General features: G+C 47.0%; 1 protein-coding gene and 1 long non-coding RNA gene across 2 annotated transcripts; one reads left to right on the forward strand and one right to left on the reverse strand.

Moving 5' to 3' along the window:
- The first annotated feature begins 24,174 nt into the window (after positions 1-24,174).
- LOC102567874 (mitotic-spindle organizing protein 2B) lies at positions 24,175-56,069 on the forward strand. The gene is made up of 4 exons (XM_019477752.2): positions 24,175-24,409; positions 24,498-24,652; positions 29,694-29,831; positions 55,673-56,069. Exons 1-4 carry the CDS (start codon positions 24,222-24,224, stop codon positions 55,828-55,830), a joined length of 639 nt encoding a protein of 212 aa, XP_019333297.1. The 5' UTR covers positions 24,175-24,221; the 3' UTR covers positions 55,831-56,069.
- LOC132244012 (uncharacterized) lies at positions 32,069-42,092 on the reverse strand. The gene is made up of 2 exons (XR_009455640.1): positions 35,222-42,092; positions 32,069-34,674 (listed from the first exon to the last, which is right to left on the reverse strand). It is a non-coding gene; the product is annotated as an uncharacterized LOC132244012 (long non-coding RNA).
- Positions 56,070-71,559: the final 15,490 nt, after the last annotated feature.

A 71,559-nucleotide genomic window follows, 5' to 3' on the forward strand; every position in this document is an offset into this window, starting at 1 on the left:
CCTGAATTCTCCCATCAGGCCTGTGCACTTCAAATGGGGTGGGACACTGCTTTAAACACCTGGCCTTCCACAGATTTTCAGGCTCTGTGGTCTGTGACAATTTGATTTCCTTTTAATCTGGTCTTAATGATGGCTCTGGCTCCTAATGTCCAAGCTGTAGCTCCTCTCCATCAGTGGGCACATCTACACATGTGGTTTCATGTGCAGTAGATTATTTTACTGTGCATTAAAGTGTCACATAAAAAAACATGACATTACACTAATGCACAGTAAAATGGTCTACTGTGCATTTAACATCACTAAAAAAGCATGCAAATGTACTGCTGCTCATTAGCGCAGCCTAATGCACATTAATTTAGTACCTCACACTGGAGGTACTACATTTAATATGAATTAGAAAAGCCGCATTAATGCACATGTAGACGTGTTCAGCAAGTACTATGGTGATGCACACTGTCTTGGTTTCCCTCATTTCCTGACAGACCTTTTGATCCATGGCAGCCAGGTTTGCTTGGTGCTTCATCAACCCTTGACAGTACAGACCAGGCCCTGTGTGGCTAGACTTCCAAACTTGCACAACTACTTTGTAGTTGTTGCCCTTAGAATCATGTTACCTTTGATTCCCTCAGTCCTTTCTGGGAATTAAGTCCTGTGGGAGGGATTCCAGATCTTGTTTCTAATCCCTTTTGGTCATCTTTGGCTTGTACCAGTGTGAAGACCACCCTCATGGCCCATTCACAAGGAACTGAGCAAGGACCTTCCAAGACTCTGTACCAGCTCTGATTACCTGCAGATCAGTTGGCAGCATGAACAGACAGAGGGGGGCATATCACACCTTGGTGAAAGGGCACATCTTCATGAATGCCCATGGACTGACCCCTGCCTGTAGCATGCCTAGATATGTCCTCCAATGTCTGAACTGCCTGTGCTGTGCAGAGACTAGTGCTTTGTCTTCATTCATATAGCAGACTTTTTCTAGGGACCCTTCAGTCCTTGCGCTCTCTGCCAGATTGGTCAACAAGGGTCCTGGAGATGCCAGTGAATTGCTTGACATGGATCTTTTCCCACTAGGGGCTGGGCTCAGAGTGTTGTTTCATTTCGTGGGACATGAGGTGGGACATGGAAGCAGTTTTCAAATATCTGAATGGATGCCAGAAAACCTATTGCTTTTGCCATGAGGTCCAGGAAACAGGGCAATGGGCTTCAAGTTCAGCAAAACAGATTCAGCCTCAGGAAGATTTTCCCAACATTAAGAGCCTTAGGACAATGCAACAAGTTGCCCAGGGGAGTTGTGGAATCTGCTTCACTGGATGTTTTCAAGAAAAGGCTAGATGGGAATTGACAGGGATGGTTTAGGAATTAGTGCATACTGCACTTGAGCCGGGGATGGGACACTTGAGGACCCTTCCAAGCCTACAGTTCTGTGAGTCTATGACATTGCTGCTGAGTTTAGACTCATCTTGTGTGGCTTGGAGGGACAGAGGGGTGACTACCAGGTCACCTGTTAAAGTGTGGTGTGGGGAGAGCTCCCCTGGCCCCTAGGTACATGGCAGTGCCAAGGAATGGCATACACAGAGGTTGAAAAAATGACATCCCACCACAGACTTTATTCCCTTTGGACCTGCAAAGTCTGTGGCTTTGCTGTGGGGGCCACAGTTCCCAACCTGAGTACCCCTGAGAGTGCACAGTCTAGTGCTGGGAGAGGACATGACTTTCCACAGATCGAAGCCTTAATGAAATACACAGTGCTACAGAATTATTCCTCCCCATCGTTAATGACTAGTTATTAATTAACTGTCCCTCAGAGGCAAAGCAGAGACTGGTCTAAATACAAACAGCCTCATCAGCAAATGACGGGCTAATTGCTCTGTGATTCCTTTGATCTTCCACCATAAAACCTAGCTTGTTACAGCTAGGGATCATCCACTGAAAAGGCAAGGTGCCCCAAGCTGTGGTGAGCAACAGAGCAAGTCCAGCTGGCCTGAAATTCACCCCTTGCAGCTGTTACAAGCTGGCATCTGGGACAGGCACTAAACATGAGTCAAAGGTGTCCCAGGAATTATAAATCTCAGGGTATTGGTCCCACATCAGGCCAAGACAGTGGTTGCCTCTGAACAATGTGTCTGGGCAGTGCTAGGCCTGAGGCACTGAGTCCGGACAGATGAACAAATTACAGCGAGTCCAAAGGGGTGAGGAGCTTATGGGACACCAGCTGCTCTAGGAGTGTGCTTACTCTGATTGCCTCCCCCCGGGCACCTGTGTGAAAGGGCCAGAGTGCAGGGCAACATGTGTGGGGGCATCTCAATCTGCACAGCCTCACCACTATGAAACCCTGCCCTGCCCTGCCCTGCCCTGCCCTGTTAGAGGGAGTGTCTTTGCAGAGGTCTGGGAAGTAGGAGTGAGCTTGGGTGAGGGGCCCAGTTTCCTGCCAACAGCTCTGAGCTTTGGGGAATGAAGGGTATTTTCAGCTGAATCTTTGGTTCAGTCTTCTCCCCTTCTCAGCATGTGCACTGACCCTGGGGTTTAGTGAGCGGCTGGTTGCTTTGGCCTGAAGTGGCTTGGAAGGGAAGGCCCTTTCTGTGGTTATGGCTGGGTAGCAGGCAGGGATGCTGTGCTAAGTCTGTGGAAAATGCTCAATAGCATCCTTCCCTCAGGCTGTAAGTGCTTGGCAGATGTCCTGGGGGAGCTGGCAAAGCTCCCCTATGTTTGGTGATCCAGGAGCAGTGCAAGATGCTAAGGTCATCAGGAAGTCCAGCTGACTGACCCTGGCCTGCTTGGGACACTGCAGGTGCACTGAGCAGAGGGCACAGGTGCTCAGCCATGCAGCAGCTTGTGGAGTTGTTTGTCCCCGAGCTGAGGGAGGCTGAGGCAGTGTAAGCGTGGCTGTTCTGATCCAGGAGCCCTTTGCCCTAAGGCAGGGGTAGGCAACCCCCGACATAGATACCAGAGTGTGGCACTCGAAGGCATTTTGCTTGGCATATGTGCCTTGGGGCGGATGGTGGAGAAGGGGCCAGGGCTGCACTGCCACAACAAGGATCGGGCACCTCGTGACTCCACCACCATGGCACGCCATGGCACGCCAACATCTTACAAGTGGAGGTTGCAGGTGTTTTTGGCACTCTGCCCAAAAACATTGCTGACACCTGCCCTAAGGTAAAAGGCTCCATGGGGAGCTAGCCTTGAGAGGTCTGGCTTGCTGCATCCTTGCCTCTGGGTGCTGCTGGACTGCCCAGCCCCAGCCCACCAGCCGCCCATCCCACAAGGGGTCCAAGGGGGGCAATGAGCATGGGATGCTTCAGGGTCTTGCATGTACCACATACCTAACCTGGCCCTGCAAGCCCCTCCTTGCTTCTAGGCACACTGCCCTGGGTCTTTCTGACAGTGCCTTCACCCACTCCACTGTGAGGGCCACAGCCACCCTCAAAGGTGACTGAGTGGTAAATCAAAGTGGGGGTCACAAAAAGATGCCCGTCTGATTGGGTGTATTCAGCTGCAGCCTGTGTGGGCCCCAGTGACTCTCGGTCTTCTCTGGCTTGTCTGGGAATCACTGGGAGGACGTGATCTGCTGTCTGTCTCTCTTGCTGTCAGACATCACTTTGAGTTCATAAGAGAGCATGTGATCATCCCAGGAGTGAGTGAAGGGAGGGTGACAGAGCCCAAGTGCCAGGAGGCAGGGTGGGGGTATCATGCCCCTCCCCCACTGGGATGGGACCCTCCCTTTAACCCCCTGGGACATGAACATAGCGATGGCACCTAAGTGATGAGTTCATCCTCAGACTCCATTTGTACCACGCAGCAGGCCAGGGTAACACATGGCCCTGCTGTTTGTCTGTCATCCATAACCCCGGCAGCCACAGCATTAATTCAAACTCGTGTCTGGTTGCCGCTGACACCCCCATCAGCGCAGCCGGTAATTGTATCCTCCAAGCCAGCCTGCTCTGGGCCACTGAGCGGCGATAAGCCTCTTTTATCATAAAGCATCCTGTTCCCGTCCTGACAGCTACAGTAAATGTATTTCTACTGCTAGGGCTGCGTATATGTAAGAACCCAAGGTCGTGTCACCCCAGGGGCAGAGAGGTAATTTAGATGCGTTCGCTGGATGCTTGGGAGGAGAGATGCTGAGCTGGGGAGGGAGCCTTGGCTCTGCCAGGGTTTGTTCCAGGCCCATGTGTCCATGTGTCAGGGGCCAGGCAGCAGGGCCCTGGCACTGGTAAGGAGCTACCTTTCATCTCAGCCTTGCAGGCTGTTGCTAGCCTGGCAAATAAAGCTCCAGGCTGTCCTTCACAGCTCCATTCCCCATGCTCTGAGCAGAAGGTACAGAACTGGGGGTGGGGAAGTCACCATAGCCAAATAAGGCCCCAGAGTTGTTGGAGAGAGCAGAGGGGAGGGGGATGTTATAAGACTGGGTGGTCCCCTCTCAGGGATGGGGATGTCCTCATGCACCTCACAACAGTTGGGTACAGTGAGAGCCAAGCCACTACCAGGACCTGGCAAGACACCCCAGTCCTGGCTGGAGGCTGGAATGGTAGATGCCCACCCTGCTCCTTACTGTGCTGTGGCCCAACCGAGCTCCCAGCCAGCACAGCCAGGGCAGCAGCCAGGGCTGGACATGCTCTGCTAGTGTAGACTCAAGGGAGGAGTTTGCCTCTTGCTGTTCATAAGGACTGCTGAAGGAAGGGGACAGCTAAGGCTGCCCTGATCTCAGTAATCCCCTTGGAGCCAGTAGCAAGCCATGTTGTCATGTCATGTCACCCCACATCATATCACATCACTCCCTTGTCCCTCACCCCCGGTCCTGAATGGGATGGATCCTGCCAGCAGAGCAGGAGATGAGCCCTCTGTCCTAGCAGGCAGGATAGGATCGGATGCAGCCAAGTCCAGGAGGATGATGCCACCCTCACACTGGGCACCCCTATGCACACAGCGGTGATGGAGCATACCAGCTTGTGGGTATGGCAGTCCTGCTGGGGTCAGGAGGGATTCGCTGCCCCCAGGGCTGTACCAGTCCTTCTCCACTGTACTCTAGTGATACTATGCCTATGTCCTGTGGCTGCCCTGAACCCCAGCATCCCACTAGGCCTAGGCACCTTGTGGGAGCCACCTGCAGCAACAGGGGACAGCTCTGAGGGATCAGGGTTAGTGCAGGCCAGCAGTACAACAGACACTGTCCTTCTGGCCACAGGGAAGGTGATGGATGAGGCTGCAATGGAGTGATTCACATGGTGCCCACAGTGACAACTGGGATCGAGAAGGTGATTAGCAGCTTCTCCCCAGGGCCATGTACCCAGCTAATGAGGCAGATCCATTGTTAATGAGTGCCACATGGACAGGCAGTGCCAGGACTCACACAAATGAGGATAAATGGGTCAGGGCAAGCATGGCCATAGGAGCAGGACAGGGAGGCAGGAGCATTGCTGAGGTCCTTGCTGGGAGAAGCTGTGGGTCATGTCTGTTCCATCCCACTGCATGGGCAGAGGCTAAGCTCTAGGCAGGCAGGGAGCTCTGATCTCAGTGATCCCTGCTGTGGTGCTTGCTGAGCCAAGGAGCAAGCTGGGTAGGGGTGATAACATTATGTGGCACAGGTGTGACACATGTGAGGCTGAGCAGCCCCACCCAGAGGAGTGGGAGGTGACAACAGTGTCAAACCTACTCAGGGCAGGCAAAAGCCAGGACTGAAAAATGCCTCCGGCACAGACGGCACTAATTAAATTTACAGAGACACTATCAGAGACACAGAGAGACAGCCTTGGAGCAGCCTTGAAGCAGCCCAGCACTGCTATCAACCTAGCACTGCTGGGGGGGGGCGGTTCAGGTTAGCATGCCACCGGGAGAATAGCTTGGTACTGCCATGGGAATTGGTCTGCAATTGCTGTCAGGGCATGAGCACAGTATTGATGGACCATCCGATAAAAGATGTGTGCGGAAATAGGGAAGGGGTTGGGGGGAGTGTCTCACTTCCACTTTGGCTTTCTTATGTGAGAAATCAGACCTGCTCAGAGCACATCTACTGGACAGGGCCTCACTGGTAAAATAGATGGGAAATCTGCTTCATGTACCCTGCTGGGGTTGAGGCCTCAGCTTGGCATTTAGATGCATGGTGATGTCAGGACTTAGGCAGCTCAGTGCATGCCCTGGAAATTTTGGCTCCCCCAGGATTCGGCAGGGGGTTGAGGATAGACTTTGGCACCTAAAATGGTAATTAAGCAGTAAGCCTCTCTTGTGACCCAAACCTTGCCTGCAGCTTGCTGGCTGGCAAAAGCCTGAGATTTCACAGAAATGTCCTTTATTAGCCTGAGCCTTTCATCCAAGCAACCAGGAATGTAACCCTCCTATTGTCCAACTATCATCAGCATGAAAAAACTGTACAGATCGCCTAGAACGCAGTGATAGCACAGGCTGATTTAAAATACTATAATGGGATCTATGATAATAGTATTAATATCCTCAAGATTGAGGTCTACCCCACCTGACACCTTTTTTCTGACACATCAAACCTCAGGCTGAGGTCAGGCACGGTGAACAGGAGCCACCTTGTCTCAGTGTGAATCCCACCTGAGTTGTCACTCCTTTCTCCTCACACTCAGGAGACCACTGCCAGGTCTGCTGCCTGACTGATGACTACCTCCTAAATGGAAAGATCCCCATGACACAACTCACAGAGCTCAGCACTTGAATGAGGCATGCTGTGTCCCTCAAAGTGCATGCACTGCTCCCTGCCTGACAGTCACAGCTAGGCCCACTACTTGGAGTACCCCCATACCCCAGAGTACATGTTGCAGGAGAACAGCTAGAGAATGGCCAGGTTTGTAATATGGGGCTCATGGCACAGATGGTGGCAGGTTCTTGTCATCCTTCCTCATATCTGCTAATGGCAGTTCTATGCATTTTAAGGCCAGAAGGGACCATCTGATAGTGGAGCCCAAGTTTGTCTATAGCACAAGCCAAGGAATTTCATCCATTTGTGCCTGGACTGATCCCAGTCACTCAATTTTGGCTAGATCATATGCCAGAGAGGCCTCTGGTCTTGATTTGAAGACATCAAGCAATGGAAACACCACTGCTAAGAAATATGTTAGCCCTTACGCTATCCCTACTTAGTCATTACAAGTACTTCTTGCCAAACTGGCAGGGGGGTGCAAAATTGAGAGAGTATCAGTAGGGATGTGTATGATTTATCTCTGTATCTCTTGTTTCAGAGGCTGAAATTAATCTACTCACTATGTTCTGGAAGGATACCACACAACACTGGACAATGGTAACTTTGCACTAGCGAAGTTTATGGGTGTATTACCATTTGTACAGTAGAGGGGCCCAAAAATACAGAACCTGAAGCTTGTTGGGTCAGCCTTTAGCTGGACTGAACATGGAAACTAATATAAGGGTAAATCTAGGCCAGTAAAGAGTGTGAGGGATACCACACCTGCTGCCTGTGCTATACACTAACACATGTAGGGTTACTACTCTACTGAGGTGCCAGACATGTGTCAATAAGTATGCATGAGACAGAGGACCAACTGACACACACCTGGTATTGCACTAAGGCAAGTACACAACATCCCTTCTGGGGTGCCTGGTGCAGAGTGGCGGTACAGTGCTCTTAGCATGGTACTTGGACAGTGTGGGCAGACCTAACTCAGCTATTTTCATGAAACCCCTTCACCAATCCAAGCCTTCCTCTAAGAGCCCATGCTGAACCTGTGGGGCAGATGCACAAAGGCTTCGACTTCCAGTGCAAAGCAGAACGCAGCCCAGAGGATGGCAGTGAGAACACTCCCTGACTCCAGAAGCCCAGGAGAGCGACTGAGCCAGGTACTCTCCAGGATGCCTTCCTACATCCTGCCCGCAAAATGGCTACTTGACAGATTTAAAGGGCATAGTGCCCCCCACCTCATCCCACCAGGCACAAAACCAGCTTGGCAAAGCAGAGATGTTGCCAGCAAACATGCTCATCACCTTTGTTGGCTTTGGCAGTTAGAAATGACTCCTGTTTGTGTTACATTAATGACAGACCTATATGTAATTCCAATTAGATCCTTCTTTGGTTGTCTCTGTGGGGACTTTCATTGCCTTTCAAAGGCAGGACAGAATCACACTCGGCAATTCCTTGCTCAGCAGGTGCTGGATCAGCTCCAGCCTTCAGCTGCTCCCTAGCTGAAAATGATGTTGGTTTGGGTTCAGTGGCCCAGAGCACAGGGTCTCTGCTGTGTCAGCTAATGCCTTGCGAGCCTGCTGGCAAAAGCATCCTGCTGAGGGCTTTGTGACCGTTACCTGCAGTCGGGGACAGTGCTGATTTCCATTTAGATAGAGGCATTGCAATCCAAGCCCCAGATCTCGTCTGCATTCAGGAGCTCACTCCTCTGTTTGGTCCCGAGTTTCCAATCCTCTTTCCCAAGCAAATCAAGCCCTCCTCTAGCTTCTCTTGATGTGAATGAGCAGCATCAGAAATGCTACAGCATGAAACTGGGGGGTAGGGAGCCACAGGAAAGCGGTAAGATGCTCACATACACGTCCATGGTGGGGGACTGATGGATCACGAGCTGAGTAACAGAACTTTAAGAAGGAAGGAGCTGTCTGGCCCCAGCAAGGGCTGTGGGGATGCTGGTGGGATGGACCCTTTTGTTCTGTGCCATGAGTGCTCATGGGTGAGGGGAGCTGAAAAAATCTAGGGATGGAGCAAGGGGCTCCTCAGCTGCCTCTTGTTCAGTCCTGAGTCGCTAAGGGCTGCCACTGCCAGGGGGCCACCTGTGGTTGCCAGGACAAAGCCAGAGCCACCCCTCAGCAGCGCTGGGCTAAGGGGTCCTATGAGGTCAGCCTGACAATTGATGTCTGGGCTAGTTCGGGTCTGCTGAGTGGCCCAGCCAGCTGAAGGGACAGGGATTGTGCCCTGGAGCCCATAGCTTCCCTGGTCTCCCCTGCATGCCACCCCATGGGAGGGGGCTGCTGGGCCCTGCAGCTGCCTGGGAAAGCCTCCATCTTCCCCACACTTGGGTTTTGGGAGGGTGCTCCTTGGTGGCAGAAAATGAGGGGCCCCAGAGGGAGTGTTTGCACCATTAGTGGCATAGCCATGCCCCCAGCTCAGGGCTGGCCCTGCCTATAAACACTGAGCAGGGAATGGGCTGGGCCCAAACCCTCTCTCACACATCTGGCTATCAAGTGTGCAAGTGCATGGCCAGTTCACATATGTGACCTAGCTCCTGGAGCCCCTCATGGGGGGGTGTCGGCTTGAAGTTCACAGGCCCCAACCAGGGCTGGCAGCTGAACTCTGCCTTGTGCTCACCTCACTGTGTAGCCCCATCAATACCTGGCCAACATCAACATGCACTTTGGCCTTGCCTTTAGCAGCCAGTGAACCACCACAAAACCCAGCAGGCAGGACAAGCAGGGAGGCTACCATGTTCCATTAGAAACTAGGCCAAGCCCTTGGGGCTGCTGCTGGCTTTCCTCAGCCCCTCAGCCATCACTGCCGGAAAGGTAGAAACCTCTTTAGTTTCACCATCCTTCTCCCTTCCAAGCCTACCCTCTGCTCCAGACTCTGAGCAGTGGTGGTTACCATTCCTGTCAATTGTCATATGGAGCAGAGTGGAGCTGTGCAGTGGGAAGCCAGGGGTGCATGCAGATGGGGTTTTTAGTCAACTGAGGATCATTTAAAGGAAGACAGAGTGAGAGCTATTTTGTCTGCAGCAACATCTGTTCCTTGCAAAGCGTTCCTGGAAATAGCCCAGGTCATTTGGCTGCCATTCAGGGAGACGGGCTGAGTTTGGCATGATGGGAGGATGCTCCGTTTCTGAGCTGTGTGTTTGTGACTGCGCCCAGATATGTACCAGGTGCACTCTGCTGGCATATCTGTCCGAGCAAAGCTCTCCTGGCATAAACTCAGCTTATGCTGGCAAGAACACACTTTTGCCAGCAGAGCCCACTCCTGCCTAGGTGACAGCAGCTACTCTGGTGACTTTTGCCGGGAACCATGCCCCTTCACATCCCCACCCTCTGCACTATGCTGGCAGCAGTCTGTAGAGCAGACCTAGCCAGCATCTTTGTGTAGCATCAGGGCATGTGGTTCCAGCCAGCACTGGGTGGAAGAATCATAGCCTAGACAGGAAGTCCTGCCTCTACAGCCAGAAAACCCAGCATAGCTCCTTCATGCCCCATATACTCTGCATTGTTGGAGGTCCCTCCCCAGCTTAGCAAAGCTGTAAGAGGGCTGAATAACTGGTCATTCTACTACAGTTTGGGCTGAGGACCAAGAACAGCTCGGCCAGGCCTGGTCCCCTGCCTGGCACAGCAGCTGCTGGGCTGGACTCTCCAGATGGAAGGGGCTTGGCTTTTCTGGAACGTGTGCACATGTTCTCAAGAGATGCACATGGTTGGGCTGCATGCTCCCAGAGCAGGACCTGATCCAAAATCAGCATGAGCAGGTGAGATGCATAGATATCCAATATGCCCTCAACATATTCTTGGTGGCTGCTAATTCCTTCCAACTATTAGAGCCAGGAGGGTCAGTGGTCTCCTCCCGTGTCACCAACTGCCAAAGTCGGAGCTACCTACCCTCCTGTAACTAAATAGAGCTACCTAATTCTAATCTGCACCTGGAAAATGAAGAGAAGAGGGAAACTGTGATTCTCATGTTGTGAGACACCTTGTCAACACAATCCCATATTAGCTAAATTTGGAATTTCTCTTCCCCACCTGGCAATAGAAAGAGAGATATCTAAATAGAAGCTTTAAATTTTTGTCAGTCACTTAGGCAACACTCTCATGCCTTATGTATGACCAAACTTTCTCTCTCTCTCTCTCTCTCCCTTCCTTCCCCCTATGCCTATCTAAAAAGATTCCCTAAAAAGTTAATGGATGAGGGCTTTCTTATACAGAGTAGCCTGCTGCTTTCTCTCACATAATCCCACTTGGAAAATGGGTGGGGAAACTGGTAGGAAATAGCACCTGGAAAGACCCATAAAACTGAAAGCTGTAGGGGTTAAATCTTCCTAAGAAGTCCTATTCACATGTTTCAGCCCAAATTTGAAGCTGTATATTTGTCTGATATGTGTATTTCTTGGGGGGGGGGGGCAGGTAATCTGTCTTGTTCCTCCGATATAATGGTGAAATGGAAAGTAGATACTATGTATCATGGAAGAATGTACAGACAATTCACGATCTCTTTAGAGGCACTGTAAAAGATTGTGTTTGCTTTAAAAGATGCTTACGTTGGAAATGATGGAAGCTCTATGACACCAGAAGGAAAAAGAATCAAAGTATAAACATCCAAACAGGATATGAGATTGAAATATTAAATGAAATGGTTTAAATGAAATAACTAGGGACAACCCCAGTGAAGAGCCTAGATTAATACAGAAAATACAAGCCTTTGAAATGAATGAAATATAAAAAGCCTCCGATAAGAAACATATCAAAGGCAAATATTATACGCTGATGCCATCTGCAGGATATTGGTGCCAGAGAAACAAGGCAGAAATGGAATAGCTAGTTACTATGTCTACTGCACCATGTCCCTGTTCTGGGAGAGGCGCTACAGAGCATGCCCTGCCCAGTCTCTCGTGCTCACACATGCCAAACCCTGAAGTGTAACAGTGTAGACCCTGTGGGATCACCCCTGGAGCCTGCTGTTAAGCACACCTGAGACCAAAGTCCACGAAGCATCTGTAAAGCAACACTTCCAGAGACACTTCACCACAAGATTTCCAGGGTTGCCAAATGTGAGCCAGGTACACATGAAGCCCCCCTACTGGGACGTGCTTGGGGGTGCTGTGTTGACGTGCCTCTTGAGTGTCCAAGGACTGTGTCTACACCACAAACATCTACCACCCAGCCTCTGCACCCTTGAGCATTGCATGCTGCTCCATGCTGGCTGTTTCCTAAATCAGATGTCATGTAGCCACTGATGAAGAGCTTCTGAGTGTGGGGGCAGGCTAACTGGCTCTGCCCTGTCCTTTAGCAGTGCTGTCTAGCCCACACTAAGTGCCTCCCTGAGGTGACTACACTGCATTTGGTTTCAGAGTCAGCCTACGCAGAGCAGCACAGCAGTCTTGAGGGCAGTGCTTTTGAGCTCAGTAAAGCTGCCACATAGCCATGGTCACTGTGATGCCTGGAGCCTGATGGGTGATACGGCTTGCCGGTAATGTAGCCCCTCCCCGCGACTCTCCTGCCATGACTTTGCTGTTAACTACCAAGAGAGGGGTTCAGTGAAGATCTTCCCAAAGAGGCTTCCCGACAATGGCTATACTCAAAGTTGTTTTGGCGCGATGTTCCACAGGGCTCCACCTCCCCTACACCCCGTCCACTCACCAACCGGTTACGTGATGGTCCAACGTTGGCCTCGGTCTGGCGGGACTTGCCCACAGTCTGCTTTGGGGCAAGGGAAGAGCACTCGGTTGAATGGCTCAACCGGCTCGTGTCCCTCAGGTCTTGATGCCCAGACCCTTTCTCCCTATCCCTGGGACTTTCCTCCTTTCCTCGTTTAGCTTTCCTTCCATAGTCTTCAAAAAAAATATTCTTCTAGAGAGGAGCAGGGTGTGGAGCCGCCTCCTCCTCCCCAACTGTCTACAGGGGGCTCAAAACCCCTCCTCTGCTCTGCCTCTTCCAGAGGGGGTGCCCGCCTCTCCAGGTCAGGCACCTGCAGGGAGCTGCAGTGCTTCCCCTGCTCTGTCTCCGGCAGGGGCTCAAAGTCTTCCCCTGTGCCGCTTGCCTATGCTGCACCGGTTGCACTGTGCCCTTCCCCAGTGGGAGCCTCAGCACGCTGGGCATGCTGCCCCCCAACTCTCTTCCTCTCTGGCTCCACCTCCTCCCCACGGGTTCTGTTGGGGCTTTAAACTTCCCCATGGCAGCCATGCCGGCTGTTGGGATTGGTCCAGATGTTCCCCATGCGAGGAACAGCTGCTTAAACAGCTGACATAATGCCGGCTTGTGCGGCCGCAGCTGTGGCTGTGGCTGCTGCCGCGGTCCCGGCTCCTGAGCTGCCAGACCAGCCGGAGGTAAGTTCCCCCCTTGGGGGGTCTGTTCCTGGGTTTTGGGCCCCCCCGTGTTTACCCTCGCCTCCACAGTCACAAAGAAATCATAGGGCTGCTTGCCCTTCAAAAACCCCTGACAACAGGGCACAGAACTGATGTCACCACGTTGACCAAACCTAGTGAAGACATTGCAGACTCCAGAAAGTGTACCATCCGCCAGCCCCATGGATGACCTCTCTTAGAGGCTCCAAGGACTCAGCAAAAGAAAAGAGAGTCTATATGGAAGACTGCTTTTCTCTCTCTGTCCTCCAGCTGAAATGACTGAGAGCTCCCCTGCTGAGTCTGCTATCTTTCCAGTAAGACCTCTGGGGAGTGCATTTGGGGATTTGAGCTCAGCTTTGGCCCAAGGAGCCTCAAACCATAACTTTAAATAATGGCTTTCAGTGTTTGAAACTAATCCCTTTTACACCAAATGGAAGAAGTAGCAGGGATTGGTTGTTCCCAGGGGCGCCTGGAGATGAAGTGCATTGCTATTCCTAGAAGAATGACTTGGAGTGTGATTAAATGTATCAAGGGAACTGAAGAACTGATGGCTGAGGATTATAAGTCAGTGCAATAAGAAATCCTGGCTGTTTGCTTTGTCCGGGTAGATCAGTTTGGCCTTCATGTGGTTCTGTGGCCAGTGCTGGCAAGACAGCATACTATATTCAGGGCATGCCTAGAACATCTGATATCCAGACTTAATCTTGCAAAGCTGTTGATTAAACACCCGTGCAATTCCTGGTAAATTAATACACTTGCTGATTGGGAAAGAATAACTAGGGATCCTGATCTGAGACGTACTTCTCCAGGTAACAATAGACCTGAAAAGAACCTAGAATTAAAATGAATAAGCAAATGCTGCCTGGATTCAATAAACAGGGATTAGCCTAATGAAATCCCATTCATCTATTGACTGCAACATCCACTCAATGGGCAAATCTCAGTTGTTAGATTTCAGCTTTCAGTTCTATTCAGCCCCTCTGCAAATTTGTATACGTGACTGCTAATGGTGCTGGGAAGGAAAGCACCTCTGTGCTGAGACCACTATAAAAACATCTTGAAAAGCAGCCCAGAGATGCCCCTGAAAAAGAACAGCACTGTGAACCTGCACAACTGTGTTGTCAGCAGGATGACATGGAGCATTCTGGACCATGAGTCTCTGCTGAGGGTGAGTGGGGGACCATGGGGCAGCCTCGAGAGACAGGGGTAAAGAAGAGGACAAGTGTAAAAGACAGAGTGAAATGAAGGCAGGGGAATCTGGTTTAAAAGCAGCAAGTTTCTAGCCTTTTGCTTGAAAAGGTGACATCTTGAGACCTAAAGGGTCAGATGCCAGTAGGGAAAGAGGAAGCATTGGACACTTAGCATCCTCACAGAGCTCCTCATTTTTCACGAGTGTCATGATGTTTGAAAGTGCAAAGTTGTCCTAGATTCACTAAGCCACAGATGTCAAGGCTATAGGGACCACCATGCCCCTTCAGTCTGACCTCAGCATCACACTGCCCAGAAAATTGATCCTCCAGGACTTCTGCTTCCAGCTCTCCCCACCCCCCACCCCCCACCCTGCTCTGTCTCCTGAAGCAGCTGGAGTGGAGCGTTCAGACAGAGGTGGTCCACCTCAAGTCAAGCATTTCATGGCAGGGAGACTCTCCCACGCTCCTGGATGAGCCTGTTTCCATGGTTAATTCCTTCAATTCCTCTCACTATCAAAGACCAGACCTTATTTTCAGATTGGATTCATTTTGCTTTAGCTTCGGACTCCTGGATCTCTCTCTGCCTTTGGCTAGAGCCCTGTACTGTCAGAAACCTCCCAACACAGGTAATTCAAAGTCACTTCTTACTCTTTGTAAAGACAAACACATAGCTCTTTCCCAGTCTGTCACTGTCAGGCAGGTTTTCCAGGCTTTGACTCAGTTTTGTTTCTCTTTTATGAATTCTCACTACGCTGGGAATATGCTGGGGTTACTTGTGAGCCCACTTTACCAAGCATTTCAGACTGGTCTCTATAACTGACCTGTCCCCAACATGCTTTTTTTCCATGACACCAATTTTTTTTGTCCACCTGAAAACTAAAACAGCAGGACTTTTTTTTTTCTTCCAGATCAATATTGCTTAGCCTTGGGTTGAAAGCTGATTCTTACAGGATTCCCCATGTACAATTACTTTTGGTGAGCTATTAGTTAACCAGCTTTTAATCCCCTTAAGAAGGGCTGCATTGATTTTTATACGGTGTTCATTTTTCTTTTCAAGTCTTCTGTGACACCAGCTCAAAATCCTTCCAGGGGTCCAAGAATTTTTGGTTCTCTTCATCACCAACTTTTTAGTTTCACCCAAAATGGATCAAATGTGTTGGACAAGTTTTATTTACCATAAAACCATGCTGATTGGCATTAATTAGATTTCAAAACTTGATTTGTTATTGACTGGGTTTCCTATCAGCCTTTATATACTTTTGGGAGGATTCATGTAAGGCTAAGGAGGTAATTCAGTTTTCTCTTTTAAATATTGGCACACCATTGGCTTTTTTTCCAACCCTCTAAATTTTTTCACTGTTCCAAGACTTATTAAGTAGCAACACTAATAGTTCAGAGAGGTCCTCTGCCAATTCTTTTAATACTCTTGGGTACCAGTTATGTGGTCCTGTGGATTTCTAAACATAGAATTGTAATAGCTGCTGGCAGAGTAGAAAGTATTTCATTATCACACTAGAAAAGGAATGCATTTTAATGGACCTAGGATTTATTTGGTTCCTGATTTTAAGTGTTGCTGCACATTTATCTTTGTTCCATTTCTTATAACATGATTTTTGTTTTTATTGCTTTAGTTTGCTTTAGAACAAATCATTTCCAGACCAGGGGTCAATCAGGAAGTGCTCATCTTCCCAATCTGGTAGCCTGAGTCCCAGGCCATGATTTCTGTGTTCCGAGGGACAACAAATACTTCTAAGCCAGAGAATGACAAATAACAAAAAGCAGTGAAAGGGAAAGCCTCTGTCAGTCTGGATTTTCAGAGGTTTTGCTCATGCCACAAACTGCAAACTTTTTCAGATTCATGGACCAGGTAAAAATCAAAGGCTCAAATGTGGAACCCCTGTTTGCAGAAATAGCTCTGTGTATGTTTTTTAATGTTTTGCCTGTTCTAGTCTCTGTTTAAGACTTTGTAGCAGCCTTGTGCTGCTGCCATTGGCAAGGTTAGACATCATCTGAGCAGCCCTCGGTCAGAGGGAGAGGTTCTGATGAGCACGGTCAGTTCTCTTCTCCTCACATGCTTAATCACTGTGCCTGGTGGGCTGCTGGTGATAGATGTCAGTGCTCAGCCCGCAGCCCTTCCAAATGAGCTTTTCTACCAGGTGATGGATGGAATGTGAGTGGAGCAAAATGTCACCAGCCAAGGTTGCAAGACCTTGGGCTCTTCAGCAGTGAGTGTTTCCACTACTGGCACCTGCCAGGTTACAATGAACACCCCAGGAAGTGATGAGCAAGAAAGCCAGGGACAGAGCAGGCCCAGGGGAGGGATCCTGGCAGAGGAGACACAAAGGCAGTAGGCTCCGACTTCACCCTGCTCTTCTGGACACAGATTGTGGGCTCTCCTTGGCATTGGTCTTGCAGACTGACTAGCCAACTGCCATCCACCCATCATCATCCAGAACAGAACAGAACACCGACCTTGTGTTGAGCCATTGCTCCCCATTACAGTGACTTCATTGTCTGAATCTTTTCAGGACCCACTGAATGCTTCAAGCACAACATCAGATCAGCTGGGATTTGTTTCAAAAGACAAACTGGTGAAGTGTTAGCCCTAGCCCCTGTTTCCAGATGGAACTGCATAGGCATGTTGCTTGTATGCCAGAGTGCTGAGGCTCTGACAGCGCCCCATTGGATCTCTCCTGCTCTGCAACTCTGTACTCCCAAGAAGAGATAACCCAACGTGTCTGAGGACTCGACCTGATGGCGCTAGCATTGCCATGGGGAGGAACCAAGGGCTGGGATAGCAAAGGGGTAAGGGTTAGGTTTAAGGGATGCTAGAGCTGAGGGATGGTAGGGGGCTTGGGCTGGGGTAGCAGGGGGGACTTGCAGGGCTAGGGCAGTGGAAGAGGAGGTGGGACTGGCATACCACCTGCCTGCTTCATGCCCCAGGGCTTACTGTAGTCCTGAAAATGGCTGAAACCAGTTTGAGATAAATCTGGTTGAATGTAGTATTAGACTTAACTGATTTGGCTCAAACCAGTTTATGCAGTCTGTCCCAGACCCCTTGGTGGTTTAAGGTAAACCAGACACCCCCAGCATCCCGGCATGCTCTCTGGGCTGGGCAGGGCTCTCTGCTCCACAGCAGAGCTGGCCCCTCCTCTCTGCTCCCTGGCTGCAGCTTCAGCAGAGACTTACAGCCACAGCAGCATCTGCCTGGCTTCCCCCTGCTTTCCCCCTCCCCACCCCACTCCTTGCTAAGCAGGGATCCACATCCCCTCTGCCTTACACAGACACCTCAACATTTAGCTAGCAGACCACATGCTGGCTATGGTCCATGCTGTGGCAGACAGCAGTATCAGCATAGGGCTTTTTGGAGCTGTCAAAGCTCAGCTGGTAGTATCCCGCTGTCTTCTTTGTTTAAGAAGAGTTTGAAGTAATGAGAGAGGCTGTTTGTTTTCTGATGGTGTGATAAATGCTGATAACAGAGCTGATAAATGCTCTGTTATCGAGTGGGGGGGAACCCCTCCCTAATCCTGCTGGGGCCTGGCCACGCCTCCCGCACCTCGGCCTTATGGAAGGGAAGGGAGGGCTGCTCTAGCGCCCCCCCTCCCCAGCTTCTAGCCTGAGCCACTGCAGGCATGTGCCCTGGGGGTATGCTCAGGGCTCTGGAACTCTGTATCAGTGCTGCTTGGAGAATGAAGGTGACACAGAGCACACAACACAGTGTCCCTGGGGCCATTATTACTGTGGTGTGAGGAAGCTGACAAGTGCTGTGATTAGACACTGGGCTTTTTGCTGTATTAGTCATAGCAGAATTGAACAAACTGGCAAATTTGGGGGACATGAGAAAGGAATTGGGGGTAGGATGGCCCCCAAAAGATGGAGCTGAAGCACTAAAATGCTCTAATCCAGGCTGAGAGCCAGCTCCTACTCCCTGTGCTACAGGGATCCAGATAGTTCAGTGACAAGCACACTGTTCTCATTATGCATTCCCACTTTGCTGGGGCCCAGGTATCCAGAGTTACCCTTTCCTTGGAGCACATGGCATTACTGGCCATTGGTGTCTCATAGCCAGGACACTCAGTGCCCTGCTCTGCAGACCTGGCTGCCCCCAGGTGCCAGGTAAGCCCTGTGCTCACAGGAACCCACACAAAAAGGCTTACAGCAGTTTTTTCCTTCCAGCATCCTTGACAGGCTCAGCAGCATGTGCCCAGGTGCAGCATGCTTGGAGCTGGATGCTCAGAGGCTGGAATCTCCTAACGTAATCAGTCTGTGGCTCTTCTGTACCTAGGATCCAATTTTTCCTGTTTCCTTGACTTGACCTGTGTTTTTGTATATGTGACAAGCATTAGTATCTTCCTCAATGTCAGTGTTTATTTGTGGGGGCCAATGTAAATCATCTCTGAATCTTCTCTTGGATTTCTTAATTCTAAAAAAGACCTTCCTGATTCCTTTTTAACATATATTTCTATACCACCTTAGGAATCATCATCATCCTGGCACCCTTAAACCAAATCCCTTCTACTGTTGACAGCTCTCCTCTGAATTGGCGATAAGCAATGCCCTGTGTCTCACATCTTCTGCTCATATCCTGACTTTTTATGAGACTAGACAAAGTTTCTGTAATCAAATTGACACACACAGCTCTGGATTTGTTCCACTGCACTTTTACCAAATGCTCGTAGACAGTGTCTGTTACCATCCAATACCTCCCAGGTTCATCTTGGATTTGGAAACCATATCATTGTAACTGAAAATAACCTGTCTTCTTGGCAAGTGGTGTTTGCCACTATTTCGGCTATGGCAGTACACAGTTTATGGCTAGTTTCAGCCATAACTCACTGGAGTTAGTTTCATAAGCAAACACATGAAACTTTTTACTCCCCTATTCTTTATAAGAGTGTGTGGGCAGTTCTGCTTTTGGCACCATTGCCCTCTACTGGATGCCAGCAGAACTTCTTACCTGTGTGTCCTTGGTCCTAAGAGCTAATGCATATTCTCTGTTGGCTCAAACAGGAGCTGTTCTACCCTTCCTGAACATCCGTGATCAGTTTGCAGTACAGACATCTGTGTTGGGTCAGGGGCCTGTAGATTTCTCACCCTGTTCACCTCTAAGGGCTGATGATGAGACATGGGTTTGTGACTTGAGCAGGGAATGAGGAAAACTCAGAATCCATTAAAAGAAAGCAAGGATGTGGGGAGCTGAGTTGCTCTGGGAAGAGATTTATCACCAGGATCTCATCTTCTTCACATGTGAGTCACTGCCATCCCTGTTTCCTCACCCCTTGTGCTAATGATGCTCAAAAGGTGATACCGCAGCTGGGAAGTCAAGGTGAATCCCTCCAGATGCCTTCCCTCCACACTGGAGAGCTCCTTCCCCTTGTTTTTCTGTAAGGCCAAGGGGATACATCACCCAGCACGATGATAGCTCTCTCCCAAGCCCCTTCAGCTCTGAACCAGAGACCCAACCAGCTGCCACAGCAATGCTGACTTGCAGAGAGAGCCCCTGCCCTGATCTGAGACAAACAGGGTGATAAGGATCCGCTTTCCTGCAGTAAATCTGCCTCACTTCCCTAACACCAGTGAAGCTGGGCTTGGTTGGGATCAGTGTCACTCAGAATAGAAGCTACCCCCACTCTTTCCTATCAGATCACACTTCTAATGCAGTTCTGCAGACTTAATGGCATTCATCATTGGAGACAGCTGCATTATTCCTCATGAGTTTATCCAGCAGTGTAACCCTTTGACCTGGCGGCAAATAACCTGTGACTGTCACAGATTCAACTGTCCTTGCTAATGGCTGAATGGACAGTTTAGGCATTTCATCCTCCTGATTATTTGCACACTGATTGCTTTAAGATACACACACGTACATTGTACTGCAGCACATGGATAGCAGGCAGGGTTGTGTAACAACACTGTGTAGACACACAAACACAGAGCGCTATAGAAGGTAGTGGCATGTAACATACCACTTATACACACTGTGGTTGTTAGGCAGTGCCTTATAAAACACACACATGCACATATTGTGTTATAACAGGCAATGCCATTATAATATATATACCATTATAGGAAGCAGTGCCATATCTCTATCATATAGACATGTAGAAACACACACATGTACACAGCACTATGGCTGGCAGTGTCACCTTACACAGCATCATACATCTGCATGCACATATACACTAAGAAAGCATCATATAACACCCACAGATGCATACAGGCACACAGCCACACTATGCTTTAGCAGAAAGGAATACAGTACCCCCCTCCCACATGCACATATCACAGCTTTGCAAAGTGAAGCAAGTTCTTTCTTCTGCAGTGCTTATAATTTTCTTCTGTCTTGTTTCCTTCCCTTTATATAATATGACAGGTCACTGTGGGAGGCTCAGATGACAAGCAATGTCAGGGCCAAAGCAGAGGGAGGGCTCCACCAGTACATGGAAATAAGGAAGCTCCATACATTAGGATAGCTTGGCCTGGGTTAAGGTATAGGCACTTCCACCCTATGCCAGAGACCGCAGATCCCCAAATCACAATTATGGCAGAAATATGCCCCCCTGCTCAAAAAAAGCAAGTGCTTAATCTCTGGTATTGCAATGACTGGAGTGTAACAGAAAGGTCTGAGTCTGCGGAGGGCCTCAACTGATCTCTGGGTGTGACACTGCCTGAATCTGCTGAGAGCCTGAGCCACTTGCTCTGAAGGAACCAATGCCTTTCTCTCTGAGGATGTTAACTCCTAGCTCTCCTGCTCCCAGGGGCTCAGTCTAGGCCTGGAGTGACAGAGCACAGTAGTGTGACTCATGCACACACACATCCTTGCTGCTAAGTGCTAGTTGTTGCTACACCTGCCTCTCTGGCAGACCTCCTGGCTCTGCCCCACATCTCTGGGATGGAAGGGACTCTGGACTCCTGCACCGCAAATGTGGTAGGGGCTGCAGCACAAAGGTGAGGTCACACCATGCTCCAACGCAGTTTGGGGACAGCCTATTCAGTGGGACAGCAATTGTGAGCCACACATGCACCTGCCCATACACAACACCAGTTCTCCATTTAACCTTCTGCTAACTGAATCACATTTTTCATAATTGCTTCCTCTAAGGCCAGTTTAGAGGCACAGCCCCTGCTCCCTCATAAACCCTTGCTTCTCTTTGATTTCCTGCAGACAGCCCCCAAAAGAAGCACCTGGAGGCATGGTACATGCCAATTCTGCTATGCAGGTGCCACTGCCCCAGCTCTGTACTGATAAACTGATTGTGACAAAGAGGTTAGCTGCACTGAGCTGAGCATGCCAGTCACCAGTATTACTCCCTCACCCTGCCCTGTGAAGACACATATCTTAAAGGAAAATTCCTGCCTCCCATGTGACTCTGATGAATGTAGCAGGCCAGTACACATGTGCATGGGACTAGCTTAAACCTTACCTCCTGCACTGCTAAATAGCAGAACCATCCTGCTGGAAAGGATCAATGAACTGGTGGCCCATCTTAAGCCTGTGGTCCAGGCTAACGGCAAAATTAATTGAGTATCATGGTGCACAACACTTCCAGCACTTTATTCCCCCCACTTAAGTGTATTATTAGTTATCTGTATTAGAATATCAAGAGGCTCCAACCCACATCCAAACCCCATTGTGCTGCAATCAAGCAGATGTCAGGGATGATCCCTGCCAGGGAGAGCTTATAAATTACAGCCTGTCAGTGTGTTGCAGCTGCTGCTTTTCTAGCTCATACTTATTTTTAAGTTAAAATTGTGCTCCCTGCTGTCTTGATACCATCATGTGGCCATGAGTTCCCCCTGCAATTGCCCTTTTCAACTGTGTGTCTATTTTTTCCCTCCCACTTGCTGCTCCTATCAGATCAAGATTGCTCAAACCCTTTCTAACCCTACCCCAGATTTTCCAGCCAGCTGCAGCATGGGCTCCTAAGGAAAAACATGCTCCAGCTGCACCTGGGTTTGGTCCTTAATTAGCAATGAGCCTTTGTACATTTCTGACTCAATAATGCCACTGTTCCTTGCATGGTCACAAATCAGAAATGACTGAGGTGGGGAGAAGAGGAAATCAAAGTCAAAGCCAGGCTAAAGTGAGATGCATCTTGGGTGCTGGAAAACTGGTAGCCTGAGCTAAGAGCAAGGCACTACAGTGTAATAAGCAAATAGCTTGTGACAGTCAGAAAATCCAATGGCTCTTTCAATGGAATTGAGCTGACAAGCTGGGCCTACAAGCAGCCTGGACCTTTGTAGACTACAAAGCAATCGGGCTAATTCCTGCCTTCTCATCGTATCATCAGAGGCTCAACGGAGGTTTAACCCTCCAACTGGCTGCAAAGCCATGGGTCAGAGTGCTGTTCTTTTGGCGGCTAGAGTGGGGCTGCAACTGCTTGGAGACCTATACCTGCAGACACCTGTCCAGGTCATGCCCAGCAAGTAATGGCATCGGCCCCTTTAGAAGGCTGAAGAATGGGTGCAGCCCCCTTCCATCAGCCAAGGCTGGTTCTGTGAAGGGCAGTAAACCACTGATCAGTTCCCAGCCACACAGGTGTGTCCAGCAGCTCATGGGGGGGGCAATGATGCTCCTTGACTCTGAGACTGAATGTACCAGGTTTGGGCAGACTGTCAGGGGGGCTGCAAATGGCCTGAGTGCAACCCCTGCAGCACCCAGCCTGCACAGTGACTAGGGCAGCATGTGGCCCCCACTATGAAGTTAGACAGCCATGGTTTAAATGGCAATTCTCCCTCCCTGGTGCTGGCCCTCCAACACATTTATAGGGCAGTCATAGCCTCTCCAAGTTGTCATCTGGCCAGGCTAAAGAAGCCAAATGCTTCATCTCCTCCTGAGCCAGGTACACCCCCACAATCATCCGACAGGCCACTGGCTGCAGTGTCCCTCCCAAGCAACCAGTGGTCTTGTGGTTAGGGCACTCACTGGGGCAAAGGAAACTGTTGCTTTGAACCACCTTGGGCAGAGGAAGATGATGGACTTGGGGCTCTGAGAAGCGGTGGTAGAAGGGGGATTAAAAGAAAGCTGTGGACCCCCTGTCCTTTATAAAAAGCCCTATCAGGGCAGGCAAGTCTTCTCCATACATGGATCTTGTAGACAGAAGCCAGAACTGAGGCTGCAGTGAGAGAACTTAGTTCAAAACCACCTCTGAGGGCAATCTGGGGAACAGGACAAGTTCTGAGGAAGTTTCCAATCACTGTAACAGAGGAAGTTGGTGGCCATTTTAAAGCAGTCGAACAGACAGAGTCCGATGGCTGAAGTGAGCCAGCCAGGCAGGGAGCCTTCCTGCCCTGCATGAGTCCAGCCCCACGGATCCAAGCTTGGCTCTGAGGCCTTCAGGCACCTGCTAGCGCAGGTCAGTGCCAAGTGGGACTTCCAGAAGCACCCAGCTCCTGCTGGCTCTCATCAGTCCTAGCAGGTGCCCACATAGCGGGACCCAAGGTCCAAATATCTTAACTCTGGGCTCATTCCTGTTTCAATGGGACACAACCTGCAGCTCCATCCCCGACAGCCCCTGCTCCTGTCCTTCCGCGAGCTCACACCGCCGCCTCGGGGGAGGAGGGCATGGAAAGCGGCGCCCCTGCGCCAGGCCTGCTCCATGCTGCGCGGGGCATTTGCTGGCTGGATCCCAGCGCCGGCACGAAGCCCTGTGGCAGCTCGGCCCTCTGCGCTGCCCGCACCCGCGCACGCCTCTGCCAAGCGCGGCCCAGCCAGCGCCTGCCCCCTGCGGGCTGGTCACGAGGCGGACTGGGTGCCCGTGGACACAGAGCAGGCAGATGCCGTGGTCTGGATGGGGCCAGAGGGAGCCGGACACCGACCCGCCCGCAACGCCACAACCCCTCCCGCGCGATGCTCCCTCCCTGCGCATGCTCAGTAGCAGCCGGGCAGCCCCAGCGGAATCCTCCCGCGCATGCTCAGTAGCAGCGGGGAAGCCGGAGCGGGTGGTGTCGTCCCGCCCCCTCGGGAGGAGGAGGTTGGGTTGTGACGTTTCTTTCCCTTCCGGGTGGTTGCCTAGCAGCGCTCAGCATGTCCGCTCCGGGCCCGGCCGGCCCTGGCGCGGGGCCGGCGGGCGGCGCGGGGCTGGACGCGGCCCTGGGGAAGGCGGCGGCGTCGGTGTCGGTGCGGTCGCGGCGGAAGCTGCTGACGGCGGAGGAGGCGGAGCTGTTCGAGCTGGCGCAGGCGGCGGGCAGCGGCCTCGACCCGGAAGTGTTCAAGTGAGCGTGGGGGTCCCGGGACTGGGGGTGCTGGGCCGGGCGGGGGTCCCGGGCCGCGCTGACCCGCCCCGTCCCCCCTCCCCCACAGGATCCTGCTGGACCTGCTGCGCATGAACGTGGCGCCGCTGGCCGTGTTCCAGATGCTCAAGTCCATGTGCGCGGGGCAGAGGCTGGCGGCCCCCAGCGCCGCCGCCCCGGACAGCGGCCCCGGCCCCGCCGCCCCCCCCGCCACCGAGGCCAGAGGTCAGGAGCGCGTCCTGGGGAGGGGGGGAGGTCTGGGGTGGTGCACTTGGCTTGACGCGGTCACGGGCAGGTCTGGGATGTGGAGGAGAGGGCGAGGGGCGTCGCTGCAGGTGACAGCACCTGGTTTTCTCCCATTAAAAAGAAACTCGCAGCGTTACCACAGGCCGGGCCCAGTGCAGCGTTGCACAGTTTAAGGCGGAAGCAAAAGCAAATAGACCGTCACTGGGACCAGTTAGAAGCAGGCGTCGGGGCTGCGAAGTAGGAGCTCCCTTGCCAGGAGCAGCAAGCCGACAGCAGCCCGCAGGCCAGCCTGGTGAAGCGGCAAGACCATTAAAAAGGAGAGACGGTCATTAGCACCGTGTGCAAGGGAGAGCTCAGAAGGGATCCGGTAGATGATAATGTGCCAGGAAGTCAGCAGACGCCCTCAGCGCTGCCTGACTAGAAATATTGCTGCTGCTGCCAGGCAGGTGGTTTTAACCATTGGGTGGAGCAGGAATGAAACGGGTGCGAGCGCACTGGTGCACTCGCCTGGGTCTGAGCCTGGGCTTGGTCACATGGGTAAAACTGCATCTCCCTGGGATCAGAGACAGGCTGGGCTAGGGGGGACTGCCGGGGGTCCCCCAGCATCATTTCATGGGCAAACAATCAGATTTCTGCCAGGCCTTCCCCCAGCTACATGCATCTCAGTGCTCCCAGGCCCTGTTTTTTCCCCATTAGAGAAGTAGCATTTTTCTTTTTCTGTCTAAAAGTATATCTGCAACATTGCTTTTTAGGGGCTTTTTACCCCTTTCTGGGAGGGTTTTTATTGTATCCTGACTTTCTCTTTGCTCTAAATGATGAGGGCGCTCTGTTATGTCGAGGGAAGCTGCTGTACCTGCTTCCCAGCACGTCGGAGTTCTTACCCGCTGCTAAAGGCGCAGTGGAGCTCGTTCTGCTGTGATGACCACCAAAGTGTAAATACCCTTTGTACCCAAATCCAGGATGAGGGCCCCCTGCCCCCCATTCAATGTGGGGGGAGGGGGAGAAGCCCCTCATCTGGGATTTGAGTATATGGCGAGTTAGGGGGCAGGCAGCTGTTGCAGCTCCAGCCCCAACCCAGGCCTGGGGTTGGAGTTAGTCACAGCAGCCACCTGTCCCCTAACACCACTGATTCCCTTGTCTCCGCCTGCTTCCCACAGCCTCTGCCCCCTCCACTCCCTGACATTTACTGTCAGGCACGGGTAATCTTATCATCTTGGATTTTGGTAAATATGGTAGCTCAACAGCTAGAAGAAGCATTCTAAAGAACTGCTCCCCTTGAACCCAACACTGAAAGGGTAGCCCTTTAGCTAGGGAGGAATCCATAACAAATCAATAGGTACCTTCAGTGACCTAACTTTTCTGGAGCTCCAGTCTCCATCTGTTCCCTTGTATTCTTTCCAGGGTTCTGCCTGGACTAGAGGTTTTGCCTGTGTTGTAACTTGATTCACTTGGTGACTCATGTTAATCAGTTGCTTGGTTGAATAAAGAATCAGGTTTGTCGTGCTTCACCAGACATTTGTTTCTGGTCATGGTTCACCTACAGTCTCATCAATTCAAACTTTGACTATGTGTTTTCATTAATTTAATAGATTTCATAGACATTAGGGCTGGAAGGGACCTCGGAAGATCATCAAGTCCAGCCCCCTGCCCAAAAGGCAGGAAGTCAGCCGGGTTCGTAGGATCCCAGCAAGATGAGCATCCAGTTTGCTCTTGAAGGTGTTCAATGTGGGCACTTGAACCACCTCCGGTGGCAGGCTATTCCAGACCTTGGGGGCTCGGACAGTAAAGAAATTCTTCCTTATGTCCAGCCTGAAGCGGTCTTGTAGTAGTTTATGACCATTCGACCTAGTCCTCATCCCTTGGGGCGCTCTGGTGAACAAACGTTCCCCCAGATACTGGTGGTCACCCCTGATAAACTTGTAGGTGGCCATCAGATCACCCCTGAGCCTGCGCTTTTCCAGGCTAAAGAGCCCCACGGCTCTCAGCCCGTCATCGTAGGGTCTGCTTCCCTGACCTCTGATCATGCGCGTGGCTCTTCTCTGGACTCTCTCAAGCTTCTCCACATCCTTTTTGAATTGTGGAGCCCAAAACTGGACTCAGTACTCCAGCTGCGGCCTCACTGAGGCCGAGTACAAGGGGAGAATGACGTCCCGGGATTTGCTTGAGAAGCATCTATGGATGCAAGCCAGCATTTTGGTCACTTTACTAGCCACAACATCGCACTGCAGGCTCATGTTCATCTTGTGGTTAATGATCACCCCCAAGTCTCTTTCTTGCATAGTGTTGGCCAACATAGCGCTGCCGAGCCTATAAGGATGCTGCGGGGTTTTCTTCCCAAGGTGGAGAACCTTGCATTTATCGGCGTTGAACACCATCAGATTCTTGTCCGCCCACTTGCTGATCCTGTCCAGGTCAGCCTGGATCACCCGCCTGTCTTCTGGTGTGGATGCTTTTCCCCAAAGTTTGGTGTCATCAGCAAACTTGGCCAGTCCACTTCTGACTCCAGTGTCCACATCATTAATGAAGATGTTGAACAGTGGGTCCAAGGACAGAGCCTTGGGGGACCCCACTGGTCACAGGACACCACGATGAGTGACTTCCATCAATTACTACCCTCTGGGTCCAACCCTGGAGCCAGTTTTCCAGCCAGTGGATCGTGGAGGACCCAAGGCGACAATTGGCCAGTTTCTCTAAGAAGTGATTATGGGAAACCAGGTCAAAGGCTTTTTTTGAAGTCAAGATATATGACATCAATCTCTTCTCCCCTGTCCAGGTGATAGGTCACCTGGTCGTAGAAGGAAATGAGATTGGTCAAGCAAGACCTACCCGCAACAAACCCGTGCTGGCTATCCCTTAAGATGTTGGCGTCGGCCAGTCCATTAAGGATGGCCTCTTTGATAAACTTTTCTAAGATCTTCCCCGGGATAGAAGTCAGGCTAATGGGCCTATAGTTAGCCGGATCCACTTTCCTCCCTTTCTTGAAGATAGGCACCACATTGGCCTTCTTCCAGTCTTCGGGCACTGCACCAGAGCACCAAGAGTTTTCAAAGATCCGTGCTAGAGGCTGGGCTATGATGCTCGTCAGCTCCTTGAGTACCCTGGGGTGAAGATTGTCAGGGCCGGCTGACTTGAAGGTATCCAGCTTCTCAAGATGTTTCTTCACGAAGTCAGCATCAATGGAGGGCAGGGGATCACCCTCATCTGGACTTCCCTGTCCCATAGCAGGCATGGGCGTCCCATGGGACTGACGAAAGACCGACGCAAAGTACCTATTTAATAGGTTGGCTTTTTCCTGGGCGTCAGTTGTCAGTTGCCCCATCTGGTTCAGCAGGGGTCCAACGTTGCCCCTGCTTTTCCTCCGGCTCCCCACATATCTGAAAAAGGACTTTTTATTGTCCTTGATGCTCAAAGCTAGTTGGAGTTCAGTTGCAGCCTTGGCTTTCCTGGTCTGCTCCCTACAGGACCGGACCAGTGCAGAATAATCCTCCTTGGAGGTGACTCCCATCCTCCATCCTTTGTAGGCCTTTCTTTTTAGCCTCAGGAGTCTGCTAGGTCCCTGGAGAGCCAGGGGGGCTGCTGTCCCCTCTTGCTGCCTTTCCTCCGATATGGAATAGACTTAGTTTGTGCATTGAGGATCACTCCCTTGAGGAGCAACCACTCTTCTTGAACTCCCCTCTCCCCATGGTCATGGTCCCTTAGGGCCTCACTGATAAGCCTCCTGAGCTTGTCAAAGTCGGCTTTCCTGAAGTCAAGGACTTCCATGTTGCTGACTGACTTGCCAGCTTTTCGGCAGATGGTGAAGGTGATCAGCTCGTGGTCGCTGTCACCCAGCTTCCCATCGATCACTAGGTCACCAGCTAGGTCATCCCCAGTAGCCAGCACCAGGTCAAGCAGCGCTTTGCCTCTCGTTGGCCCATAGACTTCTTGAGTCAGGTAGAGGTCATCCACGCACGAGAGAAAGCTTTGCGACCGCTCAGATTTTGCTGAGCGATCCTCCCACGAGATGTCCGGGTAATTGAAGTCATCCATGACAACCATGGTCCTGGAGCAAGCTGCCTCAGCCAGTTCCCAGGCAAACTCCTGGTCAAGCTCAGGACTTTGGGTGGGGGGTCTGTAGTAGACTCTCACCATTGTGTCCCCTGTGCCATGTTCCCCACAGATTTTAACCCAGAGGGTCTCCAGCCATCCACCCTGGTCACCAATATCGGCTTGCAGGGACGTGTAGCTTTCCTTAACATAGAGAGCTACACCCCCGCCCCTTTTCTCTACATGATCCCTCCTGTACAGGGTATAGCCATCTATCCCCGTGGTCCAGTCATGGGTAGAGTCCCACCAGGTCTCCGTTATCCCTATGACATCATAATTATTTGCATTGAGCAGGAGGATGAGTTCCTCCTGCTTATTCCCCAAGCTCCTGGCATTTGTGTACAGGCAAGCAAGTGCCCCCTGGGGGGCTCCTTCCTTGCCCACAGATTTTGCCAGGGCTGGGGCAGGGGTGGGCTCCCTTAAGTGCCTTGACCTGCTGGCTTTGCAAGGATTGCTCAGCGGGCCAGCAGAGCATCCAAACATTAATGTTTGGATATAATTCTAAATATCTGTAAGCAGTGTCAGAAGACTGCAGGGGGTGTTAAAGACTTGATTTACTGTGTTAATGGCAAGCAAGCAACATGGTAAATACAGCTATGAAATGTTGAATACCTAACAAATATTAATAGATATTTAGTAGTGTAAACTATTTTATAGATTGTTAGATAGACATAGTTGCACTTACCATAAAACTATTCAAGGCTAAGGTGTTCATCTGGGGATTTTTTTAAATTAGGAGGGAACCGTAACCATAAATTGTTTAGTCACTTTACCAATGATATTCATGTATCTAACAAAGCCACGTTGCTTCAAGAAATAACTTTACTTCTTTTTCCATAAGGCTATTTGAGCATTCTTATGTTTATGATTTTGCTTATTTTTTCAATAGACATATGTTGTTTTTAATGTGTTTCTATGTCTCTCTTTGAATCAGAGGTCCCATTTGTCTCTGCCAAGAACAGTAAAATCCCTGCACCACTCTCCTTTTCCTCTGCCCTTCGACCTCCGAGACTAACAGCCACTAAGATTGTGGTCTTCAGTCCTGCTGATGCTTGCTCGCCTCTCTCTCAAGGTCCCCCTGGTTCCTTCCAGTTTTCTTGCTGCCTGTTCTCTCCTTTTGCAGGTTGTGTTTATTAGTTTATCTACTGGGGTTTGTGCAGTCTGTTATGACTTTAGGAATCGCACTTACACAGTGATTCCTTTAGCCTAAGAGAAACCCGTGTGCCCTCTAAACAGTAGAGTCTCATGTTAAATTGTCAGGAGTAGATTATTTCAGAAACAAAGATTTACTTTTAAGAATAAAATGTAAATTAAAAAAAAGAAAAAATTGATTCAGAAATTGAAGAAAATCCAGTTCTGAAAAATTCTCTCTCTCCCTTGGTGTAGAGAGTGCTATATGTATACACATCCAAGAGAGTAAGTGGATGTATCTGGTTTAGGAATTGCAGACTCTTGGCACTTACCTTGCAGTTCGTTGTGTGTGGGCAGCCTGCTTTGCCTACTGAGAGCTTTGTTAAAGGTTTCATGCCCTGCTCAACAAATTGCAGGATTGGGGGCTTAGCATTTATTATGCGTTGAGGATATTTTTGTCAAGGTGTTTTATAAATGTAGCTTTATAAACACAAACTGGTACAGGCACTTTACAGGAGAGCACATGTGGAGATGACTCAGTATAAACTCAAATAATGCTTGACTTGTTATACCAGGCATATGCATGGCCATATAGGTTAAGGTTGCAAAGCAGTTTTCATTCAAAGCCTGTGTTTTCAGGTGCTCTTACATTTCATACATGTCTCTTGGGTTGAAACTTTCCATGCTTAGTTTCTGTCCCAGTAATTTGTCTTTGGGTTTTAAGAGAAATCCCATGATTCACTTCTGATTTCGGAAGATGAGGGATTTCTGTCACTCTGTTCAAAAACTAAACTTTAAATATTGTGATTAGTGTCATGAAGCCAAAAAACATGACTGTTGTTTGGTGTCAGCACAGGCCCCTTGGGCAATGTGTGATTTGGTAGTTCTAAAATCTATGAGCGAGCAAGCAGAATGTTATTAAGCCATTTCAAAATGCACTGCCATTCCTATGCAAGAGGAACAACTGCTTGTGTTTGAGCTGGGATACCTTGGAGAATATACCAACCCTGAACCTTTGCAATTGAATGCTTCTTAACCTGTATATCTTTAGTATTGCTAGAGAACAGCATAGGTTTGAGATTTCTGTACTAATGCAAGTAGAAAGTTTCTATTTTAAGCATGTATTACAAAGCCATAAGAATATCCAATTCTGTTTTTAAAAAAGTACTTTACATGAATATTAAGATACTAAAACGTAGCATTCAACAGTCAGGAATGCCAGAACTAAGGTAGCTGATGTAACTTAATTCTGCTCCTTCTATGTGTAAACTTCAGTTACAAGCTCACACTTTTTTTCCATCAGGACCCATGCCTCACTCGTGCACAAGATGAATAGTAACTAGCGAAAGGAGCAGCAGCTGTTCAGTATTTTGGTCCTCACTGTTCTGTGTTTGCCCTGAAAGCAGGTGGTGGTATGGTTGCTGAGGAAAGTCTAGCTGAGATGCATTTGGGCTTCAACCCAGTCACAGTGCAGTAATGCATGACAGGAGTGGCCAATCTGTGGCACAGGAGCCACAAATGGTATGGGCAGCTTCTGTGTATGGCACGCAGTAGCTCAAGGAGGGGACAAGGAGCACAGCAGCAGATAGAGCAGGAAGTGAAATTAGAGCAACAGTCATTCAGGGAGCAGAAACAAGCAGCACATCAGGTAGCATGTAGGTAAAGGGGAATAAGAATGGCACTGGCGGAGGATGTGGAGCTAATTTGTGGCTAGTCTGCCAAAAAGTTTGGCCCTCCCTGCTGTTGCTGAGGTCTAGAGTAAGCAACTAAAAAGTGCTGTGATGATGAGGCAGCCTTGATGTAACAGTGATTTCCACTTGTAATATACCTTGTAACTTGCCTTCAGCCTCAGCTATATGCATGGACTGCTACTGTAAGAAAGTGCAAGATGTAGTGTCCTTTTTGTTTTTAAAAAGTATTTTCTGAAGCTTAAACAATGTGGCATCTAAACAGTGTGTAGAAAAAATTGCATAATAGTTTAAAGCAGCTGTTGGTTATATACGTTTACAAATGAAGAAAGCAAAACTGTACAATTAACACATGTATCTCTAGTATATCTAACTGTTAGCACTATACCCTTAGTAGGGTAGTTGTTGGTAGCAAACTCTACTTTTGACTCTTTGGAATTTGCATTAAACTGCTCCAAGACTAGATTAAGAGACACTCATTAAGAAATCCTCTGTTTGCTGAGACCTTTATTTGAGATGAGAACCTTTCATTTGAAGTAAGTGTGATAGGGAAGTGTCTCTTCAGATGATATACTGGAAAAAGTGAAGGACACCAGATCAGTTGTTTGCGCCTGTATTTTTTTTTTTTTTTTTTTACTTCAGAGCAGAGGTACAGCTTCCATCTTTCACCTAAAAGAGGCAGCATATTCTTCAGTCTTGTACCCTGCTCAGTGGATCCCTTATCAACAACAGCACCAGTATTGGCAGCAGAAGAAATTCATGGAAAGGTTAAGCAAATGTCCACCTCTCACTGCAAACCTGCCACATCTTCAGTGTCTCGGGTGTGATGGGGATGTCTGAGAATCACAAATGAGTTGTAGGCCTGGTTTCTGCTTCCCTGTAGTATCCAGCATCCTTTTCTACCACTGAAATTGATTATTTTTCTTCCTTTGGTTCACACCTTGGAAAAGGTATTTTCACATAAGCACTTCCAGTCAACAGTATTTTAGATTCTGACCCTTGCCAAAATGCAACGCCTTCATTTCTGCTATACTGACTACTGTCTGAAACTAGAAGACTATATTATGGTCCAGCTAGTCCACTCTGCAGCATCCAGTGCTTTGGGAGTGGGGAAAGGAGAAATGATGCAAAAAACCTTGCCTCAGCAATAACCCTTCCCAAAGAATTTGCCTCCTATCATCCAAGAAGCAGAGATTGGCTTTCCCCTTGTGTTTTAAAGCTTTCCTTTGAAGTGTCATCTGCATAGTCCTACCTATGAAGTCAAGGCACCTGCATTGTGAGTTTCCTGGGGGCTTAGTTAAATTGTTTCCTGAGTCCATCCAGGATTCTGACTCTTTGCTCCTGAAGCAGTTGTGGGATAGTCTCCAAGTCATGTCCAGTCCTGATGTGAATCTCTCCCAAGCAGATAAACCTGCTGGACAGATGAGACACTATCTGAGCCTCTATCTTAAAAACCTCTGGGCATCACCACCTGCTCTCCTGCTGTAGCTTTTCCTTGGGCAAAATTTGTCCATCAAGGTTCAAGGCAAATCTTTGAAGAGCCTGGTATGATATTCATACATGTTAAACCCATAACATTATTAGCTAAAAAGACTGAGAAGGAGCTGGACTGTTGATGGGGAAAGTGGATTAAGGTCTTTTGAGTGCTGAGACATGATTGTCATCAGAACACTTGATAACTTTTTCTTGGATCCAGGTAATGGCAGCCTTCCTGCCCAGTGTGTGAGAGTGGTTTTAAGGCTATCATTTTTTTGAAGTCATGCAATATTGCCGAGCACTAAGGAGGGCCATTAATACCAAAGCAAGCCAAGGCCTCAAAAGCCAGTGCTGACACAAAGGTGAACTGTTGAGAAGTGTGGGATAGCTCTCTTTGTAAATTCTCTGCCATTGCTGGATCTCCAAATCTGCAGGTTTCCATTCACATATACTTCCATCCATGTCCTTAAAGAACGAGGAGAAAACAGAGTAGGTCATGAATCACTCCCACAAAGCAGCATAGAAAGCAAAAGTGACTACACTGCCTGGCTAGCACTCCCTTCCATTCTGGCTGGGTCTCTTGAATCTTTGCCACTGCTGGAGATTCAACTTCTTGTTGTCCCGTGCTTGTGCCATATTTTGCTAGGCAGTGTCTGAGGTATCCAGCCATCTCCACACAATGTACACCTCAGCCATAATGTCCAGTCACCCATGTGATTTGGGAATCTATATCTCATTAACTTTAATGATTTCTTCTCAGCACCTAAATAACTTGGAAAGTTTACCGTCCATTGTGGTAAACTATTTGAGCAGAGTTTATGGTGAATAACATACATGGTCTATTGATGTATTCTTTCTGGATTCTCTCTAGGTCTGCTTGATAACTGACCAGGACTGAATGTCAGTAACAGACTACCTTTCCCTTTGTTTTAGCTTGGCTATCTTTTACAGACTTCTTCCAGTTCCTTTGATTTGGGAGATGTTTCTGAAAGTATCCATCTGGCTCTCGGGATTTAAAGTCAGTAGTCTGACCTTTGAATGACTAGAATGTTAGCTGTTTTCTGAGATCCAAAATGTCCCATTGAAAGATAAAATCCTTTTAATAACAGAAACCTACTCTAGGCTTGAAAATTTCACAACTGAAAGAAGCTGACCTGAAATAGTTCTCCATTTTTTTAACTTGGTATATATCACAGTTGCAGCAGTTAAAACTGTTTTCATTAGATCATGTTTGGCCTCCATCTCTGCTTCTCACCCTCTGACATGCGGGTGAATGTCTTTACTATTTATTTAGTAACCAAACTTGAGGAAGGAATCCTCTGTCTTTTAGCAGGGTTGCTTCAAGCAGCTGCAGCAAAGGAGACCAAATTCTTTGTTTTCATCCTTTGTTTGTAGTGGGTTACTACAGTGAGAGAGATTTTAAGTCACCCTAGGTGCTTGAGCCTCTTCCATGGGTTTGGCATCTCATCCGTAAAAAGCCCACACCATCTGCTTAAACATTTGTCAGACTACTGTCTCTGGCTTTTTTCTGTGAAGATGGCATTCCTCAGTGACTGGTTCAGGCCAGAGGATTACTGAGATATATCTTCAAACCCTGTAGACATGTGGAGCTTAGCCAATCTGTATTTGGAGAAGAGTGATTAGTTTTAGTACCGACTAGCTATGTATATGGTTCATTGTTCCTCCTTGGCTGAATACATCGGTAATTAATATCACCTAATAATGGTTAGGCAGCAGTTAGATTTTTCTGTCCCCATTGAGGGCAGCTACTTTGAGCTTCTAGCATTTCTCTCACAAAGCACAACATTTCTCCCCTTGTATTGTGTACACTAATGTTCTTCTTTGTATCTCAGTAAATTAGATAATGAATGCCCCTTGCACATCACTTTTCCCTACAGCCTCTGTCTCTTCTGTTCTCCAGTGATATCCTTACTCAGCCCATATAACAGGCATGACCACTGATGAGTGGCTTCCTGGAGCTCCTTTTTTTTGTAGAATCTTTGTTACCCATTGTGACGTGTTGCGCCCTTCGTTCTGCGTGGCCTATCGGGATGTAGCCCCATCCCTTGACTCGCCTGCCACTACTTTGATTATCAAACAACTATGAGAGGGGTTTTTTCCAGTGGAGATCTTCCCAGGGGCTCTCCCGACGTACGGCAGTACTTACGGTTGTTTGACGCGATGTTCCACAGGGCTCCGCCTCCCCTACACCCCGTCCACTCGCCAGCTGGGTGGATGTCCGTCAGTAATGGTCGCCAGCCCTGTAGAATGGTGCAGGGCCTGCCTTCCTTGTTGTCGTAGCCTTTTCCCCTTCTCGGGTTTGTCTCAATTAAAAAAAAAATATTCCCCTGGGAGGAGAGGGCTGCAGAGCTGCCTCCTCTACCCCTACCTCCTCCAGGGGGTGCAAATGCCTCCTCCCTCTTGCTATATTCTAGGAACTCCCCTTCCTCCTCGGTCTCCACTTCCGCCAGGAGCTGGAGGGGTGCCCCTGCTTTGCCTCCAGCAGGGGACTTAAAGGTCTCCTGGGTGCTGCCTGCAGGAGCCGCGCAGGCTGTATCACTCCCTTCTTGCGCCGACCCGCACTCTCCTTCTCCAGCGCTGCCCCCGCCCTTGTTCTGGCAGGGCTTTTAAACTTTCCCGCGGTGGCCGGTATGGCCACTGGGATTGGTCCAGCTGTTTCCCGTGCCAGAAACAGCTGATTAAACAACTGGCGTAACGCCGGTTCATGCAGCTGCGGCCACAGGTCCTGCTCCAGCTGCCTTGCAGTAGGTGAATTACCCTTGCCGGGGGTCTGCTCCTGGGGTATGGGGCCCGTGGGGTCTACTCTCTCCCATTTGGGAGCCTGTGGTGGCACCTCGTCGCCACACCCATGTACATTTCCTAACTTCATCACACTCTTCACAATTCTAACAGTGAACATTTGTAACTGGTAGGTTTTCAGGCCACTGATAATCACTTTGCCCCTCCAGTCAGTTACTCAGCATTGCGCATGCAAGAGTTCATCCAGGTATTAGTGCTTCCTGCCCAATGGTTTATGGTTGAGCAAGAGGAGATCTTTCAGAAATAAACTCCACTCCTGCATTTGGAGATAGAGTGGTGGAGATATCCCATCTCACCTCTAGGGTTAAATGTCCCCGTTTTTAACGTAATACAAGAGTGATTTTGTAGCCATAATGGTCCCGAAATAATGTAAGAGGTAAGGATTTCTTAAGGTGATATCTTTCATTGGACCAACTCTGTAGTTGGGAATAAAGTTAGACAAGTTTTCAAATGAAAGATATTGTCATTAATAATGGGAGAAGCAAGGATTTCTTATATCTTGTATTCAAAAGCTTAATAAATATATCCCAACTATGTAGTTGGTCCAATAAAAGATATCAGCCTAAGAAATCCTTTCCTCTTCCATTATTAATGACATAACTATAAGAATGTGTATTTACATTCTGATTTGAACTTTGGTGACTGGCTTCAGCCATTGAATCCTCTTCTGCCCTGTTCAACTAAGAAGTTTTTGAGAGTCTTAAACTTCATCACTGTCACTCCAAGTCCTTCAGCTCAGTTTGGATGTCTTTTTAAGAGATGTTCTAATTCAGCCATAAGTTGTGGGCTCATTAAGTGTCCTTGTTGGGGAGGGGAGGGTGTTCTTTGGCCTGTGAATGATGGTCAGACTAGATCAGTGGTTCTCAACCTTGTTAGACTCGAGGCATCCCTCAGAAAATACCAACTCTTAGCTTTTACTCGTTTCTTGACTATGGAAAAATAATAGGGCAGTTCTGCTGCACAGACCTCTGAAAGACCACAAGACAGAATGTTTTTGACATTGCTGACTCGTATTTGAAATCTCTGGGTGTATCTAATATTGCACATCACCCTTAAAAGGATCTCATGGCACCTCTGATCATCTTAACATCTACAGAACCCTCTCCCTATGCAGGTCCTTATAGACTGAAAAAAAATGGTTTCTTTGGAGGCTGTTGGTTGATCTTTTTCAGTCTCTACTATCCCCTCTGCCTCCCATACTCCCTGCTAGCAGCCTCAACCTACCAGTCATGCTAAGCTTTCAACACACGCTTCTTCTGCTCCATCTTTGTCTACTTTTTTCCTGCTATTTCTCCTTTAGTTCTTCTCCATGACATTGGCTGAAAAGTAGAAGGGGATAAAAGCAAAAGCAAATGGTTAAATTGCTCCAAGATGTGATTTTTTTTTTTTTTTTTTTTAACTGTAACTCTTGTCCCTGTCATTTATCTTTTTCTGCCTGTTATCTCCTTACTTCATACGCTTTTCATATCAGCGCACTGTCTCATTTTGTAAAATGCCTAGTATAATTCATATGCCAGGCACTCTTTTTTTTTTTTCCCAGCGCATATTTCACAGTCATGGAATTGTCACAGAATCCATCGTTTACTGTCGAACCATGCTTCAGAATTTCACCTTTCTTTTACAAAAGATAAAAAGGTCATACCTTTGTTGTTCACACACATGCGCGCACGCACACACACACTGAACTGAACTGAACTGAACTGCCTGTAGGCTTGAGCTCTAGCCCTGCAAGATGCAAACTGCCTCATTTCTCTAAATGGGACAGGAGCTTTGAAACACGAAGGAGACTGGTTTTGTTCTCTTTGATTGTTCCATGGATGACCACTTTTAGCAGTAATGATATCATTACTGCTGATATCATTATGTGGCCAGCCCAAATCCCAGAAGCCCTGACCATCTTTTTTTTCTGCAAAAACCCCTAACTTCCATTGTGCAGATCTGACTGACTTTCCCCATTCAAAAATATATACACCTGCCGTCCATCTCCTTATGGCTAAAGCCAGCACTTAGATTTTCTACTGAATCACTCCAGTGGAATTTGGTGCGTTTTTATTTCTTTATGTTCGAACTTCTTTGGAGTTGGATGACAGACTCTGCGTGTCCAGAGTGATTGGTTAACGTGACTTGTATATCATATAGCATGTGAAATACAGGCCATGGTTTGTGGATAGGATGCATGTGTGACCCTCTCTCCTACTCTGTTGTCTCTGCCTTAGACTGTAAAAAATTGGGAGCCTGGGGCAATCTGTGTGTGTGTGTGTGTGTGTGTGGACAGTGGCTATCGCATTATAGTGGCACCAGAATACAAATGATAAATGTCAGAAAAATATGTTCTGCCATTATTTGAAAAAAAATGTGAATTTTAGTTCTTGCATTTTAGGAAAAAAAAAACCTTGGGTTAATAAGATGAAATTTAACAGGAAGGACAGTGAGCATCTTTCAGCACCCCACTGAAAATATGTGTGAGAGTTATTAAGTTTGAAAATCACCCTTCACCTGTGCTTGTTAGTTTAACGATCTCCAACATTCTGAAAAAATGAACTGCACCGCTGTGCATATAAGTGGCATTCTGGTGTGTAATGCTTTAGGGGAAGTGGAATTAATCATGCCTATCTAGACTGTCAGAGTAGTGAAAGGAAGGAATAAATATTAACTAAAACAATCTTTATAAGGAACAAGTATGTCATAATTTGGGTAACACAAATCTGTTACTGCCTTCCTGTCTCACATTTTTAGCAATGCTGCATATATCCTTAGCTAACAAACTTGATATCTAACAAGCTTATGGCAGAAGGTAGGACGGGGTGGCAACTTAGATGCTGACTAGCTCCAAGAGGCATAAGCTTACATAGGCAACAGTTTCCTTCCTCCGATGCAACAAAACAGGTTGCTGTCCACAAAATCTTGTGGCTCCTTTGAGCTAGTTAATGTCTAAAGTGCCATCCTACCCTACCTTCTGCCTGACTTCAGACTACCACTGCTACCTACCTCTCTCCTTCCAACAAGCTTATGTGGTGCCCATAGAGAAGAATGCTAGAAGGCTTTAAAAGGGCAACATACCAACAGGGAAACCTGCCTGAAACTGGCTCTGCAGTCTGAGATCTTCAGATGAGCTGGGTTGCACAGAATTGTGAGCACATCTTTTTTTGTAAATAGCTGAGAGAGGCACTTAAATACTATGCAGGGTGGCCAATATAAGAACCTGGATAGATGCATGGATAGTTAGAGAAAATGGGGATTGTTATCTTTTTCCCCACCCCCCTTCAAATGCTGTTACTCTTTCTTTTTTTTTTCTGTCTATTTAAGGTTTGATTCCCAAAAATGTAATCTTCTGCTGTTCCTAGGAGTGACCTGGGCAAAGATCACTGAGTTTCTCTGCAGGAAGGGTGACCTTAGTGCATACTTAGACCCTTTAAAATGCTGGGAGAGGAGGTCTGAGTGTGAACTCTCACTGAGTAGAGGATCTCTCCAAAGGTACATGGCTTCTGGAATTGTGGCAGCTCTTGTGATGGTGAATAGCTTCAGATGTAGCTTTGAGAAGTGCAGTGCAGGAAAGGAGTGAAGCTGTCTTGGAACTGATAGATGAATGGGCATGAATAGCAGATGAGGAACAGCCTGAGAATTGTTTTGTACTGAGTCAGCTCCAAATGCATTAACAAATTATGGAAATTCTGTGCACCATTTGGTGAAGTCAGTAGCTTTTTTTTCATAACTCTTCATGTTTTTGTGACAGTTTGTGGAAGTATCACAGGCTTTCCAAAGCAATATCCCTGTGTGGAGAAAACAAGCTCTTCCCACTCACTAACTTCAAGAAGGAAAATGCTCCCTTTGTGTAGGAAGAAACTTTTCTTGGCCTTTGAAACTTAAATTGAAACTATGTTTACAGGTTTTCTTGTCAGACAGAAGGTTGGATTCTAAGTCCTGTTATTGTTTCTGATGCCTATGAGTCTATTATCACTGAAAGATTAAAAGGAAAAATATTTTCTGCCTTTCCAGTACATATATTTTGTACAGCTAATAAGCAGTGTGTGTGGAATCAGGGCCATGGTCTTCCCTCTCGATCAACTAATTTCCCTTTTTATTTATGTGGGGTTCAGTTAGCAACAAGGGAGATTTTTTTTTTTTTAAACAATAGGACAATGCAACTGTAAAACTACAACTTGGCAAAGAGACTCAAGGACCTGAAATTAACTTAATTCATTTCTTTTAAAAATGTATGTCTCTTTGTTTTGGGCATTCATGTAACTCATTTATTGCTTATTATGTTTTCTCCAGGTCTGTATTGAGACTTGCTGTCTGTGTGGAAGTGTGTATAAAAAGCACCTTGACAGAAATCAGCAACTAAAACAGACAGCGATTGTCTCCCCACCCAGGGCAGTTAGTAGATAATTTTTGATAAAAATAGTCTTTTATTTTATTGAACAGTGTTACTGTGCTGTGCGTCTTAATTTGTACCCTGTTGCTGTATAATAGTTCTACACAGTGGAATCTTTCTAGCATGTGTAATAAATTACTTGGATGAAGAATGCCAACATGTTATCTTCTAAATAGGGACTGTGTAACACTTCTGTGAAAAATCAGAGATAAACTAATAAACCATTTACTGGTGGCATATATGTAACTGTTTGGTTTTATCAGCAGTTTATTTAATAAGTGAATCTGTCATAGAAATTCTATATATTCAGCACTATTGATTTTCTTCTCAAGCAAGTCCAATGGCATAACTTCCATAGCTTAAGAATATGGCCATTACCAACTTCAGGGCCCAAATTTCCTGAACTGAATTTGCAAGTGGCTAAACTCTTAACTAGACATTTGTATTTACTAAAATTAAATGCACAAATGTGAAAAAAATGATGCTTAGTGTTAATAGCTTTTAACTTTGAGCAGTTTTCTGAAATTGAGTTCCTTTGTAACAGAAATCATAATGTTGTTTATGGGCAGTACAGATCCACTCTGAAATTGGAATGAGTCATGAGCTGCCTAGGAACTCTGAACAATCATTGGAGACAGATGAGAGTAGTAGCTTTCAGCTGTAAGTGAAATTAAGTGGGCCAGGAGAGTTTATAGAAATAGCAATTTATGGGTATAGAGAACCAGTCGTCTGTCTTGTTCTCAGCCTCTCAGCAGTTGCTTCATGTTCTTGATCAGGCAGATGCCAGCATACAGTTTACCTGGTTAGTTTGAACTTTTTTCTTTATAGTGTGTGTGTTAGCCAAAAAAAGTAAATCTCAAAGTTCTTTACAAACTTAAAGTCACTCACTTTCTTAGCGTACCAGTACATAGGGTTATCAGCTTTACAGGTGTTTCAGTTCAGGCAAAAAAAAAAAGTAGGTAACCTGGTACGTGTCTCCATTCTGTGCTGGGACAAAGTATTGTCTTATAGACATCCATGATTCTTTTTCTGGGGTAAATGCTAAAAAAAAATTCCCTGGGCAAGAGGTAGTTACAGTTTATTCCAGAATATTGCAAACTATATCACTACAGTTGTCCTAGGATTGCATCACTGAATCGGGGCTAGAAAAGTGGCACTGTATTCAGCTGCTCACTAAACTTGTATTAGAAAGGTGATGTGTGTATGTGCCAATCTGGGATTTTTTGTTTCTGGACAAACACAGGGACAACTTATCCAGGGACAAGCATAGCATCTGTTCCTAACCTTTGTACATATACTAGCCCCAGGAGTCCTGACCCTCTCTCTTCTCCTAACTGCTAGACTCCTCACTTTCTGGAGCAAATTGGAGAACTTGCTCTCATGTCAGGTTGGAGGTTTTAATTGTTCTTTGGGGTCAGAACTGGTTGGGCCATCCCCAGGCAGTAGCATCCATTGCTGTTGGATTGCAAGGTCTTCAGCTGAGTTTAATGAGAAGGGAAGAGATACTGCAAGTAGGGAGCAAAGGGTCCCAGGCAGTGTCTGAAAAGTTTTGGGCTCTGCCTTGGTAGGTTATCCTAAGGCTCTTGGACCCAGTTCAATACCAGGAGACTTGGGAACTAAAAGTCTTCCATATAACAAGAGAGGAGCTGATGATCAAACCAGGCCCTTCACTGGCTGTCCTTAGCCTTCCTAATGCTGTTGTCAGCCTGGAGCTGCCAGGTGTAGAGGCAGTGAGTTCAGAAGTGTCCATATGCACAACACAAATGGACCATGGGAAAGCAAAAAAGAAATATATAGCAGAGGTTGGGTATCACTTGCCCAAGATGACCAAAGTGGTGCAAACTCCTACACCTTCTTGCTTATGTCTGCTTACATAGCTTCTTCCTTTGTATAATGTTTCTATTCAGACTCTTTACTGGGGCTTTCCTCCATAGTGGAGCTACTATGAAATAAGGTAATGCGGTGTACCGCACACTAGCTGTTCTGAACATGGACATGCTGACTGCTCCTGGGGCATCTTTGCTGTTTAGCTTAGTCCATCCAAACCCATTAAGCTAAACTGTATGAAGGTACTCTAGTGGGGTGTAGGCCCATCCACCCAGGGAACTAGAATGGAATAGTCATTCTGGACTTCTCCATGTAGACAAGCTCTGAAGCAGTTTCTTCCTTTGAATTTGCAAACAGTGGTTAGTGTGTACGCTTTGCTATGTGGTTGCTGAAGGTTAATGACATTTCTCCCACACCAAGCAGAGACATGGTAGGGCAAGAACAGCTCTTTGCCCACAGTGCCCACAGTGGTGTCTCTGAGCTTGGTGATGAAACAGTGAGCCTTTTGAGGGACATGTCTAGGTGCTTAGTGCCATCTTTGCTATCAGTGAAGTTTGCTTTTGATGCAGTCCTGGAATAAGGAAAGTGTAGGGAGTGAAGTGTAAGGTTGCTGCAAAACTTCGTCTCCTGAGGTGGGGCCCGAGCCCCCAGGATGCAGAGGCATTGTGACCATTCTGTCCTACAGTCCAAAGTGTGAGTTATGAAGTCTAGGCTTTGACATGATTCTAAAGTTCCTGTGGCTGCCCTTGGCTTCCAGAGAGCCTGTTCTCTTCCACAAGAGGTACAGCTTTTCTTCCTCCAGCTTGCTTGGCTCATAGATGTACGACAGCTAGGGGCTTTGTGGCCTCAGGAGGAATGTGCCTGAGTTATTTTGGAGTCTGCTGGACTGCTCTTCCCCTCATCTACCTTTCCATTTCCTTTCCTGGATATGATGACAAATATTGGGCACTCTGGCCATTCTGTGGTTAGAGTAGCAAGGAGTGAGTTTACAGGGTCTGCAAAACCAGTTGAATCATTAAATGCTAAATTTGACCTGCCTGGCTTATGTAACATGCAGCAGGAGCTCTGATGGGTTCCAAAAATATTTGGTTATAAAATCACTGTAGCGGTCGCATCAAAATCCATAAGGGCACATAATGTTAAGTTAAAACCACACTGTGAATTTCTGGATGTTCTTGCTTTGCATTTATACAGAATAATGTTAATGTAGTCAAAGGCTTGTTCCCCTGAACTCCTCTACTTTGGCCATGATAATATTGAAATCTTTCCAAAGCCTGAGGAGAACTAATAAATTGCACCCTAAATATACCCAGGCCTTTGAAAAATCTTCCCCCAAGCTATTCCAGAACCAAAAATTAAACCACTGTCTATACCCACATCACTCTAAGAAATTGGTCCAAACTGTGTTTTGAGAATAGGTCTTATTTAATAACCACTGTGAAGTAGCAATACCATTAACTTGTAATTTTCAAAATTGGTTGTATGAATGCATGCGCCAGGGAAGTCCAAAGCCATCTCATTAGACCTCTATTACCAATGAGGGAAACTATGCAGAAAAGTGAGGTGGCTTGGCTGGTGAGCCCTCTGCTGTAACATATTAGATCTGGGTCTTTGAGACTAGTGTTTAGTCCTGGTCTGACAAGTATTTGCTCTGACTTGGGGCAGATACCTTAGCATCCCATTCTTCATTAAAATGTGCTTAACAAGATTTCTTGTGCAACAGGAGCCTAAATAATTTTGTATGGTTACATAAAATAAATCTCTGCATAAACATTATTTATTATGGAGAGAGAGAGTAGTCTCTGTAATTGGGGTTACAGCTAGAGTTTAGTTGAAAGGCTTACTTTCAGTGCCTCTCTTCTAACCCAGTACTCTTTCCTGCCAGGGCAGGGGGTCAGACTTGATGATCTGCTCAAGTCCCTTCTGACCCGACCAACTACGAAACTATGAAACCCTTGCCCACTCATACAGATTACCCATGCTCAAAAAATGGAAGGTAACCTCTGGGAAGAACTTCATTTTCTGAAAAGGTTAAGATTACTTATTTGGCTCAAAATAAGAAATTTTCCAAGTTGAGAATGACCTTTGTCCCCCTTCTGTTTGAGAATATTTATGTCATCTGGAAGGTGGAGAAAACAAAACTCCTCTGATGAAGTCTTTGGTATGCAAAATGTATTAGGATGAGCCATTTACATGATATGCAAAGATATGTATAAAATCAGTGACTGAAAATTACTAATCTTAGAGCCATTCATATGGTGCCACAGTGCCTTTTTTTAACCTCCTGATGCACAATTGTGTTAAAGAATTTGGGCTGTTTCTTCAAAATATTTCCAGCCCATGTGGTCATGAAGACCAGGAAAACAAACCAAGTAGGAAGTGATTCTTTGTTGCCTTTCTGAATTTGTACAAAAAACAGAAATGAAAGCTGAGAAGCGTAAACTGTCCCCTTCATCCTGCTGTCTTCATTGGAATGGAGTGTTAGCACTGGAAGGTGTCAAAAATGATAATGTGGGCATAAAATAAATTGCCTCTAATGTAAAGTAAGTAACTGAAGTCAGCTTCACTGCTTATATTATTCCTTTACTTGCTTAATTCAGTTAAACCCAACACTTAAACACTTCAGATGCTGCTGCAGTACTTCCATTATTTCTGTCAGAGGCTGTGTGAACCCAGGATTTTGCCAGGAACAAGTGGCGCTCTTTTTTACTCAAGGCGCACCCCTTGATAGGCTTGAGGGACCCCTGGAAAATGCCTGCTCCTGGTTTTCACTCATTTTCTAGACTATAGAAAAATAATTGAACAATTCTTCTGTTGTAAAGAATCCAGAAAGGCCACAACAGATCTGAACACTTTTGGCACTATGGATTCCTGTTTGAACTCTCTGGGTTTATCTTGTGAATCGTGTTGGCATACCTAGTAGTGCTAACATTGCCTAGCACCCCACAACACCCTTGAAAGGATCTCAAGGTACCCCAGGGTGCTGTGACACTGTGCTTGAGAATCATTTCCCTAGACTTTAGGTGCAGATCCTATGGAGGGCCTTGGCTTGCTTCTAATTTTTGTGTGTATAAGACCAATAATTTGCAGCACAGAATGAATTGCCAAGCTCTTAACTGCGAAAGTTCCCCCCCTTCCTCTGTTAGATACATATTGGATAGTTTTTTCTTCTTCTTTTCCCCCTCCAAAAATTAGGACTATATTTAGGCTCCTAGACTTCAAGTCACATAATCACCACCACCCGCCCACCCCCAAATGCTCAGAACCTACAAATTCCACTTCAAATCCATAGATTCTCATTGCCTTTAAAAATTTACCTGCTTGTATTTAGACCCTGGCTTTAGGCACCCAGGTATGAAAACTTTGGTCCAGGTTTAGAAGATGACCAAAAGGTTAGGCAACGACATATTTCACCTTACAGTACAAATTCTAACAAGTCTTAACAGAGTATTATTTATGTAACTGTGCCTTGCTTATAGACAGAGTTAAGGCTGCACATATAGCTTTGACTTTGGTATAACCTGACCTTGAGTGCAAAACGAATGTTCTTGTTACAACTTTTTTTTTTTTGGTTCTCTTTCATCATCTGTTCTCTCTGAATCCCTAGGAGAGCACAGATCTTCTGGAGAAGGTACCTTCAGTATGGGGGAGTCCTCAATGGGCATAAAGCCAGCTTCTATGCGAAAGGGGAATGATGACTCTGTGTGGTACATGCTGACGATGCCCCATAGGGATATGGTTCTTTGGAGGTCTTAATTGGAAGCAGTTAGAACAACCCTGAGGCTGTTCTAACCTGGGTCAAGGCTGGATCTGAAATAGAAGCTGAATACAACAGAGACCCCGTCTCCTGGCATGTTACATGTTCAAAGTGCACGTGGCATTGAGGAGCAGATTTTTCAGAAGAGCTCTTTGAAAATCAAATATTTCGAAAGATGATGAGCTCTTTGAAAATGTGGCCCCATCTGCCATTTGTGTAATATATCATTCCATGTTGCATTAAATCAAAGCAGCTTATTAGTAGCTTGGGCATGTAAATTGCCATATATGCGCCTATTATAATTTGTAATGCTGATTGATATGGTAGCAGAAAAGGGCAATGTAATGTTAGGTTTCATATGAAAAGGCTTTGTCTCAGAGCAGGGAGGCAATAGATCCTCTTTATTCAGCTGTGTGTAAAAATAACAATACATTGGGGAGATTTTCTGTTACTTTAAGCAGTTAAGGGGCTGAACCGACTGACTTACTAGAAAAGATAAAAGGACATAATAGGTCTAAATCAGGTAAATCTCAGTTTAGGAGAGGGACAGATGTTTTATAAACGACAAGTTAAAGCTATGGACAAGCAGCTAGGAATAAAAGGGATAAAACCAGTATGCTAACCATAGGAAAGCAGCTTTCAGGTTCTGGAATTTAGGGGAATTTTAAATTTAGACCTAAGTGAAGCACCTGAAACTGTGTTGTATTATGGGAAGCAGGTCTTGCAGCCTGTTTTGGAAGTGACTAGATGACCTTTTGTGATTTAGGTATGACCTAATCTCTGCAATCCTATGGCTATTTATTTATTTGGCCCCTCCGCTTCAGTCTCTGTTGTTTAACATTTCCATTTTGGTTTGCAGCCGACTGCTGTTGATGGACACACTTGCCACTGGTATACTCCCCTCCCTGCTGTTTAGGGGTGATACAGAAGGGACAAAATCTTTCACTGTCTCAGCCAGCGTGGATTTGATTTAAATCAAATCAATTTAAATCATCATTTAAATCAAGGCTTCCTGGCGAGTGATTTAAATTTTGTTTTCTACAAGAAGTTCATTCTTGTTGTTTGATATAACCTTCATTAAAATATCCCAAACAGGGTCTCTCTTATAGCCTGGCAAGCCTGCTGCCATGATGGGTTTTCCCTCCTATCATACTATCCCCTCACTAGATCTTAAATCAGTGGAGCAGCTATACTTAGAAGCGTATCCCTCAAGACTTCTGGAATATCCTGCTCAAAATATTTCACTTTCGTTTCGACTACCACTCTTTCCTTGCATTAATCTCCAGACTCCTCCTCCTGGCCTGGATCTACTCCACCCCCAGTTTAACTTCTTGAAACTTTGCACTTTTAGAGAGAGGTAAGGGCTTGACTACATGTACACAAACTTGCAGAGAGATGATAGGGTTGATGGGTAGGTAATCAGATCTGTTATCTCTCATTTCCATATACTGCTGTTAACAAGGATGTTATCTCTGGAGAGACATCCACAGTTTGAGAACTGAAACTAAGCATCACAGTGATGCTTACTGGGATCTCCTAGACTGAGCACCAAGTTCCATTGGGTAGAGTGGTTTTCTTTACTAATCTATGGAGGACCCTCTGGGGACCCCATCAAATTGAGCCCCTAATATAGTCCATGACCTGTTGTGACCTATTTATAAAACTTTTCTAAAAAAAAGTTACATGAATATATTGTCTCAAACAGTGTATAATTAGAAGTTATAATCCCTATTACATGATGATTTCTGTGAGCTCTAACATATCTTAAATTAAAACCATCTTTATGTAGGGTTTTTTTTAAAGCATCTTAACAAAAAACATTTAAAAAGATTAAATAAAAAAATCTGATTTAAATTGAAAAAATCATTGATTTTTATCAACCCTGATCTCAGCCTAGCTTCTTTTGGGGAATGTTCATCAGTTCTGTTGGCTGCAGCCCAAAAGGAGTGGGCCCTCTTCCTGCCTTAGGTCATGTGGAGATACCTCCTCATCAAAATATGAACGGAAAAGACTTTCCCAAAGTTTAAAAAAAACACAACCAGCCACTCTTCCATGAATTCCTTCCGCAACCCCCGCTTTGGGAGTCTGGGACAATGTCTTTTCAGCCACAGAACAACAGAAATGCTCATGTCATTAGCATTCAATCTTCCTAGAACCTAAGACCATGGGATTCCTTGTTTTGTAACTCAACTTCATGTTCTTCTCTTCCTTTCTAGGTCTATTTAGTTTTAAAAAATGGTCCATGAGGCAAGCGTCTCAACCCATAGTTCAGCAGCATTACAAGTAGAATAATTAGCAGCACAGTTAGAGGGAACAACCCATTTCTATTCCAAGTTCTGCATCTTAATGTTGTGCACATATGCCGATCCCTACACCAAGCTTTTGGATGAGGCCTTTCCAAGCCTAGCTGAACTCATTTTCTGCTTCGGTAGAAAACACTTGCATCTGTGTGAGGTTGGGGTCTTCCTCCAGGCATGGTTCCGGTAAAAAATTGTGGCGAAAGGCCTTTGTTCAGTATCTTCCATCATTAAGTATTAGCGTAGATGTGGGCTGGCTGGTAGCCCAGCTAAGCCAGAATTTATAGATTTTATAGACACAAGGGCTGGAAGGGACCTCGGAAGATCATCGAGTCCAGAAGATCATGTAAACTTAATTTCTTTAGACACATTGAGATTAATCCTCACTACCTGCCTGGTTTCTGCCCTAGAAAATGCCGAAAAAGTTTTCACCATCTGCCTGTCTGTATACTGCTCTATGGATATTAACGACGGGAAAGTCCGTCTTCACTCCTGGGAGGAAGGCTGAGGTGAGCACACCAAACAAGATTTGATCTTCAGCAATAAACTTGGCTGGAGAAGAGCATTGCATCTCATTGCTGCAGTGGGTGTGATCATTATCATTTATAAACTGCTGCTTAGTCCATCTTTCAGGCTTAGGGCAAACCCTACCTTTTTAACCAGCCACGGTATGATAAGCATGAAGTTATGTTCCAAACTGGATAATGACCTGAAGCGAAAAGCAGATGCCTTTGGCAAGGACAGTATTGTATCCATTTTCTCCTCCTTCTCATCCAGCAGTTCTTGAGAGAACATGAATAATGACTATGTTGAGCAACACAGACATACTGTTAGGTTATTAGCACTGTCTGAGGTTGCTGCCAAATAAGAGACATGGATTCTCTCTCTCTAGCAGCAGAGCTTCCTGGTTGGTAGGAAGGGAAGCTCACAATTTCCTGAAAAAGGTCTTGAAAGTATTGGTAGTGACAAAGAAGCTTCTTGTATAAAATATGCATGTTAGAGTGAAATTGAATTTCTATGTAACTTAAAAACAGAGTGGTACATAAAACTAATCTGAGCTCTGGAATCGTAGAATACATTATATTGCTAAAGTCTTGAAGCAAGGTCTTTGAAAGCTTGTCTGAGTCTGTCCAAACCATGCAGGTAGTCCAATAAAAGATATCGCCTACAAAAATTCTTGCCTCTCCAATTTATTTTCTGGACCATCACAATGACAACATCGCTTCAATAGAACTATAATTCTTGATTTTTATTTTTTTTTCCTCCTCCGTTAATCATTAATTAAGGGGCATGCAGTGGATAATTGACCACATGTCTGTGAAAAGACCCAGTCTCCATTTACTTCTCAGTTAAGAAAATGAGAGGTCTTAAACTTTTTCCAACTTTTAAAAGAACCTATAAGGCCTTGTTTAAGATTCCAGATTAATACACCTATTCCCTTTGAGTCCTTAGGAGACTGCCTATTTCTCTGTCGTCTTTAGTGGCATCATTTTAGCTAAGAGAGTGAACAAGATGAGTGTTTATAGTTGACCTCAGTATATTAATGGGGCCCCAAGAAGAAAAGATGAGTTTAAAACCACATCCACAGTTCTTGCTTGAAGTGATAATCAGCCTTCCCTTAAAACTAGCAGGGTTGTATGTTTTCCCAGCAGAATGATGAGGGGCACACTTAGACGTTTAAAGATCCCTTTATTATTATTATTATTATTAGAATATAATTTAAAGCTATCCTTAAGTCCCCACATCTGTCTATATTTCACAGAGATAAAACCTTCTGTGCATATGGCCATATTAAAGTACTGAAGGATGGGGGAGGTACTTGTTGAAATCATTGGAAGTTATTTTCCTAGGTGCTTTGGAAAATCCCATTAAAACCTGCGCCAAAAGCCTTCCAAAAGGATAAAGATCTTGTGTCTGCACCTTCTGGGAACCTGATCTAGTTCAACCAGAAAATCACATTTTGTTTCTGTTGCCTTTCAGAAGCATGTAGCCATGTGACTTCTTACCAGCAATATGGGGTCATTCCTGCCCCCAGCCCCTCGCTCCTTAGGCCTATAGACTGGCAGGCTGCTAGCTTCACCTTCTCCCAGAGACTGCAGAGGCAGGTTGGCCATACAGTTCACTCTGCTGCTTCCTACCTTCTCTCCCTTTCCTCTGGTATATGTTCTGCTTTTAGTCACAAGCTGCTGTTAGGCAGGAGGGCAATGCTGTCTGGCAGTGACAACAGCAGCTGTATTTTAAATGTCTTTTTGCCAAGTTTTTACTTTCTGGGCTGATTGGAATGGATGCCCACAGATAAAGAGACCTCTGCAGTAACAGCTTAGTGCAGAGTGTGAGCAAGGTACTTTCCTTCTGGTTGCACTTGGGAGGTTCCCTAATTTTAGTGCTGTGGACTTTGCTCAGGCAGGTAACTTGCCAGATATTACAGAGGACCATAAATCATCATGTAGGTCTTCGGCTAGAGGACTAGAGGGCTCCAGTGTTCCTGAGCCTAGTTTGAGAGTTCTCTAAATAGTACACTAATCTTACTGCCATTTTGGTTTAGACCCATAAACTGTGCTGACAGTCCCAGGGAAGGGTGAACCCCCTGCCCAAGAGTTCCCAGAAGATTGCTGAAAGAAGGGGAGGAGAGACCAGGAGAGCAGAAGAGTGTGGCCTGCTCATAAGGCCTGCAAATGGAGAGGAATTCAACCACTTCCTTTTAAGCTAAGCCCCAGGATTTAAGCTAATGGGAAAGGATACCTTTTCCTTTCCAAGCCAACCAGTGTTTCAAATCAGGCTCGCATCAGTTTCCTCTTCTGCGTATTTGTCCAATAAAAGCCACAAAGATCAGATCTAAGTGTTATCTGTGTTACAAAAGCAAGAGCTGTCTGATAAGAATTTAGATACAGGACTTGTAGGAGTTTGGCAGCTCAGTCGCATGCATTTCATGTGTGCACTTAAAGAATATCTAACAGTTGCTTCTGTCTTTGGGTTAGTCTCACAGTTGTGCCATTGCCTTCAAACTGTATTTGTAGAAAACGTTAGCAAGGGGCATTATTCCCTGGGTTATCCTCACAGGGCTGCAGCACTGAGAACAGTGAATTTCTCATCTCACTGCGTACATGTTCACAGTCAGCATGGCAAGAGTGCGTGGCCATGTTCACAGACAATCTGGGAACCAAAGTGCTGCTTGCAGCTCATCATGTGTTATGGCTGACACTGAGCAGGCAGGCTTCAGACTGCTCTGCAGTCACTGCTGTTCCTTGTGGTCACCTGTACTTGGGGAGAGACCAGAGCTTCACTGCTCAGTTAAAGTGAATCCTGCCATGGTACCAGTCTCTGAACTGGTGCCAGCAGTTTTCTGTGGCAGGGGTGTCAAACTCACTTTGCCCGCAGGTTAGATCTAGACCCCAGGTCTCCCTCATGAGCCAGATCTGGATGTGGCAGTAGCAGCCACAGGGGTTAGTGCAGCCACTGCTGCTCCCCCTCCAACTGCCAACACCTGTCACCAACAGGGTTCTTTGCCCTGATTTTGGTGGCAAGTCGTGTCCCCAAATTCCTGGCCCCTCCGAGTCCCTTGGGTCACACAATGTGGCTCCAAGGGCCAGAACCTGCTCACAGGCCATAAGTTTGACATCTTTGTTCTATGGTACACTTGATAAGGAGCAGCCCCCTTTTCCCCACTCTCCTCTCCAATCTGTAGCACACTTTTATACAGCCTGAAATACAGATCTGTCAAGGGTGCAGTATCCATTTGAATCAGCTCCTGCCTCTCAGTGCTGGCAGGAGTGACTAATATAATAACTGAAAGGAGAGGAAAAATGCCTGCGAGGCTGTGCCCTTTCATCTGTGTCTGTGTCCTTTCAAGGCCTGCTATTATAATCAAGGTGACTGCTATGATGCTGACTAGGGACAGTGCCTGCCTGATGTTGTTTGTGTGGGTCTCATGCAAGAGCAAGGCATGGAATACTCTTTAAGATACAGAAGCATGTAACTGAGCCCCCACGTGCTGGCAGAGGGACTCGGGGTAAGGAGCTGCACCAAGGAGCCTGTTAACTTGGGGGCCTGAAATTGGCTGGATTGTTCCAGGCAGTCTCTGCTTCCTCAGCTTGTTACAGGCAGGCATAAGAGCAGCAGCAGGTGAGAACTGAAAGGTAGATTTGGAAGCTGGGGGTTTTCCCTGGGGAAAAGGGCAGATCCCTTTAGAGAATCATAAAGAAATAGGGTCCCTGGGAGGTCATTTGATCCAGCAGCTTGCTCTACAGCAGAAATATCCCTGCCTGAACCATCCCAACAAAGAGCCGTCAAACTCGTACTTAAGAATGCCCAGAAAGGGAGATTCCACACACTCCCTGTTGCCGTGTGTATTCACCCCCATATTTAGAGCATTCTTCCTAATATCCAACCAAAATCTACAGCAATTTCAACTCATTTCTTCTTATCCTGTTCCCTGTGAACACAGAAAACAATTGATCACCAACCATCCTTGATAAACAGCCCTTCTTTTATTTGAAGACCTACTATCAAATCTCCCTCACTTGTCTCCATACTAAGTGGTCTCGGTTCTTGCAACGTTTCCTCGTCTACCATCATTTCCAGACCTCTGATCATTTTTTGCTGCTTCCCTCTGGATTCTTTCCAGTTTGTCCACTTCCTTCTTGAAGGGCAGTGCCCACCACTGAGCATAGTGCTCCAGTCCAGATGAGACTGCACCAGTGTTGAATAGAATGGAAGACTCACTTCCCATGATTTGCACATGACACTTTGCACTTGTCCTTATTAAATTTAACCCAATAGATTGGAAAAATCATCTTCTTAATAAATCAGAGTTGTATTGATCTTAATCCTATCTTCTGTAGCATCAACTAACTCCACCCAGTCTGGGGCTATCTGTAAATTTAAAAAGTGTATGTTCAATTTACCCCTGAGTGATTAAAATATTGGAACAGTACCACAGCCAGGATAGACTCCCAGGGAACGTCATATGGTACCTCCTCCCTGTTTGACTTTGAGCCATTGATCCCTTTTTGAACACAGTGATCCAATTATTCACCTGCCTTATAAGTTTCAGCTAGCCTGTGTTTTCCTTAGTTTACTGTCAAGAATTAAACTGTCTCCCATTGCAAAAACCTTGCTAAATCTGCAGTGTTTCACATCCACTGCTCTCCCTGCATCCATAAACCCTTTCACTTTATCATAGAAGGCAGCAAGCTTGGTTAAACATGACTTCCTCCTGACAATTCCATGTTTGGCCATTCCTTAACGCTTGTCTTTCTTTAGGTGCTTAGAAACAGATCTTGGTATCTTTCTAGGTATTAAACATGAACTGTCCTTGCTGCCACTAAAGAGTGGAAAGGACATAATCCCCAACCACCAATAGGCTGGGCAGAGGAGAGACGAAGAGAACAGTGCTGTAGACAGCTACCTCTAAAAGCACCTGGAGATGATGGTGCAGCAGCCTCCCATGGGTCCTCATTCACCTTTGTAAGCCTTTCTCTTCCTACTCTACATACCCAGCAGATTCCCTTCTAGCACCTCATAGCCTCACCAGCCTCCTGTCTGCACTAATAGAGAAGAACTGAAGAAACCAGCAGCTGCTCCCTTCATAAATATTCCTAACTTCTTGGTGCCCAGCTGTTGCTAGAGGTGGTCTTAGAGCTACATCTCCATCTGTCAAGTGAAACAAAAGCTGAGGTTCAAAGCCATTGCAATACTCTTTGAGGGGAAAAACTAACAGCCTGAGGTAGTGCACCTTTGCACCTGTGTTTTTAAAATGGATATTTAGTCTGAGCTGATTTGGAGGGGACATGCAAACCACTAAGGGACAAACCACCAACCATACACTGAACGTTTTGTGCCCAAATGACAGTCTGGGAAGGGCCTTTTGGCCCTTATTATTTTCATTGCTGTGTGAGGAAACCATTTGACATCACTTCCTTTTGTGGTTTACACTAATATGCACTGATTTCCTTAATTATGAAATACTATTTTAATGCAGATGGTAAAGGAAAAGTGCACATCTTACCCCTCATCTTGGGTGTATGGCCTGGTCCTACCTGTTGTAATCAATGTGGGTTTTACTACTGGCTTCGGGAGAGGAGGCTTGAAGGCACACCACTTGTATCTTCAAAGCGATCCTTCCTTTCTCCACAATATTTTTATGTAAAATCAGAAGATGAAAGGCCCAATTCCCAATAGCAGCTAGTTATACCAGCCTTGTGTGCTCAGATCCCCATTTTGTAGTGCACATGGCTTGATACACATGTTGCCATGTGCCTAAGGAAAGGAGTGACTTAGTCCTGCTGACTGGATGCATTTGAAGGAAGATGGTGTTTAAACATAAAAGCATCTACTGGATTGCCAAAAGTCAAATAGTAAACCCTGGTGCTTAATTGTTGCTGTCAATTTGTTTTTGGCTCAGATGGGATAAGGTTACATTTCTCCTCTGTACAGTCTGTGTGTTTCCATTGACAGCACTTGCATTAGTAAAGTTGCTTAAGTGCTTTTGAGCTTGGGCTAAGAAGAAAAATTGCAAGGCTGTTTGGCTGGCTTTGGGCTGATAACTGCTGGTAGATAATAAGTCTACAATAATAGATTTTTCTTAAAGAGCAACTGACATGTCTGAGACCAGTGAATGCATTTGCTGGGTTTGTTCTCCCTGTTTGTCAGAGTGTTTACCAATGCAAATGGGCCATTTACATTTTGTTCCTTGGAAGCCATCAGAGTGTTTTTTCTAGTGCAGCAAGCTGTTGGCAATAGTGGCTTTCAGGGAACAGCAGTGGTCCCACGTAGGATAAACTTTTTTGATAAGTAATGCAACAGTGGAATAAAGTTTCTACAGTTCCCTGTCCGATTGGCAACACAAACGGGATTCATTCCAAATGACATCAAAGGAGGCTACTGTATATTGTGTAGCCATTGATCTTGCAACACCTCTCAATACCCTAACAAGACAGGGAGACAACAGCCCAAATGCAACACTGTATTTATAATGAACAGTCAGTGGTGCTTCACTGCAGCCATGCAATGAATGTAAGCCCGCAAGCTGCCAGAAAGCACCATAGAACAATCAGAAAACTCCCAGGAGTTGAGAGGTCTTTAACAAAGTGCCTTGAACAGGAGGGGTTTCAGCATGACCCTGTGACTGGACTGCAGAGGCATGGACTTGAGGACATTGGCTTATATCCCAATCATGACATGTTAGATGCTCTTTAAATTCTTCCTGAGTTGCCATTTCCAATGCTGGTGTTCCTGTGCAATCACACAAAACCAATCTCACTTAAAGAACAAAGCCATTTGTGCGATTTTCTCGGTGAAACCAATTCTGCTGAATATGATTCAGTGCCACTGCTGCAGTTGGATTTGGTTTTATGCTACCTGACATCAATTCAGTTACAGCTCATACGTTGCCTACCTACATTGGATGCTGGATTAATTTGCAACATCTAATGGAATCTTACCTACTGCACGAAGTCCCAAGGAACACTAGCAGCATGGGCGCAACATGATCATGATGTGAGATTGGAACACTAAAGTTAACATGTTTATTTGTCCATCCAGGGAGAAATAAAACCAGTTCTGCAGTGAGTGGAGTCCAGACGTTGGCAGAACGGAGCAGCCGGGAAGGATCTGCTCAAAGGATGCCTCGACAACCAAGCACTAGCCGGCTACAGAAGACTGGGACTTCTGGAAAGAGCAGTGGTGGCAGCAGCACGTAGACAAACATTGGGGCACTGTAATGGCCTTTGCAATGTTGTTCCACAAAAGCAAGCCAGCAGCTTGTCACGACATGTAAATAATGACCCATGCCCACAAACCTGCACCAATATTTTGTATTTATGAATTTTAGAACATATTAGTGTTACAGATCTTACAGATGACCTCTGGAAAGAGTTGGTTCCCTTTTCCCCTTCTTTCCTTTGGATATGTTCATTAATAAAATCCATGAAATTTTGGAGACCTGATTTGATTGAGATTCTGTTGAAAGTGTTTTCTGTCCTGCTCTGAACTAAAGAAGATACCATGGGAAATGTTATATCATGTCTCATACTTATACACATGGTTTGAACAGCACAGATGGGCATTTCTTACTTACAGTTGCCATGTCTCCTGCCCCACAACACCCTTTGATTCCATGGCTCACCTCATCTCATTCCCATAGATAACCTCCTCTCAACCCCATACACAATCCCACAAACCTACCTGCCCCATGTACTGCTTGCCAGATAGCCTGCAGACACCTAGCTCTGCCCATTTTAATGATGGACTAGAAGCAGCTTATCTCTCTGCAGGACAAGTTTGTCCATTCTCAGGGCCTTGTTAAGCTTTCCATTCAGAGGGTGCAGAGTAGTACAGCATCTTAGCACAATGTTGTCTGGGGCTATGGGTCCAATCACAGGGGTGGTGGTAGTCAACTGAAGCTGTGCTGCTGTCCCTTGTACTTAAATAACCAGTGGAAGGGAAGCAGTGGAGAAGTTCCTGCCCTGTTGGGAGCTACAGTCCAGGCTAGAACCCCACACCCACACATTTTCAGAGCAGTACAATTCTGCTGAGCCACACAGCTTCTAGTTTGGTCTCTTCCTGCTAGCCCCACATATCTCCTTCATTTGACCAATCAGGGGTTCAACTTCAGGATGGTTAGAGAAGTGCGAAATGTTTTCTGCGTGTTGAAGTGTTTTCTATGATTTTAAGTGCATGCATAATGCCTGACCTTTGGCCTGGTGGTGTGAGCACTACTAGGGAAGTTGGAGGTGTAGATTCATATCTTCTCTGGGTGAAGTGGGACCTAGCACTTGGGTCTCCTGCTTCTTGGCCCAGCAGACATGCTATCTGCTAGAAGAGGCTGATTTTTACCCTAAATTGAATGCTGGGCCAAGGTGAGAGAGGGGGTGAGTTCCAGTACCTTACAGCACATCATCAAGATCAAGTCACGATAGACTAGTCCAGTCCCCTGTATTCCACTCCCATAGAGTTTGTTGCATGTATATCATGAGTGGACCCCTCCTTCAAAGTCTTCCAGCCACGTTCTGAGCCTTGGATGATGGGTTGGGATGTTCTTTTTTTGTGTGCGTTTCATGATAAAGCAGCTGGGCTGGTTGCCCAGTGGGAGTGTGCAAGTCATTATCAACCCTATCATTGTGCATAAACACAAAGAGCTGCATTGTAGATGCTAACTCACCAACGCTAGAGGGAGCGGAAAATGAATCGTGTACTTGCCAACAACTTCTCATATGAAACCTCAGAGAGCGAGAGAGAGCCCTAATGCTATTGCTCGGAAAAAAAGATTGGGTTCAATTAGGTAGCTCTTCCTTGCAAAGACTTTCAAACAACATTGGCTCATGCTCTGTCTAGAAACCTGGGAAAATAAATCACACTGTCTGGTTGCTCAGGAGGAGCAGTATTTCCCCACTGACTATCTTGGAGTCCAGGGATTCTGAAGAAAACTTCATTTCAGGGCAGAGAACAAGGGAAGACAGCATAAATTTGAGACGGCCAACTTAATAAATCAACCCTGCAAGGCCAAACCACTGATCCCAGCATGACTTGGCAATAGTCTTAACCCCAGTCCCCCTCTCATGGCTGTGAGTTGCTTAAAAAACAGTCAACTAGCCAAAACCGTCCTCTCTTATACCCATGCACAGTATGTTGTCCAGGGTTTGAGGAGTCCAAATTTTGGGCCAGTTGATTTCTTACCTGGGTGATATGTTGTGTCAGAGATTATACCATTGCCTGAACTGAAGCAATCTCGGCACTGCTGCTGGGCAGGGAGGTCCTCAGTGAGCAATGGTGCTGTTTTGAGACATGAACACAAGCAGTATGAACACTACCTACTTAACTGCTGTGGTTCCTTTACCCCACTACTCCAGCCTATGTTACATCTTTTAACAGGGATAATAGCATTTGGTGAAGCCCAATTTCAAAAATACCTGTATTTTAATTAAAATTCTCCAAACCATCTCATAATGCCACATCTCCCAAGCTTTTCTAGCTGAGGTGTGTAAGAGCCTCACAAAAGGACTGAAATTGATGTATAGTAGAAGAGAAACCTTAAATGAAAGAAGTGCATCACATATGACACAGGTCTCCCCTCCCCACAGGCTTCCAAAAGAAAGGCATTAAAAATGCCAGCTCAGTCACAAACAGAAAACTGAGAGGAAGCCAAAAGAAAACAGGCAGCGTTCTCTTTTGAGCAAAACAAGGATCCGTTTTAATCAATGCAGATTTTGTTCCCTGCAGGTCTGCAGAAGGCACCACATTTGAATCAGCTCTGCTCCATGCAGCATTGAGAAAAGCATATATATGAAAAAGTGACATGCGTATGAAAATCAAATTTACACATCAAAAAGCTCAAAACACATCAAAATGCCAACCAGGCATTTTCAACTACAAGTTAGTTCCATGTCACTGAGCGCTTAAAGGCAGGGTATTGCCCAGCATCTGTCTGGGGCACGCAGAAACCCAGTTCAGAGCCAAAGCAAACCTCCTCCCATAGGTGGTGGGAGGAGATGAGTGTTCAACCTCCCCACAGCCAGCTGAGTCAGTATCTAGGAGAACGTGTTCCCCAGGCAGTTACCTCAACTGGCTGTCATTTGGTTTATGGACAATGATGGTTGTAGTTGAAGCTGCATTAAAACCTGGTTTAACCATTGTGATACCAATTTTGTATCAGCTTGTGACCAGGTCTTGAAGAAACTGTTGTAACCAGAATGCAAGTCTGAGAATGGTGTGAGGGAGCACATGAATACCACAGACAGCTGGTAAACCTATGAAAGATGCTGCTCTGGTACTCTGGTAATCCATCAGCAAAGGAGTGCCCCACCCTGCTCCTGGATCCAGCTCTGTCCTGGGAGAAAGGCTGAGTTTGATTCCCTTAGTATAGAGATAAAGCAAAGGAGAAACATCCTGTTTGACTGCCTGTGCAAATGGATACCACAACATTATCTTGTACTTTATCAGTGGGCCCTTGCACAAGAGGCATTCTTAGGATTAGATGTGCCCTTCAGTGAGGGGTGGGCAACAGGCTGTCTTTGCAGCCTTGGAATTTAGTGGCCAACAGGCATCTGGGAGAGCACTGGCTTCCCGTGCACCTGGCAGAGAATGGCTGTGTAGAGGTTTTTGACTCCCACAAACAGCATCTTCTTTCCTAGATTACAAAATGTTAAAACAAAAATGCTCCTAAAACTGCTTTTCAGAATAGCTGATGAGAAGGCCCTTGGGTCTGAAAATATCACTGGTTTTCTCACATCACCATATCATAGGCCTATCTTCTAAAGAGGTTTTAAGCCTGCCTTCTGTGAGTTTAGTGCAGTGATTCTCAACCAGTATGCTGTGGCAAACATGTTAGTACTGCACAAACATGATTCACAAGATAAATCCAGAGATTTCAAATAGGAAGTCAAAGGGTTAGAAACATTTCTGCCCTGGTGTGGTCTTTCTGAGTTCTTTGCAACAGACAAATTGCTCTATTATTTTTCTGTAGTCAAAAATCAGTGAAAGCTACAAGCTTGCATTTTCCAAGGGGGGTCTTGATTTTTAAAAGGTTAAGACCCACTGGTTTAGTACAAATTGATGAGGTGGGGTAGCTTGTGAAACAAGTGCAACATCTCAAACATACCTAGACCTGCTCAAAGGATGTTTCAACAAGCCCAAATGTATTAGCTGGTCACTGAACAGCCAAGATAGAGAGGTATGTGAGGCCAGGGCAGAGAGAACAAGCCAAAAGGAGGGTGCTTAGTGGGTTGGATACTACCCTAAGAGAGAGAGCTGCCTGGGTTATGGCTAGAGCCCTTGTCCTCAGTGGGACAGTAACTTTTCCAGTGCTGTTTGTTAGGGCTGTGCGAGGCTTCAGACAGAGCTTCGGATCCAGAGAAGCTTCAGATGCTCCGGGGTGGGACGCAGCACGTCCGGGTCGGAGCGCCGCCGCGTTCTGCTTCCCGAAGCGCTTCGGAGCCACCTCAGAGATCCGGCCGTAGGGTATAATGTAGAAAAAATAAAATATCCACAACTTTGTTGGTTTTTGTCTGATTTGGATGAAATTTTCAGGGGTGGTAGAATCTGTGGAGAGGATGAAGCCTGCTAAGTTTCAAGAAGATTGATGCAGGGGGCTAGGGGGAACAGCACCCCAAATTCTTGAAAGCAAAACTCCTGTCACATCTATGTGTTACACCACAGGGGGGTCAAAACTGCAGGGCTGGTAGCTCTTGCTGAGGCCACAAAGCCTGCCAAGTTTCAAGAAGATCAGTGCAGGGATTTGGGGGGGACTCCCCTCAAGCTGCTGACAGACAAAACTCGTGGCATGGGTGACACTGTGTGTGTTAAGACGTAGCGGGGGTGGTGACCCCTGCTGAGGCCACGACGCCTGCCAGCTGTGGAGGAGATCGGTGCAGGGGGCTCTGGGGCCTTGCACCCCGAGCTGCTGACAGGCAAAACCCGTGCCAGGGGTGCTTGTGGGACTCGCTGTCTCTGTTTTGTGGCAGGGGAGACATTACTGCAGGCCTGGCTGCTAAGCTACTGTTACCAGTTACCAATCACTCAGTCATGATTCACTCGGACCAGCTCAATACACAGTACTTAGCTATGTCGCCAGTTAATTGCCAGCAATTAGCACCTACAAAACCAGACTAAGGAGTGGGAAGAATCAATACAGACAATCAACTGCCCCAAGACAGACACAAGCGCCCCTAACACGAGTTTAGCCTGTCAACAGCTGGGGGTGCAGGACCCCAAAACTCCCTGCACCGATCTCCTCCACAGCTGGCAGGCGTCACAGCAGGGGCCACCACCCCTGCAGCTGTCACCGCGCTGCGACTTAGCGCGCACAGTGTCACCCATGGCACAAGTTTTGCTTGTCCACAGCTTGGGGTGCAGTTCCCCCCAAGCCCCTGCACCGATCTCCTTGAAACTTGGCAGACGTTGTGGCCTCAGTAAGAGCTACCAGCCCTGCCGTTTTCACCCCCCTGTGGTGTAACACACAGCCGTGACATGCGGTTGGCTTTCAATAATTTGGGGTACAGTGTCCCCCAAGCCCCTGAACCGATTTTCTTGAAACTTGTCAGGTTTCATGCTCTCAGCAGGGGCTACCATCTCTGCAAGTTTCATCCAAACTGGACAAAAAATAACAAAGTTATAGATACTTCATTGATTCCCCACTATACTCTATGGCCGGATCTCCGAGGCAGCTCCGAAGCTTCGGCCGGAGCGAGGCTGAAACCCAGTCCAGAGCTCTGGATCGGATCGCGGCCATCCAAAGCAGCCAGATCTGAAGCAGGATCGGATCGCTGCCGACTCACACAGGCCTACTGTTTGTCCATTTTAACCAATGAATACAAGGTACAATGAACCAACTTTGAGAGGAGGGTTGGAGAGGGAGCAGATATTATTTGAGGTACTCAGTGGGTGCATGTACACGTGTTTTACTGTACATTAATGCACAATAAAGCATCACCGTCTACACATGCACCACAATTAGTGCACAATAGATTAATTTACTCCATCGTTGGGTAGTCCCATCAGACACAAGTACTATCCTATGCCTCGGTAAATTACTGCACCTAAAAGACATATGTAGATGATGACATAGGGATTAGTTTACTAAATTAATCCCAGCATCGCCATCTACACGTGCGATTAAATACAGTAATTTACTGTGCTGATGAACATCACTTGTATCTGACAGGACTATCCAGCAGTGTAGTAAATTAATCTTCTGCACCTTAATTGCCACACGTGTGTAGATGGTGATGCTTTACTGTGCAGCAAATTAGTCTGCTGCACAGTAAAGCATCTCTTGTAGACGCACCCAGTGAGAAAGTAAACGTTGGGAAGGCTGAAGGTTAGTTCCTCTAGGCAAAACATTGGAGCTTTTACCAGGAAGGAGCAAATGGAAATAGCCGCATGATGGAGCCAGAACTCAAGGAATAGGTTGACCCTGGCAAATGACTTCACTGCTTGATGCTTTTTTAAGGCATTTATGTCCTCAAAAGGAAAATGAGACTCGCCTAACTTCTGTGACTGAAGAGAGGAAGCTTAGGGCTGATTTTATCTGTTTAAAAAAAAAAAAGCAGAGTGGGTTTGCATAGCTAACACTATAGAGTGAGCTAAGGACAAACTAACACCATAGAGTGAGCTAAGGACAACGAGAGCCGGGAGCTGTCTGTGAGCAAAGGCTGATCTCCCTGCTGTGATTCATCCATGACATTTGCAGCACGTTCCCTGCCTTGGAGGGGGTCTGGTGAACTGGAGAAATGATTGGAGCCAAAGAGCTGATGCCAAAATTGAGTGTGTGGTTTTCTTGCTTGCTCTGGTGACTGTCAGAAACCTTCAGCTCTCGTATTCTTCCCATCCATCTGGCCTTCCTCCTGCTCTGTCTGTCTTTCCACCTGTGTGTTTACACTCCCCCTTTCAGGCAGCCTGTTCAGTGGAGCAGGGAAGGCAGTGGGGGGGAGGAGGCAGAAGGGACACTCAGCAAAGCCTCTTCTCTCCTGTCCGCTCCAAGTTCCCTGCAGCAGGCATTGGGTTATTTTTGTTTCATTTTAACCCCTTTGGGTGAACAGTTCCCCAACTTGCCTTCCTGCTACTGCCCCAGCCCAAAGCCAGTGACACACTGCTCTCCCCATAACCCACAGCCTCCCCAGTGCCAAAGCCCTCTGAGTCCTCTGACAACTCCCCCCTTCAGTAACTAAGAGGGTCCCTCCCTAGTGGCAGCACCCTCCAAACCTCTTGCACCTCTTCTTCCTAACACAAAGGGCAGTCTGTCTGGATGCATCTCAGAGCCCAGCAGAGAAAGCACCAAGTCTCCCCAGAAGAGCAGTGAATTAAGAAGAGGGTCATTTAGACAGGCACAGACCAGTGGGAAAACAGCAGCTTGGGATCCCTGCAACCTAGCAGGAGGGGTGCAAAGACACAACCCTCCCAAGGGCAGAGAGCAGTGCAGTCAATACAGCACTGGGGGGAATGGCAGGATGTCCACATGTTAAAGTGGGTCTGAGAGATGCAAATACATTTTGACTGAGGATGGTGTGATTGAGCCACCTCCCTTCCGGCTTAATCAAAGGAAGCATCATCTTGGTGTTGGCCATGCCATGCATACACCAGGGAGCAGTGGTCTGTGATCTGAGGACACCCGTTTCTACTTCACCCTGCTCCCTGCCAACACAGCCTTCCAGAGTGGAGCTAAGTCCTTGCTCAGGATCACGCTTCAGGAGGTTGCAAACTACTGAGGAAAACAGACACCCAAGAGAGTCTGGTCCACACACTCTGCCCTCCAAAGCTTACCCAGCCCAGCTAGGAGAATGCCAATTCCAGCGCAGTATGGGGACATCAGCACTGACAAGGTGGGGAGCAAGCTCCTCTAGGCACACCCACCAGGCAGACTGTAGGTCTAACAGGGCACACCTACATGAGATGTTTATTGTGCAGTAGCCTAATAACACTGCACAATAGTGTAGCATGCAAAATCTGTGCTAGTACGCTACTGCACAGTGTATTAGGCTACTGCGCAGTAAACATCACTAAAAAACCTTATGCTAGCGCTACTGCACAGTAGCATAAGTTACTGCACATTGAATTAGTACTTGGTTAACCAAGTACCAAAAACTTAATGCACTATGTAACTATGGTGCATTAATGAACACGTAGGCATGCCCACAAAGAACAAGGTCACACCTCAGAGGAGGACCCTGTGAGGTGGCTGATGTATACCCGATCCCCCTACTACAGCTACCAGGTGGGATGCTACAGATCCCCTGCAGGAAGACCAGGGAGCGCTCTCCAGATAGCAAAGAGCTCCTGGAGCAAGCAAAGACTCTTCCTACAGCCCATCACGGTGAGGGATACTTTATGGTATTATTTCATTGTGGGGTCATAATGACTTCACAGTCCATGAAAGCAGCAGCATCCACACCCAGACAACCATCTATAAGGGCACACCAAAAGCAGTAGAGGCTGAGAGCCCAATTCTGTGCAGTATCATGTTGTCCCATAGCAATCCCCAAACCAGTCCACAGGGTCCCCTCCAGCAGTGATGGTAAGGCAAGGAGTAACAGTACCTAGCAGACATCAGAGACTCCAGGAACTCACAGAGCAGAAACAACACGCCTTGCCTATACAAGTGGATAACAGCATCAACCTCATTCAGCCAGAGCTCATTAAATGCTTGCCACATTCAATAAGGCTGACCCAAGGCCTGTGAGCCAGCCAGCTTACAACAGTACAACCCAGGTAAGCCTCATTAGGGAACAAGCCCAGTACAGCGGACAGACCAATCAGAGAGCAACCCCTAGGAGACTGTGAGAGCATAATGGAGGTGGGGCTGACCTAAGAGCCATGAGCCAATCAGAAAAGAGCAAACTGGAATCAGTAAGAGCGAAAAACTTAGGATGTAGGAAGCCTCCAGCCAGTTCAGGTGTTTCCTGGGTGCAGGGCTGCTCATCAGCATCTGCAGAAGTGAGCAATCTGTGTTCACTGAAGGTAAATGAGTTCTTGTATCTGGTGTTGGCTGTACTGCCTGGCTCTGATCCAGCCAGGTGTAGGTTGGGTGAAGAGGCAACCGAACATACACATGTGAGTGTGAGAACCTGAGGGAGGCTTCCTTGTGGAAGAGCTGTACACCTTTGATTTAGGTTGCTTGAGCTGGAAAAGGAAAGGGAAGAGAGAAGCTGAGCTAAACAAAGAAAGAAGCATAAGGCAGCCTGTCCAAGGAGGAAGAAAGGATGCAGTTAAGGGCAGACAGTCTCTGCTTGGCTGTGCTCTGGGCTCGCAGGGCAAGTGTTTGGAAGGTAAAAAGGGAAGTGATGGGATGGTGGATGAACTAAGGACATGTGAAATGGCTGTTCCATTTCGTTCCATCGAAACGTTTTGCTGTTTCAATGCTGTTTCGACGTTTTGCCTATAGAATATAATGGGGAAGGTCAAAACAAGCTATAACTTTGTCATTTCTGATCCAATTTGGACAAAGCTTGCAGAAATGGTAGACCCTTTGGAGGGCATGATACGTGCCAAATTTCAAGAAGATAGGTACAGGAGGTTCAGAGAAACTGCACTCCAAAATCTTGAGAGCAAAACTCATGTTATGTTTATGTGTGAAGCCGCAGCAGGGTCAAAACCGCAGGCATGCTATCCCCTGCTGAGGCCACAAAGCCTGCCAAGTTTCAAGGAGATAGGTGTAGGGGGTTTGGGGGAAACTGCACCTCAAGCTGCAGACAAGCAAAACTCATGACATGGGTGCTTGTGCAACTGTGTCTGTCTTGAGGCACTGGGGGGGGCGACTACTGCAGGCCTGGCTGCTAAGCTACTGTGTTACCAGTTAATCATGATTCACTCAGGGACCAGCTCAACACACAGGACCTAGCTACTACATAACGACTTAATGAGCATGGATTAGCACCTACAAAACCGGAGCCTAAGGAGAGGAAATAATCAATACAGACAATCAACCGCCCCAAGACAATCAGTTGACAAGTCAGTCCCACAAGCACCCATGGCACGAGTTTTGCCTGTCAGCAGCTCGGGGTGCAGGGCCCCAAAACCCTGTACTGATCTCCTCCACAGCTGGCAGGGATCGTGGCCACAGCAGGGGCCACCAGCCCTGCATCTGTCACGCCGCTGTGCCTTAACGCACACAGTGTCACCCATGGCATGAGTTTTGCTTGTCCGCAGTTTGAGGTGCAGTTTCCCCCAAACCCCTGCAGTGATCTCCTTGAAACTTGGCAGTCTTCATTGCCTTAGCAGGGGCTAGCATGCCTGCAGTTTTGACCCTGCTGTGGCTTAACACATACATGTGACGTGAGGTTTGCTTTCAGGATTTTGGGGTGCAGTTTCTCCAAACTCCCTGCACCTATCTTCTTGAAACTTGGCACACTTTATGCCCTCAGAAGGGGCTACTATTTCTGCAAGTTCAATCCAAATTTGGCCAGAAATGACAAGGTTATATGCTGTTTTGACCTTCCCCATTATAGCCTAAGCACAAAACATTGAAACAGCGTCAAAACAGTGAAACATTTCAACTTGCCTCATTTTGTTTCGAGGCTGTTTCGACCACATCTGTTTCATTTTGATTTTGTTGTTTCAGCCTCGAAACAGGTCAAAACAGCTTCAAAACAAAACTGGTGGCAAAATTTCACACTTACCTACTGAACGGCACTGGCCATTCCCGGTCCTCTGCCAACCGGCTGCCCTCAGCTGCACCAGTTTCTCTGCTAATCAGCCAGCATGACCTCTGGTCACTAGAAAGGACAGTGGGATGCCTTCAACTGAGAGTAAGAGGCTTAGATGTGATAGGTACTCCCTCTTGGGTCATGTTCAAACTTTGGCACCTGAAGTTACGCCTTTAAATCTAGAAGTGCTGTGCTGCTGTTGCTCACCTGGATTCTGTTTTCAAAAGCCTGGCCGCCTCTTTCTTTGATTTCTGTACCTGCTGAGACAGAGGCTCTTTGAGCAGTGGTCAGCAAGGCTTTGGTGCCAGGGGCCAAATCAACTTGGCTCGGGTCCTGGGTGAGCTGGTGCTCCTAACCTGACCCCACCGTCACTTCTTGCTCCTGGGCCACACCATCCATAGGGCCCCCCCTTCACCATTCAGGTGCAGTGTAGCATACACACAATGCCGCAGGCCATCTGTTGCCAACCTCTGCCCAGAAGGAAGATTATGCTGAGCTATCCATTTGAGACAGGGTGTCAGTCTCTTGATTGAACAGGCTTCCTGGAAGCTCTTCTCAAACACGCACCATTTCAAGGGGGTATGCCTTCATTGTTTAGACACTTTGCACTCTCCAGTCTTCAGCAGGGAAATCCCAACTCTGTTCATATTTGTGTAACTTTTTTTTCTCCTTTAGTGTTTCAGGCATTGGGCCTTGTGTATGTGAAGGTCTGAAGTAGTGGCTTTTTGGGGATCCACAGGGTATATGGTTGCCTGTGAATACAGGAGACTGGATTCTGCAGCCCCAGAGGCCCCTTCCAGCCCTAAGTAGAATGTGACATACTGTATTTGCTCAAGTTCCCTACACACGCACCCTTTCCCCAAAAATTGACCCTCCAAATTTGGGGTGTGTCTTAAGCCAGAAAGTGACTTTTTTTTTCCTCCTCCCGCCATGATGGAATGTGGGGATGAATGGCAGGATGGAGATGCCGTAAAATGGCTGTCCTGCTTCCCCCTCTACCAGCCTCAGGGAGGGAGGGGATGGAGTTCACCTTTCAGGGTCAGAGCTACAGTGTTAACCCTCTCACAGCTGCTGTGGAGCTGAGCAGCTAACCACTGCTGCCAAGTCGTCACTGGTTGTGAAAGAGTTAATACTTCTGCTCTTGCCTAAGCAGTGCCGGGCAAAATTCAGCCATGCAGTCAGGAAAAATCTTTTTTTTTTCCTTCATTCTGCTTTCCAAAGCAAGGTGTGCATCTTGAGTACCATATTCCTGTATATAAAATACAGGTATCTTTTGTAGTATAAGAGCTCTGATGCTTTTGGGGATTTTGGTTGGGGGGGTGCTTTGAGATGTGAGAGAGACCCTTGATACAAGTCTTGGAAAATTCCATGCATCTAAAGCAAAAGCATTATGTGCGTCTGCGCTCCTGGCGCAATAGAACAGATTCCCTGGGTCATGAGCACTTGTGCTAGTTACCAGCAATGCAGGTGTAAAATGTCTGTGGAAGTCTCGTGCCTGAGAAAAACAGCCCAAACTGGCCTGTGCTGGTTTAACAGGCCAGATAATGGAGGTGAGATCTGTATAAAGTAACAGCCCTGATATATGAGGAGAGTCCCTCCACACTGGATCTAAGAACTACCTGGTTCGGTGCTGTCTTTGCTATTGACCTACTTGGTAGATAAGGATTGACTGACAAATGGGTTGATTTTTCCCTGATATGTTGTCTCCAGAGGGCTTTTGCTCTAAATGAAAAGAATGATTTGTGAAAGACAGCAGGTGCGCTGGTGCTGATCTGAGCGCAAGCACAGACCTGCTGGGATAATAGCAATGTGTTGCAAAGGGAAAGCAGCCTTAAACCCAAGCTGGGGTAGGGGTGAAGAACACTGCTCCTCCTTAAAGAGAGGCAGCAGCTTGTGGCCTATGGCCCCAGCGGGGCCCTTGAGGACATGACACGGGGTCTAAGGTGCAGTGAACCCCTGTGACTGAGACAAGATCCCTCTAACATCACTATAATTCAGCACACTTCCTCTCTGAGCTAAAGCACAGACCAAAACAGAGTAAACTAAAGGGTGGGTTTGTCCAACCTATTTAATCTTTTGCCACAAAAGACAAAGCTCTTCTACAGCTGTGTAAGCTGTGCTGGTGGCTGGAGTGGACAGGTATCTGGATCTCCCAAAGTAGCTGTCTTAGTGGGCATCTGCAGCACCTTGCCCCTCCTTTCTGAGGAAGCTGGCAGTAGTCTGTTTGCATTGAGCAGATGGCCACTTTGGGAATAATATTTGAGTAGTACAACAGTGTAACATATTTCTCGCTTTCCAAGGGGTAATTTTACCCTGGAGTAGACTCCGCCCCCCCCCCCCCCCCAACACACACTTCCAGATATAAGCCTGATTCCAACAATGGAGGTGCTAAAAATACACAAAAAATCATGAGCCTTCTAATAAAATAACAAGTGCTGAGATCATGAAACAGCATTGCTAATTTCCAGTTTGTAACAACCCACCCGAAACAAACTTTTAACATTATTTTCTGCTAAAATGTTTAGCTGTACTAAGGAATGAAAGCCTTTGCCGTTGTCAGATTTGTTTAATATCAGTTTTGGTTGAAAAAGCAAACTCATTGGATCGGGTGGGGGGAATATGCACAGACACATACCTACCTACCTGAACATGGGCTTTGTAAAGACAGAAGAGTAACACTCTTAGTGTGGCAATGATAAGACTATATAACATAGTGATGATGACTGAACCTGGGATTGCTGGGGTGAAAAACCAAGTCCAAATTGTCTGGAAGTCTAGTTTTACTAGACTTCCTCTAACATAAGAAGGCTGGGTAGGGGGATAGGGCTGAGGGCAGGTGTTCAAATTGCCACTTCTGGGAATGACAACACACTATTGGCAGAAGCTGTAGCTTTTCAGCTGATTACCGTACTTATTGGCATATCACGTGCTCCCAAGTGAGACGCACGCTTTGTTCTAGGAAGACAGAATGAAGAAAAATCTGTCCCTTTCACTGCTCAGAATGAGCTTCCTCGTTTAAGATGTGAACCCCAATTTCAATAACTAATTTTCAGATAAAAAGTGAGTGTGCTATGTGAACAAATAAGGTAATAATAGTATAAGCTGGTGTCTGTTTGCCAAAAATGTAACAGAACAGATGGATCCCTTATATTAGCCAAGAAAATGAGAATTAAAGGGTCATTCCTAAAAACAAAAAGCTCTCTCTGTGGGCTCTTTGATTCCAACAATAAGAGAAGCAGTTTTTTTCCAGTCCCTCCATCATTCTTCACATGGATGAATAAATAATGTGGTGTTTTTATGCCATGAACAGCTATGTATGATGGTAGGGGTGTATCACACAACATAAAAGCTTCATGAAGACTAACTAAGCATGACTGGTATGGTCCATGTGAGAGGTAAGAGTCCAGAGACCCAAGGCTAAACATCCCTAGGGTGACTCATTTGACTTGTACAATATACCAGAGAGTTGAATTAAGCAAGGATCTTAGAGCAGGGGTCCGTATAAAACCTGCGGGGCACCAAGGGCAAGATGGTTGCTGATAGTCCATTATATCTTTTGGCATTCCCCTCCCCTGCAGTTCTTCAGGCACCTGTTCCTGGGACCACTGAGCCACTGGTGTACAAACGCCTTCTTCCCTTCCCTTCTCAGCTTGGGGCACATGCAGCCAAGGCCAGGTGGTGGCATGTGCAGTGAGGCAACACCACAGAGGAGATGGGAGATGGCTCCCTCTTGTATGCAAGCAGCCACAATATGGTTCTTGGTGAATCCCTGAAATAAGGAGTAACTTTGGCTGGTACCATCTGTGTGTGTGTGTCAGCAGTTTCCAGCACCCTCTGAATTATGGTTGCATCATCCTTACAGCCTCCTTTCCTACCATAAAGGTCCAAATCCATTTTTGTCCTCCCCCAACTGCATCTTCCCTGTGCAAGCTGCAGAAACATTTGTGGGAGTGGGTTTCTCCTGTGCCCCCATAGTCCTCCCCATGGCTCACTGGGAGTTTGTTGCAGCTACAGCTGGATGCTTTTGCCCCCATGAAGGTGCATGCAGAATATCAAGGGTCAGAAATAATTCACACCTGCCTGCTGCTATCAAGCAGCAAAGTCCTTTGTGTGAGGCTTTGCCCTGGCTTTTTCTGAAACAGGGTTTTGCCCATTTAAGGTGAACTCCAGCTCTGTACTCAAGGCTGGTGTAGTCTTTGTGTCCCACTAAAGGCCTGTGTGACAGACAGGCCCTCAGCTGGGCCCCTGTTTAGAGGTAACTTTCACCAGAAAGAGCAGAAGTGATGCTCCCCACTGAGTCTTATTTTGAATGGGACAACTGCCCGATTGGAGAGAATTTCTTTTAAGAGGCTTGTGTCCTGCAGCCTCGTGCTCCTTGCATGCAACATGGAAAAGTGGTGGTTCTCTGCACCTCATGCACAAACGGGTGACCCTGCCAGGCTCCCACTAATTAAAGCAGTTTGGATGTCAGCTGTTGATACCTCTCCGCTATGCTCATATTGCATCCCCGCTTGGTATTGCTGAAGAAGTGCAAGTTGCTAATGGATCAAGATTGGGAACAAACCCATACCTGAGCACGTTTTTACTTCAAGATGGGCAAGGGCCTGTGGAAGGAGTTTATTATCAACTGTTTCAATGTCCCATACCCCACAGCCTCAGGCACATAAATATATATATGAGGATATATATAGCTATGCTCTGAGTATCACCTCACAAAGAAAACCTTAACCCATTACAAAAACCGCACCAGCGCATCTGTATGAAGGCCCGCTGGCCTCCCAGACCTGTTACAATATCTGCTTTGCACGCTACACACACACACAAACAAACTCTGGTCTCTCAGACTAGGCAACCCCTTCCTTTCATCCCCACCCTGCTTGCGGGGTCACGTACTCGGTTCACCTGTCATCCATGTCATCAGTTCCCCATCCATCCATCCATCCATCCCTCCCACTGGAGGGCCTGCTGCTGTCGCTGCCCTTGGTTCCATTTGTCTCTTCCTTTTCCTCACCGTCACTGCCCCCTTCTCCACCAGGGGGAAGGTGGAAGATCCTGTGCTATGTGTTTTTGTGCCAGGTGGCTTTGTCTGTGTCCCCTCCCTCCCCCACTACCGATTTCTGGTAGTAAGTCTGGAGTTCGTTCAGCGCCATTTTCACACAACCTACTACCTCTGCATCCAGGTGCCTGTACAACAGGAGGTTTCTGGCCTCCCACAGGTGCAGGATGCAAACTGGTTGAGATGGGCCAACAGGTTCCCTTGGTGTTTGGCAAGGTGCCTGTATAGCATCGCTTCTC

The sequence above is a fragment of the Alligator mississippiensis genome, chromosome 11 (genome assembly GCF_030867095.1).
Source record: "Alligator mississippiensis isolate rAllMis1 chromosome 11, rAllMis1, whole genome shotgun sequence".
NCBI lineage: Eukaryota > Metazoa > Chordata > Crocodylia > Alligatoridae > Alligator > Alligator mississippiensis.

Coding starts and splice junctions, on each gene's coding strand:
- LOC102567874 (XM_019477752.2), top strand. CDS start 24,222: ATGTCCGCTCCGGGCCCGGCCGGCCCTGGCGCGGGGCCGGCGGGCGGC. Junction 24,410..24,497: donor CTCGACCCGGAAGTGTTCAA/GTGAGCGTGGGG, acceptor CCTCCCCCACAG/GATCCTGCTGGACCTGCTGC. Junction 29,832..55,672: donor TTGCTCGCCTCTCTCTCAAG/GTCCCCCTGGTT, acceptor TTGTCCATCCAG/GGAGAAATAAAACCAGTTCT.